The following is a 72,089-nucleotide window of genomic DNA, read 5'->3' as shown; positions in this document are numbered from 1 at the left end:
ACCACAAACCCTCTCTTGGTATCTTCTCGTCGACGAGATCCTGAAGAACCTCGTCGACAAAACCCCTGCATTCGTCAACGAGGCTTGGATGAATTTCTTGGGTTATTACAATAGGTCAACCCACATTTAACATTTATATACTGAAAATATATTTCATTTCTTACATAATTCCTTAGAAATTACTTTTCCCTTTCATATGTTTACTTTCACATTTACATAGCTATATAAGCAGTCCTAGGCTCAGAAAACATAGTTTTACATGGCTGACATTTTATACCCACATGGAAACATATATACTTAAATAAAAGATAATCCATTTTAATTCATGAAAAATCTGACTTCATATGTAATTTCCCCTTACTTGACTTTTAAACTACGCTGGTAGGATCCCCGAACCGATACCCGCAGCGTTCACTTGGACCCTGAATCCAAAAATCCTATTTTAATTAAAATAAATTCCAACAAACTCAAATCTTAAGAAAAACACTTATTTACTACTTCTTAGGCTCCAAATAACATTATTCATTAAGAAAATCCCAAAATAATTCACTTACCCTGATTTTGGGATGTTTCCCAAACCTCTTAAACCAACAATCAACTCCTACAACCTTGTAGAGAATGATCATACGAACCTCGTGGTGGTTTCGAATCATCAAAACGGTTTAAATCCGGCCCAAAATCAAAGAGAGAAGGCTACGAACCGTTTTAGAGAGAAAAGAAGGAAGAAAGTTCACGAGTTCTCACTGAAAATGAAGAAAATTTCTATTATAGGCAGAGCTTCGTCGATGAGGCACGTGGGTTCGTCGATGAGGCACTGTAGAGACTTCATCAACGAGAAGATACTTTCATCGACGAAATTCAGAGTTTCGAATATACTCTCTTGGGATTCCTTCGTCGACGAGGAACTGGATTTCGTTGACGATCTTAGAAGGACACTGGTCGACGAAGACAGGACATTCGTCGACGAGACCTATTATTTCTTCTAAAAATCCTTCCTTTTTCTCTTTAATCAATTTCTTTTATTATACTTCCTAATTATTTTAAATTTTCGGGTCATTACAAGTGCTCAACTAAGAAAAATAATTTATTTATTTGCGTCTGCTGAAAAATTTATATGTAGGAACCCACTTAGGTTTGGGTCCTTACAATTGGTATCAAAGAATAGGATACAAGAGATTGGGGTAGTTTAGGATATTTTCTTTCAACTTATTATATTATTATGCATTAACAATAGATTTATGAATTTAAAATGACATTTGGTTGTTGTTTAAAAATGGACCCTAAAGATAGTAATGTGAATATTGAAGGAAATGAGATTAACAAGGAGGCTCCCAATGACAGGTAACAATTTTATGTTCTCTAAAAAAAATAATATAATTATTGTGGGGACATGTCAATTAGTTTAAATATGTTTGTAGAAACACATACACATATATTGATGATTCATAATTAATTTCTAGATCAGATGCATCAATAGTTTAAAATTTTATATTCATAAATCTAATCAACTATATAAATATAATAATATAATAATGTATGAGTTTTATTTATTTTCGTTGTTACAATTTTTGCTAAAAAATAGTTATATGAAGTAGCACCTTAGACCCTACTTTGTTTGGAGGCGCTACACATACAAATAGATATGAACAAACGATCTGTTATAAAATCTGACTTTATCCAAAAAAAATTTGCATGTGCAAGTTGAATATGAATATGAATTTTCACATTACATATTCAGTTCTCATCAAAATATTCAAGCTTGATTTAGGAATATAGATTTTGATGAAATCTTTAATTTTAAATTTTGTATTAGTTTATAAAGAATTAAATACAATTTAAATATTACTATATTATATTTAAATTCAAATAAAAATTCAAGTTATCATTCAATTATTGTAGGCTCCTTCTTCCAAGATAGTTAGGGAAATTAACCTTCCCTAACTAGGGTTGTCCACAGTAGTATATATTAGAATAGAGCTCCTTATACAAAAAAAATGCATAGGTGGACACGAAGTAACTTAATAATAATAAATAAATAAAAATAGCCTCATGGGTGGGAGTCATCGGCTGTAACTCACTTACCCCCGAAGTAAGGTCAGGGCATGAGACCACTTGGGCAAAATGGGGACTCAAACACGCGATCACGTGGATACACGGCCGATTTCTTACCACTAGGCCACCCACCCAAGTGGTGACCTAAGATGAGATTAATTATAGTTAAAACATTAATAAAGATGTAGAAACATGAACATAACCTTGATTCCGCGAATTTCGCAATATGTGTCGCTTTTTCCTGATTTCAGCGACACACATCGCTCTCCCTCGATTTTTGTAAAACACGTTGCTCACAGAATGCATCGCTCTCCCTTGATTCTCGCAACACACGTCGCTTTCCCTCGATTTTTGTAAAACACATTGCTTGCGACACGTGTCGCTCTCTATTGATTCTCGCAACACACATCGCTCTCTCTCGATTTTTGCAAATCGCATCGCACTTGATATCTGCGGCACGCGTCGCTCTCTCTCGATTCTCGCATCACACATTGCTCTCTCTCGATTTCCACGACACGCGGCCATTCCTTTATAAAAAGGGTCTACCCTCCTTGAACTCTAAGCATTACAGCCTTCTTCCATCTTCACAGAGATTAGCTCTCCCTAACTTTCCTTTTGGTTGTCTCATTGCTCATTTCATTTAACTGAAAATGTTGTCAAACCACCCAACTCTCCAAGTTGCTGAAAGTAGCACCAGATCGCCAGTTCGAAGGTGAAGACCCAGCGAGGGACAACTGGTGATTCTAGAGGAGCCTTCTGCAGCAGTGAAGGGGAACTCCCCTCCGTGGAACGGGCTACCTTGCTTGCAATATGACTCCGATGGTATGATTCGATCGAGCTGAGGAATGTACGCTTTTGGTTTGAGAACCATAGGTGTAGGCGGGGATCAATTGAAGAGGCCACAATTTCAATTACTACCCCACCAATTATTCATCTTATCTCCTTAGCCACTACCGCCTCGAGTAGTGCCCCCGCCATTTTCTCAACTACTTGTAAACTTATCTCTATCAACAATCTTCCGTCTATGAAGCTTACAATTGCTATCACTTCAATGAGCCCTAACCCTAACAATGTCAACACTGTAATCACCACACTAAGGGTGTCTGATGATATTGGTCTACTCCACCACTACCAACCGATCCAATTTGCGTTGAAACTCATATATGGGCAACTGATGGCATGTTACGAGCATCCCCACCAAAGGCCACAAGGGGAAGATGGTAACTCTTCCTCCCTTACCGAACAAATGGGCATTCTCTCCTTTTTTCCGATCCAAGCCAGCGACATTACAAAAGGTCAACGCCGCCAAGAAAGAACCCAAGCAGATAGCAATGACACCGCTAGCATTTCAATAGATGTTGACATTGAGCTAAGGCTCTAAAGGCCGGATTTTATTTTATTTTTATTTTATTGTAATTTATGAGATATGTATAATATATATATTTCATTCAATCATTTTCCATATTTTCTAAGTTCTTCCACTTGAACCCCTATTAGACCAACAATTGTCACTTCAATCTCTCAGACAAATATTCTACCAAATTGGTTCTATAATATGACTTAGCCAAATCTTTCAAGCCAAAAGCGCAAATACCGTACTCATTTTAACTTAACAAATTTCGAGAACGAAATTTTTATAAGGAGGGGAGGATATAATGACCCCAAAAATACATATACGATTAAAACATAATAATAATAATAATAATAATAATAATAAAAATAATAAAAATAATATTAATACAGAAGTGTTTTTCTTTAAGATCCTTGATTTCATGTTTGATACCTAAGAAAGACTTTGTCTTAGCGAGTGCTCAGAGACCATTGCAGCTTAGTCGCTCTGTGGAGGTCGACCTAATCAAAATGGAATTTCATGAGATAAATATGGTAGATACTATTTGTACACGTAAATAAGTACATATACATAAAATAATGTTTGGACTGACATAATTTGTAAAAATATAATAATAATAATAATAATAATAATAATAATAATATAGATATTTTATGTAAGGCTCACAAGACTGTGTGGGGCCCACATGAGTCTTGAAGTCATGTTGGGTCCACATGAGTCCCAAAATTGTGTAGGACCCATAAAATCATGTGAGAACTATTGGAGTTACATAAGACCCACTTGGGTCTCGAAATTGTGTGGACCCAAAAGACCATGTGCCCACATGAGTCTTTGAAATTCGAACTTAATTCTTTTTCATACAAAAAAAATATATTAAAACATAACTTAAAAATAATAACAATGATAATAATAATGATTTCAAAAAAATAATTAATTAAATAAATTAATTAAATGAGAGTGTCAACAAGCACTCTCATTTTCCTCACATGTACCCCCATCCCCATCCCATACCTCTCATCCCATGCTCATTCCTTACTCATTCCTTTACTTTTAAAAAAATTATAATTTCACCCCTCTTTTCACACTTTTACAAATTATATTTTTTTTTCCCAAAATTTTCCTATAAATAAGAAACTCTCAACTTTCGTTTTTCACAAAACTTTTTCAAAAGAAAAGAATCATTAGTAAGTGAAAGAATTAGTGGTGGAGGGAGAATTTTTGTTATAATTAAAATTTTCACTTACCCACTTTTTCCGATCTCATTTTTAAAAAATATTCATTGTAATCGTATCACAAGGTTAAGTAAGAGGTAAGTAAATTTGATTATGTTATATTTTTATTAAAATTTATACCCGAATTTATTTGAAAGTAAATTTTGATTATATTAGTTATTTTTATACAATTTTTATGAATTTATTTTTATGTATATTTAATTAAACATGTTTTATCTTTAATATACTTATGCTTATTTTTGAGTTAATAAATGTTCTAAACCTCTCAAGTATTTTACAGTATTAATTTATATTCAAAAAAATAATTTTAACACGAAAATCGTGTGGCATGAGTTTATTTTTACGTTATATATTTCACGAAAATATGAGTAAAGATGACATGACTTTATTTTTACGTTGTGTATTTCATGAAAATATGAGTAACAATGAGATCTTCATGATAATATTTTAATTGTATAAATTATATATTAAGATGTTTTCAAAATTCCTTATGATTCAAAGGATACAGAAAATTATGAATGTTCGGTACTATAACTTAAAGTTTAAACGGATCAAAGTATACCCACACTGTTTACAGAGTAATTTTATATGACAGTAGATTTCTCCTGAGTGCACACCTGGGTCGAATTAGGGCTTTATAGGGAAAATCTCATTTAATGATGATATACGTTGATTTAGTTTGACCAATCAGCCAGTTAACTCTAGTTTTCGAACCGCACAACCCAGTCATGGGGTTAAACATGACTTACGACTAACATGCTTAAGGGTGATTTTTTACCAGTATATGAATATACATATTTAATTACGTGTACAGAACTATTGATATGTGAACAAATTAATTTTTGTGCTTAAATGATGATTTAAAGGAAACGTATATGGAAATATATATATATATATATATATATATGTATATAATTAAATATTTTAGTTATAATTTTAAAGTTAAAAGTTTAATTTAACAATTACAGTATGTGTTTATAAAATTTTATTGTTGTAATTGATAATAAAAGTTTTATTTAGAAATTTTTAAATTTATATTTGTTTTAAAAGCAGTTTTGAAGTTATAATATTAAATATTATTTTATGAAAGTATAATCTTATGAAAGTTCATTTTGACTACACACTAATAATAATCTTATTTATTTACTGAGCGTCGTCTCACCCTAATCGTTATTTTACATTTCAGATAATTATAAAGTGTATACCAGAAATCTGGTGTAGTAAGTGCATGAGTGGGAGTAGAAAGAATAGAGTAAAATAAAAATTTAGTATAATATAATTAAGAATATGTTTGTGTATTATAGAATTATAGAAATTTACATTTTAATAATTGAGACATATATTTATAATAAAATTAATTAGTACTTTGATAATAAAAATAATTTATATTGATTTGTGTCCGCTGAAAAATTTATATGTAGAAACTCACTCAGGTTCGGGTTCTTATAGTTTCGATAGTTTTATAACAAATTAAATGGTATTTAGCATCAAATATTGTTTCTTTTTTAAAAAAATGAAGTAAATAACTATTGCTATATTCCAATAACTCTAATATTAATTAATAAAATACATTAAAAATATATTAAAATAATAACAAACATCTAAAATGACCATCAATTATTGCAAATTCAAGGAAGAGTCTCAACATCTTATAATTCATTTTAAGTTAATTAACTTATAAAATATTTATTTATTCTTTAAACTATAAATTTAATGGTAATTTGTGTAAAAAAATTATTAATTATTCAGGTTCTTATAAATTAAAGATAACTTAAGAGTTTTAGTGTCAATTTTTGAAATCGAAGTAGGGACTTATAACATGATAGTCGAAACTTGAAAGGGTGTGGGATGGAAGTTTCCTTGATCCATCTGGTTAAACTTCAGAGGGTTGGATGAATGGTCTAGAATGAAGGTTGGAATCTGTATATGACCTTGGTTCCAAGGGTGGAAACTGTTTGTCATACGGAGAAGCCATAAAACAGGGAATTGGCTGGGATTGTGATAGTTTGGAAATTGGAGTTTGGTAGGGTTCTGGTTCAGGTTCTGGTTTGGGTTCTTCAGGAGGAAGGAGTCCTTCTTCTCGAAGAATTTCAAGGGCTCTATCATAGATCCACAGAGGCTTTGGTTTTGGATCTGGGCGTCGGATGCCTATCCATGGGCTGGATGGGTCATCAGGTTTTCTGTGAGGAGAAAAGAGTTTACAGGATGGTTTAGTTTCTCTTTGTTGTAATTGGTGGCAAGTGCAATCTGGATCGCACATGGTTGGATCAACATCCCATATAAAATGTCCTTCAATTTTGTCGGTATAGATGGGGGATCCGTCTGCTTCAACATGACTAACTGGAATGTCATCTTCGAAAGTGACATGCTTTATCATTAGTGATTGGAACACCGGAGGAGTGCTGGATGAAGCTGTATCTTTCGGGTTGAACACTGTCTTTACCGTTCCATCTGGAAGTCTCTGGAACTTAGGATCTGAGAGATGGATAGGTGAAGATTGCTGATGAAGCTGTTCGTAGCTGGAAATCCACTTTAGAGGAATGAGTTCTTTCAGTTCTTCTCTAGGGATTTGTCGTGGGATCTGTAGAATGGTAGGAACATCATCTTCTCGTTCAGCAGTGATCAGGATAGTATCCTCAGACTGTCCCGGAAGGGGAAGATCAACAGCATGATCTTGAAGTCTGTAGATGAGCTGATGATGAAGGGTAGCCATGTAGGCTGATGAGACTTGTGGAGCACTAGTAATCTGTAGTTGAACCTTTATGCAGTTCCTCAGGTTCTTGTCTCTGAGAGGAATATTGAAGTTGTGAAAGAACGTGAGACACACGCTACCAGCTTGGAGAGTGGTAAGCGAAGTACCAATTGCTGCATGTTCATACTGCGTGTATGTTGTGTTAAGTAAAGTAATCCTGGCGGTAACTGGAAGTCCTTTACGGCCATGGAGTGTCAGAAGAAGTCTGACAGCACCAAAATGGAGAGGAGTGTAGCCTTCTCTTATCCACTGGTTGATGAGATCTTGATCGAGCTCTAGATCGACATATTGTTCCTTAGAAGAGGCTGGAATGAGACACTTGTCAAGAGCTGTAGTCTGGACGAACTCCTTGACTTGTGGTCTGTTGTGAGAGATGAGAAGAATGCGAACTTGATTGGCAAGAGATTTCTTTCTTCGAAAAATGTTGTAAGGATTTACAAGAGGAAGGGAGGTTTCCTGTATCTGAGCAGAATCGGGAATATAGGAATATTCGACTAGGTTTGTAATTTTGGAAGAAGAGGTTTTCTTGATGGAGGGAGGTAGAGAGATGGAAGAAGAAAGTCAAGCAGGTGTAATTTCTGAACTTTGTAAATGAGAATCCATGGTTTTCGAGTTCCCCTTAGAGCTATTTGTTCCTCGTTCTTCTATAATTTACTTCTATGATCTTAACTTTCCTGGACTCCAGGCAAGGACATGGCTCTGATACCACACGAGAGTTGGGAGCCCCAAGACCTTCCAAAGGAAAGCAACCAATCTAGGACCACATCTCCAACACAGGCCTTCCACACGGCCACTCAACGGAGAACTCGGGTCCTTCAACCAAATGCTTTACCAGAGGAGGTCTTCGGGGACCGTACAACCTTTCTGATGTGCAGGATCCTCTTAGAGGCAAGCACAGAGCATACTCGGCGCCATGTTATGATCATTCCAAGGAACCCATTACAGTTTCGTTAAACCAGAAGTTAGCCTCGCGCCACTCCTCAGTGACTCGGCAGGTTACAGGTATCCACTGTAAAGATATCCCTCGTAATATCATAAAGACATTACAAGTTCATAGAAGTAAGAGAATAGAAGTCCTTCGGGCAAATAGCCTTTAGGGGAAGAAGGAGATGAGAAAGCCATAGAGGAACACACAAAGGAAATTCAGTTTATTCCGCTCTAACTTGTTCTAACTCTGCCTTACAAAAGGGAAGGCAGTCACTTTATATAGAGGTCTGAGACCCTGAAGCTTACATGATAAGCAAATATCGATAATGACATAAAGTAAACACGATAGGGACATAAAAACGGACGACGACATAAAGCAAAGTCGGTGAAGACTTTGTGGCGTCGACTGACAACTTGACGAAGACGACTCGACTACTGACAACAGACATAAATAAAGGTGACAGCACATGGGCGGCTGCATTTGTACGGGAGTGACCCACCACCTTTAATTATGCAACAAACTTGTGACTTTAAGCCAACAAACTTAGACTTATAAGCAAACTTACAATACACACAGACATAGGACGGCCCACCAGTGTGGACTTTAGTATCAATAATACATAAAGCAAATGTGGCCTGCCATTATAGACTTCTGTGGGATGGCGAGAGGTTGAGGTTGACGTAGTCTTCATCCGTGATCTATCCATGAATCGGATGGTAGAACGTCTCTTGTTTGTATGGATTGTTTTCATCATCTATATCCATAGGGTCTGGATCAGGAGGGTCTTTGTCAGGTAGCTTGGGAGCAGGAATCTCGTATGGAGTTGCTGTGACGAGCTCGGAGCAGAACTTTAGGTCATTCATTTCATAGAGGTGGTTCAGCTGTGAGGGCTTGTATCTTGGCCATGTAAAAAGGTTGTACAGCGTATCCCATTCGTAGGCTTGATTCTAGGACCATAAAAGGCTTCTGGTCGGATACGGCCTATGAAGTATGAAGATACTGTGTACTGCGGCTGCTTCAGCTGGGTCCATCTTCCAGAGGTTGTGGTTACCTATGAGGGTAGTCAACTTCTTTCTCCATGTGGATAGTGGATCGAACAGCTGGAGGAAGGTCCAGAACAGGGATTTCTGGTTGGCTGGATCATGAAAATGGGCATACGTCTCCTGTAGAGGGAGGAATACAGCATGTACCTGCAAAACAGAAAGATACCATAGATACCATAATACATGTGTATTGAAGGATGATGGGTTAATGACGTAGGGATTGAGGAATGGATAAGCTGGGAAGGTTTGGTGATGGCCAATGAGTTTGGCATAGTAGCCGTAAAAGGTTTTTGCATAGGACTTGATTTTGTCTGGGTCATTGATGTCAGGATACATTTCTGGAGGCAAGTGTATCTGGGTAGAGGCACTGAGGTAGAGGATATCAGGAGGTGAGGAAGAGGATGAGGCCATGAGTATCAGTGGTATGGCTTGGTGTCTGGAAATGAGGAAGGCTTTTTTCCGGGGGCGAGATAACATATCTGCGAGAACATTATGATCGCCTTTTATATGCTTCACGGAGAAGTCATATTGGGAAAACCAGTCTTTGAGTCTGAGAATTTGTTTATCAGGGAGAATCTTGTTTCGGAATTCAAGTATCTTCGGGAAGGATGAGTTGTCCATTTCAACTGTGAAGTGTTTTGATCTGACGTAGAAGTCAAATTTTTGAATTCCATTTTTCATCGCAATTATCTCTTTGAACACAGTGTGGTAGTGCTTCTGCGAATCTTTGAATTCTCCACTTGCGTGTCCGCAATAGGACCTTTTGTCATCCTTATCTTCAAGTAGTAGGGCACCCCAATAATGGTCACTTGCGTCTGACTAGAGGATAAGATTTCTAGTGGATGGAATAGTCAGAGGCGGTGGATCCTTGGCAACTTTTTTCAAGTACTTGACAGCATTTGTCTGGTCAGGGCCCCATGGGGGTGGTTTCTTTTTCAACAGCTATGACAGGGAGCTGGTGTGATGGCTTGCATGCGGGATAAAGTCTCTGATGTAATTAATTATGCCAAGAAATTGTTGAATTTCTTTGACAGAAAGATTAGCATCTGGAAACTGCAGTAATTGCTCTGCGAGATGTGGACCTGGACAGATGGTTCCGTGGGAAATTTTCATCCCTAAAAAATCAATTTCTTTTTGTCCAATCACGCTTTTCTTTTCTGATAACATTATCCCGTACTGTGATGCCAGCTGGTGGAAATGATCAAGAAGCTGATGGTGATCTGCAGGACTCTTTGAAAATAATAATATATCATCGATGTAAATCAGGGTACTATGCAGAATAGGATTAAAAATCCAGGTCATCTCTTTTTGAAACAGTGATGGCGCGATCTTTAAGCCGAAGGGCAAAACTGTCCATTGGAACTGTTCATTTGGTATACAGAACGTTGTCTTGTATCTGTCATCTGGGTGAATGCCGAGTTGCCAAAATGCACCTTTTAGATCGAACTTCGAAAATATTTCTGCTTCAGCAAGATGGATGAATTGTGTTCTGGCTTTTAGAATAGGGAACTTGTCATCCCTGATGAACACATTCAACGGCTTGTAATCAATAACCAATCTCTTTTTTCCTTTGATCTTTTCTGATCTTTTTTCAACATAGAATGCTTGACATGCCCAAGAGGAAGTGGTTGGTTCAATGAGACCTTGTCTTAATAAAGAATAACATTCTTCTCTAGCAAGCTTGAGGTCTGATGGAGTCATTCCCGGATGGGTAGCTTTAGTCGGACTAACATCTTCATTGAGTTTGAAGGGAATGTGGATGAAAAAATCTGGGTTTTTCCAAAATGGATGATCATGAATGAACTAATCATGACTTTTTGCACATAACTTCAGAAGTTTATTTTGAATGGGCTGAAAATCTGGAGGAGAATACGAAAGAGAATAAATCTTGTTTGTCTGGGTAAAAGGCTTGAATTCTCTTTTGTACTTAATTCCAGTGGGAAGAATCCTTAAAGATTTTGAAAGACAATAAACATCCCATCATAATAAAACATCATTTTGAGGAAGTGGACTACCGATAACCTGAGTCCAAATGATGCAATTAGGAAGGAGTTTAATCCCAATTTTCCTTTTGGAAATCAAAGTGGTTGTAAAAATTTGATCATTAGCAGTTCTGAAAAATTGAGTATGGGAAGACCAACAATCTGATGGTAAGACTTTAGGATTGATCATGGTCTTATGAGATCCTGTATCAATGAATGCAACAGCAGGAATGGGTTTACCATGTTTTTCTGGAAGGAGTTGAATCTGGACATGAGGACTAATATGAGAATCTTGAGAGAAGAGAATAGGCTGGACTGGTTGAACTTGAAGACTTTCGCCTGAGTGATCATCAATGTCTGAATCAGAATCTTCTGAATCAGTGAGGACGAGAATAGTCTCTTCAGTCATTTCTTCTTGTTCTGAAAGAACAGATTCTGCATCTGCATCTAGTTCTTCATTCTGTAACTGTTGGGCAAGCTTTGCAGATTTTGTCCTGTTCATCGGGCATTGCTTTGCATAGTGTCCTTTTTTCTTGCAAATGAAACATCGAGGAGATTTGTCATGTCCTCGTCGGTTCTTCTTTTTGAAGAATCTGAATCTTTTCTTCTTTCTGTGATCTTTCTTGGAAAGTTTGTCAGAACCATAGTCTTTGAAATGTTTCTTCTTTTTGGGACTACAGATGCAATCCTTTTCTTTGCATTTGATTTGTAAGTAGGGCTTTTTGCATTGCTTTGTGAACTTATGATTCTGCTTGATCATCTTTGAAAACAGCTGATGGGTATCACATAATTTTTCAAGAGCAGTGAGTGCTAGTTGATGAATTTATCCTAAAGAGATATCTTTGAGAGGTCGGGAGAGAGAAGCAATCTTTCTCTGTAAATCTGGCTGAATATCTTCTGGTAATAAATTAATGTAAACTTGTCTGAGATTATCATCATGAAATCCACCAAGAAGATAATACCGCTTGGACATCCTTTGATAATGAAAATCAGGATCCTTTTTCTTTAAAGAACAACATCTCATTTCAAAATATTCTTGTCGAACAACATTGGCATGAATGTCTGGATCACCAACAAATTCTCTGTAGAGTGTTCCCAAAGCAAAGGAGGGAATTTGGGAATTAATGAATGTGACTTGTCTGAATTCACCAAGACTTTGAAACCAGTCTCTCAATGTTCCAGTAAATCTGGATGTAAATTCAACAAGAACTTATTGTAAAGTATTCCCGGGTTTTGAGAGTTGGAGGTCAATCCATGCACCGAATTCACCAATTCTATCTCTCCATTTAGTTGGAGGCAATCCATCAAAAGAGAACCATGAATTATTATTTGAATGATGAGGAGTCGATTGAGGAGTAGCTGAAGTGGCTTCAGAGGGTTCTTCTACAATAGGAACTGTGGTATCGGTCTCTTCATGGAATTCTTGAGTTTTGGATGATCTTGGTTCTATGGGAGATGCCATTATCATATTGGTGAGATCAGTAATCTCTTAATCTAAGGAGGAGGATGATGTTTCAATTTCAGTGGAAAAATCACTGTTGTCTTCAATGGTATTTCAGGAACAGGGTCAGCAAGGAATGATGGAGATTGATCAGGTGATACAAATGGGCTTTTGAGTTTTTGATCAACAGGTTCAGGGGGCAAAGGTTTTGCTGGAATTAGAGATCTGCGAGTAATGGAAGCTGCTGGAATAAGAGAATGCTTCTTAAGGATTTCAGCAGTGGATTTGAAATGTTTGGAATAATCAGGTTGTATGTAGGATGGTGCAGGTGGTGATTGTAGAATGAAAGAATATGATGGAGCATATGGAAAGGTTTTAGGTATGTAGGTTGGTGTGGGAGTTGGACGATATTCTCGTTCAATTTGTGATACTTCATCTTTGAGTCTTCTGATTTCTTCTTCTTTAGCATTGAACAATGATCCAAAGTATCATTCAGAAATGAATTGTCTGAGTTCTGCATCAAGAATATCAATTCTCCTTTTAAGATCAGCATATAATGCTTCAATTCTGGAATTAAGGGTGTCAAAACGTTGATTCATCTGCGTGTTATGATGGATGAGTTTGTCAACTTTGTGGTCAATGGCAGTCAACTTTGTGCATATTATTATAAATATACGCACAAAGACTTTAACAGTCTTTTATTAATAATTAACCTAATTATTAATTTGTTTCCGTAACGTTAATGCTCAATTGCTTCTCATCTGATTCATGAAATGCCTCCGCAAGCTGCAAAATGCAGTTTAAAATGAAAACTCAAATAAAATTTTAATTTACTATTGGACCGTGATTTACACGCGCAGAAGTGCGCGTATCAAACAAATTAAACGCTTCCGGAGCGGCACCGCTTCGTTGCACCACCACCGTGTCAAAGCGAGGCGGCCTCCAAAATTCCCGTACATTTCCCCCCCTCGCTGAGCTACCTTCCCGCTGCTTTTCCCTCTCTTTTTATAACAGCTAATTTAACACAGCTTCTACCTCCACACCCTCTCTCTCTCTCTCTCTCTTCCTCATCACTTCAAAACCCTAGATTCCTCTCTCTCGCTGAGGATGGGAGCTTGCAGCATGGATGAGCTTCCGAAGTGCAGCTTCGCGGCGTCTCTTGACCGGCGGTTCTCGAAGCACGTGCACGACAACGTCCACGGCAACATTTATCTCGACCAGGTACCGGCCGTCCCTCTTCAATCATTTCGTCCGACGGTTTGTTTCTATGTGTTCTTCATTGTTTGCGAGTTAAAATTTTTTTTTTAAAATGTGTTTTATTTCTTTGCCTTTTTCTTTTTGATACGGATTGATGAGCTGCGGTGGAGTTGCTTGGAGTGATTTCGTCCGAATTGTGACGGTGATTTAAAATTTTGCTTCTGGAATGAGAAAACTCGTTTTTCATTTTCGCCTTAGAAATGAAATGGAAATTGATTGATTTGATCGAAGGATGACTGATTTCAGAGAGATTCAGGACAGAGTGAATGATGTTAGGCTTTGTTTTATTTTATATTTATTTTAAAGAAAATCTCACAGTAGAGAGAAAAGAAGAAGAAATGGAAATTGATTGATTTGATTGAAGGGTGAGAGATTCAGAGCAGAGTAAAGAATGTTAGGCTTTGTTTAATTATATATTTATTTTTAAAGAAAAACTCACAGTAGAGAGAGGAGAAGAAGAAAGGAGGAGGCATTTAGTAAGGATTTAGAAATACATACCTACTATGTACTTGTCGACTGCAATCGTCTCAACCGTATTGACTAAATTTCTTATTCTTTTGTGGACTTTTACTTAAAGTTTTGTTTATGAGCTCCTCTTAATTTTATTTAATAGTTTGTCTCTGGAACGACTGACTGACCTGACAAGGATGATTACTGTTTATACTTGGAAACAAGGACAGGGTCATCAATTTGATATTTTGGACTTCGCTTTGTCTTTTGCTTTTGTTATGTATTTTTTTCTTTTAATCTACTGATCTGCAGCTTCATTTTTGTTGGATTTACTATTTTTTCTTTCTATATTTGTTGCAGCTTTCCTTAAAGTTCATTGATACCGAACAGTTTCAGAGGCAAGTTTGGTTTGCTGAATGCTTCTCCGATAGTTTTTTTTATTTTTATTTTTTATCTTTGAGTATTAACTCCAATGATCCTACTATTGCTGCAGGCTTCGTGATCTGAAGCAACTAGGTGAGTTTTGACTTTTCTGGAAGTTGTTTTTATGAACAATAGTCTTGCAAATGGTTGACCATCCTAACCTTATGGTTTCCCTCACTGTTCTCTTGGAAGAATACAACTGCCTTCTATTATCTTGAGCAGACAAAGTTTGTTAGATCACAATTTTATTCTTGATTTTTAGAATCTTCTTTTATTTAACCCCTTTTGATATTAGTAATCTACCCTATTCCCTCAATGCTTAAGATGGAATTTTTTTATGTTTTCTTTGGTAACCTGCTCAAATGACTAATTGTGGCCTAAGGCCTTTATAACAATTATTTTCTAATGGTTTCTGAACATTGTCTTTATAGCGAGAAATGTTTATTTTTGTGGTCCTTTTATGATAAAGCGGCTGTAACAATTGAAAGTTCAGTAACTTCTTTCTAGTATTGAAAATTCTTCGATACTGTAATATTTGGCCAAATGATCACAAGTTTCCTCGATTTGAAATTTCATTTTTTGCAGCAAGACCTACTTAGGCATAAGTAGAAGCTTATATAATGATGAATAGGATAGCCTTCCTAGGTGAGCTGAAAATGTGGAAGCAATGTTATAAATTTGATTAACGTGATTAAATGCCTGCAGACCTCCATCATAGATACAATGCACCAAGATGGCAATAAGTAATTAGGTTAATATGCTTGTGTTCTCAGATTACTCATGCTAATGCTAATTCTATAATTCCTCATGGTCAGTTCAATATTATTTAATTTTTTATTTTTTTGTTAGCAGCATGATAAGGAAGATACCCGTTCACATTTTGAAAAATATGGCTAGAGATGATCTTGTGTACTTAACCTGTGTGAATCATAAAATATTTTTTTCACTTCAATATAAATATCCTCATAGTCAGATGTGCAATAATCTTGCCTCAGTTAACAAAAAAGGAAGCTATTTCTGAATTTAGAGTTGCAATACTTTGAATTTTGGTCTCCACTTGCTTTTGATTCAACCTCATAAGTTGTAGTGGTATGGATCCTCAGGTGCATTCATTGGCTATCAATGTCTGTGCCCATACCAGTTTAAACATTTTTCCCTCATTTTGTCTTATTTTGAGGTGACCTTTTTTTTTCCTTTAAAGGTCATTAAATTTTAATCTTTTTTCTTGTGTTTTTTTCATCCATTCCTTATTTCAATTACACATGTTTTGCACATGTTGTTTCTTATAATAATCTCACTAAATTTCATTCCAACTGAGTAATTATTCTATGATCACAGAATACTCCAGTCCTGAGGCACTTCTTCACATCATCCTACTCTAATTCTGTTAAGCATGCCTCCTCAATTTCCACAATCCTAGAGAAAAGCAAAAGGTTACTTTTGTTTGCCATCAACTTTGGCATTGGATTACATCTATATTGTGTGTGATTACTTTTGCACTTTCTGGCTTATGTGAACTGTCAAGTGTAAATTATGCTCAAACTTCACTGGCAAGTGATTTTCCTTTGTTATATGTTAGTAACAAATCAAATTGACTACAATTAACTGTCAAAGTATGCTTTGTCAGGTAGGTTGTCATTCGTCAACCGTTGTATCTCTGCTGCTTCCTTTACAAGGTTTTGAATGGATTTGAACTTGCTAGACTCAAATTTTCTTGCATTCAGGTGTAGCACATCTGGTTTACCCAGGGGCCATGCATTCTCGATTTGAGCATTCGCTAGGGGTGTATCGGCTGGCTGGCGAAGCAATTTATCAAATTCAGACTCACCAAGTAATTTATCATCACAATATGATCATTCTTGTTGTGGATCCTACTAATATGCATCTAATCTTTATGCGCATGTCATCCTTTGTAGGGTTTCGAGCTTGACATTGATCATTTTGATGTACAGACAGTGAGACTTGCTGGTAACTAATTCTACTTGAGACCATACTTTCTGCTTGTGCTCATCTAACTTCATTTGTATTTGTGTTTGTAATCTAGGGCTACTGCATGATGTGGGCCATGGACCATTTAGCCACATGTTCGAGCGTGGGTTTCTTCCACAGGTCCTAAATGGCTTTAAATGGTGACTCTCACATTCTTTTGTATTGTACTTACTATTTCCATTTTTATTACACCAGAGCTCCTCTTTACACCTCTCAGAAGTATTATAAAATTGGAAAAAAAATTACTGTTATTCCCTTGTCTACTTTACTTTCATGCCTTGCATGAGATACATTCTCAACTGCCACTCAATTTAGGCAGAAATTAATATATACCCAGAAGAATAAATTGGTTAGTGAAATTAAAAATTTTATGTGGACTGGTTTTTCTCATTATATTCATGCTGTCGGTTATATATCAGTGAAGAGGAAGATATGTGATGTGATGTACTTTCTCTTTTGTTGACAATGGTCCACCACCAAATCATATTGACTGTCACCTGGAATGTTTTAACTTACAAACAATCTAGAAATAGCTTATACTATTTTAGATCCGCAGTTAATTTATGACATTGGTGTGCAATGTTAAGTTTTTACTGTTGAGCATATCATTATGATTTTATTTTAGTTTCACAATAAAGAGAAATGAAGCAGAATATTCTGTTCCGTTCTGCAACTCAATCTTGTCAAATTAATCTTATCATTTTGTATTGTAAATTGAGAATTTTTAATCCATCTTTTGGACTTACTATTTTGAGTATATTTTCCAGGTCTCATGAGGAAATGTCTCTGAAGATGATTGACTACATTGTTGATGAGCATAATATTGAAATTGATCCTGAACGCCTTAAGAAAGTGAAGGTCTCTGTTTTATCTCTTTTTCTCCCTCCTTTAATTTGATAGCCAAGTTTTCCTCGACGATCCCCACTTCCCTCAGCCCCCTTCTAGGGAAAACACAAACACATGATACATCTTCGTTTTCCCATCAGGAAATGATAATAGCTAGCTCTGAACATGCTTCAACAAAAGTAAGTTTGATATGATAGTCTTAACATTTATTTCCATTATTCCTCTACACTCATTGCAAAACTTGAACCTTCTTTTCTGCTTGTATCTCAAAACTTTCAAATAATTTATCCTGATTATTTGTCTTCTTGCTTATGTAGGGCGTAAAAGAGAAGCAATTCTTATATGATATTGTTGCAAATGGTCGAAACGGGATAGATGTTGACAAGTAACTTTATCCCTTTTTTACTTCATTTTGGAATCACTTCGAGTCAAGTGTACTTAAAGCTTTGATCTTAGAGAGTTTTTACTACACTTGTATGCAGATTTGATTACATTGTTCGTGACTCCCGGGCTTGTGGTCTAGGCTGTAATTTTCAGTTTGAGAGGTATGCTTGAAAACTTCTACGAGAGCTTATTCTTATTAGTATGTAACTATACTTAGGTCCTCATTAGTTCCAAATTAAAACTGTATAGTATTTATAAATATGCAGAACCTCATAGTTAGATTTTTATTTTATTTTTTTTTGGTTTTTACTTTAGCAAATGTTATATATTTTTCTCCACTTAAATAACTCCTGACACATTTTTTATTCAATTTTCAGGTTGCTGGAAACAATGCGAGTTATGGATGATGAGATATGTTATCGTGCTAAAGATTGTTAGTATATATTAAGAGTTATGTTATCACATTGTTGTTGGTGGTCATTATATTCTTCAGTTTATGTTCATCATTTGATAACTTTGTCAGATCTTACAATCCATAAGTTGTTTGCCACTCGAGCTGATCTGCATCGAACAGTCTATATGCATGCAAAAGTAAAGGTGGTAAACTGCACCTACACATCCTCTCCTATTAAGGAATTTCACTATTTTAGATGTAGCATAGCATGTACATTATTCTGCACCAGAACAATAAATGCATCATTATATATGACTCTTTTTTACAGGCAATAGAACTCATGATTGTTGATGCCCTGCTGAAAGCAAATGATTATCTTCAAATTTTGTCCTACATTGATGAACCGGCTAAATACTGCCAGGTTTGAGACCTTTACTCGTATAATTCTCAGATCCAAAAAGGTTTTTGAGTTGTATTCCAAAGGCTCTAAGCCGCCCATACTTCTTATGCTGCAGTTAGATGACTCAATAATAAAGACCATTGAAACTTCTCACCAGCAGGAGCTTAAGGAATCTAGAGATTTGATCCTGCGCATACGGAGAAGGGATCTGTACCAGGTATATGAATACATGAAGTCTGGAAAGAGTAGTACTGTAGGTTCATATAATTCCAATATTTATCTTTTGCCAGTAAATTTTTTTGCTTGTTTTTGGGGGCACATTCTGAAGGTAGTTCAACTGAAGTACCTTCTTTATGTTCTGTCAGTACTGCAATGAGGTGGCAGTTCCAAGGAGTGATATGGATCACTTTAAAGATGTTACTCCCCAAGATATCGTTTGCTCCCAGGTATTTTAAATACTGTATGGTATCCTTCTTGATGCATCGGATACACTTTTTCTCTTACATGTAGTTTTTAAGCAGAAATCTGAAGGCATAACACTGAAAGAAGATGATGTTGCTGTGAGCAATGTCAGGATTGATTTGACACGTGGAAGGAATAACCCTCTGGAAAAGTGAGTGAGGAAATGTTGTCAATTCATTATAAAATTGAGGAATAACCCTTTGATTTTGTTGGATTAGCGACTTCTGGTCTAAAATCTAATGAGGCTCTTTTCTTCTCTGTCCATGCATTCTCCAGTATCAACTTTTTCCAGGTACTTGCATCTTATAAATGCTGTTCTATTATCAGAAGATGGTTCTCGCTTCTATATTGGCTTACAGCTGATCACAGAATACCACCAGGAATATTTCCATTTTGCCAGTTTGTTTTTCATATTGATTATGGGAGATTTTGCAATGGCGCAGCCAGTATTGAATGAATTAAAAGACTGCCAGAATCTTATTTAAAATCAACACCATGTATTTCCTTTTTAAGTTTGTAAGGGTAAACCCCACACTGTCCGAAGCACAGATTAAACCGTAAGAAAGTCATATAGGCCATCTAATGGGAAAGCTAGTTGATGTTTGATCTCTGCATTGTCATTATCCATCCCATGAATTTACCCGCTTGGCTGTTTTCAGGATTATGAAAGCGACGAGAAATTCCCCATACAAGAGAATCGGATCAGTCATCTGCTGCCTGCATGTTATCAGGATATGATTGTGCGAGTGTATTCTAAAAAGCCTGAACTGGTTTGTGGCAAAAAATGATGTTACTATTGTTTATCAATAATTTTACATTATATTCATTCTATTCCAATTCCTGTGAACTGACGTATCCGTGTGGTCTTGCAGGTGGAAGCTGTGTCTGAGGCCTTCGAAAATTTTCAGGTGAAGCAATATGGGAGGAAAGCACAAGTGCATGCAACTCCAGAGAAGAAGAAACGTCGAAGGTGATTTGCTGCACCAATTCTCTCTGGACATCTTGCTTTCTATTTTCAGATGTACATAGAGACATGTTCATAATTTTCATTCTGAAGATCAATACGGATATATTGCATAGGATTGTAGGGAAGTCATGAGCAAGTGTACAAGTTCATATTCCCCCTCTCCCCAAAAGAAAAGACTTCCATGTGGTATTTTGTTGACCAAGTTTTCTTTTTTCATGTATTAACAGTATAAGGAGTGCCGTATGATTTCATAGATGGATTGATGCAGTCTCTTTTTGACAGAAAATTCCTTGGATCTAATAATTTTGTTTGTGAAACATGAAAATGTATGGTAAGAAATTTTAGTTTTAACATACAATATTTTTTGTTCTCTGGTCAAGCTTGAACCAAATGCCAATATAGATGAGATCAGTGCATTCTCCTTCCTTCACAAGCTATATCCCATGTGAGGAAGTCCTGAAAAATTCAGCAGCACGTTACATTTTCCGTTTACATGATCCGAACAAGTTTGCTCCAAAATCCAGCTAGAGTTCATTTCAGGAGAAGGAAAGTTCTAAGAAGCTGAATTAAATAAAACTCAAGAATGGCTGGAAATCAAGAGTGAATTAATCTGTTATCCAAAAATATTTGCAAGACGGACTCCTGAAGGTTGTTGCACAGAAGATTATATCTAAATTAATGGGTGTTCCTACCTTTTTCATTTTCTAATTTTGGATAATGAATAAAATTCGACCTGACACTCTGAAGAAAATTCTAAAATTTGGAATCATTTTAGGTTGTGCTTGCAAGTTTGGCTTTTGGCCTTGGATTCGATTGTGTAGATTTGGTCAAAATTTAAGCGTAACTTAGTATTGCATTTTATTCAAGCCAAACGATCTTTATACTCTCTTCTCGACAAAACTTCAAAAGTGCGTGCATGCGCATGGGAGAGCCATGCATCATACTTCTTCTGTTAAATTAAATTAAGATTCTTTAGTAATTGTTGCATTACCCTCAAAATGTAAAATCCTTATAATTGCTGCTAAAAGGTATATAAATACCTGTTTTCCTGCCAATAATGGGTAAAATAATTTACAATAAATGTAATTATTATATACAAAAATGATCATCAAAGTCATTAGCAAAACTTGATATACATTTATGGTATGATAACTATAACTGCTAAAAGGTCTTCCATTATTTTCACTTGATTCATGTGTAGTCAGGCTGCATGTACTACTGTGTTAGCCTATGTTATAATTGTTATAAAGATGAATCCTTCTCAATGGATGGGCAAGGATTTTTTTTTTTTTTTTTTTTTTAAACCCTAAAACCCTATCACAACATTTGTAGTACAACCTTACATAGGAGTTTTTACTCCTTTTGTTCTTTTTGCATATAATTTCAAGAACTTGAACTCTTAAGTCAATGTCGAAAATATTTTTTTTTCTCAGACACTTCCTAAATTTTCCTACTAAAATTTTTAAAATGAAAAAATTTTAAACTGTGAATATTTTTTTGCAAACTCATCCGCACTCCATTTTGGTCTCTCTCTCTTGGAATCTCCAAACTTTGCATTCAATCTCTCTCTCTTCCCAACTCCACGAAGTTAAAAGGAAAATCAATAAATAAATAATTAGGAACTTATTCTTTAAAATTGAGTTGTACTCAAACTATCTTTTTCATAATTTTACACTCTGTTTTTTTTTTTTTTTTCCCTTTCATCTTACAAAAGTAAATAAGTTTTTTTTCTCACTAGTGATATTTTTACAAACAAACGAAAAAATAAAAAACTAAACTACTTTTAAAAGCGTAAAGGAAAAAATTTGATGATCCCCAATGTGACCAAAGAGTTGTACGATAGATTTTATACTTACATGATATTTTTTTTTTTCCTTGAAAGCATACTTACATTTTTGTTCATACAAATTATGTGAATTTGTTCCATAACTAATTCAAATCATTGCAAATGAAATATGAAATCACGTGTCATACACATGCCCCCATGCTAGTAAAAAAAAAAAAAAAGTCAAGTTTCATGAAACACACAAACCCAATCAAACCTAAACCCTTGACTGGCCTAATTCAAGCCCAATCCACCACTCCATCCTCCCAACAAGGGCCCAATGCTACACCCAAAAGTTACAAAGTAATTGGGCCAAATTCTCTTCAAATCTCCCAAATTGAGGTTCCTCAATTTTCAATTTTGGGCCTATTGACCCTCCAAATCTATGCAACTCCCTGTACAATTTGATTTATCAACCCCCCTCCCCCCTAAGATTTAATTTTATTAATAAAAAAAAATCTTCTATTAGTCAAAAAATTAATATTTTAAAATAAAATTAATTTAATAAATCAAATTAAAAAAATTGATCACTGTAATATCTTGAAAATTAAATAAGCAAATCAAAAACTTGACCAATTCTTGAATTATCCAACCCAATCCCTTTGAATCCATCAATACTTCAATAGAACAAAATAACTTTATTATTATTCAAAAAATTTTTAAATATATATATATGGAAAATATATAAATTACTAATAAATCATAAAAAATATATTTAAAAATTATAATGCTGCAAAATGTTTATTAAATGTAATTTTCATTAAAATTTAAAGACTAAACACATCACAAAACAAATAAAAAAATATATAGTTCAATATTTTTAAATTCAAATAACCTATCAAATATAGTGTAAAAAAAACATAAATTAAGTTTATAAAGTTGAATAGTTCTTTTATGTGTAAATTATGAATGCTAAATGCACAAAGAAAATTCAAATTTATATTGACCTTGGTTCAAGTCATTTCACTATTTTTTTTTTCTAATTTTATCCAATTTGCTATGTTATCAAATGGATTCAACTAGACCTAAAAAGTGAGCCACAACTCGACCAACCGATTGATCTAACCTGATTTTAAGTATATTTTATCTTTAAAATAATAATTTAATTATGTTTTCATGCTTATTTCAACTGGTATCAAATAGTGGGACCAATGAAACTAGTCAACTCAAGAACTAAAAATCCGATTCACTTATAAGCTCAATTTTCAAAGCATATTGTACTCAACTAAATATTTTTTTCCAACTTAATTTATTAAATTAATGTCACATTTTTAATTTATCTAATCACAATTGAATAAAAAGTGTAAAATTGTCATTTTATTAAAGGTAAATTTTTATTTTTTTTCCTCACTAAACTTAACAATTGACTAACTGTCGACTAATGAAAGATTCTCTTTGCCCATAAAATTAAATATTAAGGAGATTCGATTGTTTTCAAAAACTCAAAAGTTGAGTGTCATATTCAGAAAACTCATTGATGAAACCTTTTTGAAAATATGTGTGTGTGTGTGTATGTGTGAGTGTGTGTGTGTGTGTGTGTGTGTGAGAGAGAGAGAGAGAGAGAGAGAGAGAGTGCAAATACCAAGATGTTGTCATTGAAATTTGTTGGATTGATCCACAATCTCGATTTCCTAAAAACAAGTTAAGAAAAAAAAAAAAGGTTAAGAGGATCTAGGTGTACTCAAGGATATATTTGATGTTTAAGTTAGGGATCGGAAAAAAACATTTAATGCTAAAAAACATTTAATTTGTAGGAGTTATAAGTCCATGAACGGTCAGACCTTTCATTTGTCCTCCTTTATTTAATACTTATGATCCTTTTATCCCTTAAAATTAATTTTCGTAAGTTCATCCTTTATACCAGGTGTCCCTTCACCCTAAGGTATCCTCCATCAATTGCTCTCTACTCTCAAGTCTCAAAAGGCACTTCTTGATTTGAAGTATTTATTTTTTCACATTAGTTTTTACTAAGTTGCTAATTATGAGTAAAGCACATCTATCATTTATGAGAAGGGTCCATAAATCATTTATAAGAAGAACCCATTTGTCATTTATGAGTGGAGCGCATATATCATTTTATGAACGAAGCTCATTTATCAGTTATAGTAGAGCTTATATTTCATTTTAGTAGTAGGAAGTGAGACTCATTTATCAATTATGGACATGACTCATCTGTCATTTATGAGCAGGGCTCATCTCTTATTCACGAGTAAAGTTCATCTATCAAATTTCAATAAAATCCTTCTGTCAAATCAAATGTATTACCTTGAGATAGAAAAACAAAGAGACAAGGATATAGTAATTTTACGTTGTTGATCAATTTATCTATCTTCGAGAAAAACTAAAACTCTATTTCTAATGAAAAAGTTAAATATTTTTTTATGCTCTACATGTGAAGTAGTCACACTTCAATTGAATTTTTTTTGTAAATTTCAATTGCTAGTGAATAATTAAACAAATAGTCAAATGCAATTTATGTGTGCAAATTAAAATTGATGTTAATTATTTTGATTAATTTTTTTCCAATCAAATAATTTCAGTTGAAATAAAAGTGTGTATAATAAACAATATTTTGATTTTTCAATGGTAGCTAACTTTTAATATATAAAGGAAGTGCATGAATCTTATCCATTGTTGGGTATTTAATTAGATGTCATCTTAGTATAATAAATGATTAAATATAATTTGATCAAAGTAAGAGAATTTTCAAATGAAGAGGACCTTATCTTTTTCCAAAAAATAAAAGGCGTCATGTGTTTATTGGATTGAATAAAATGTTTCAATAATAAAAATAAAAGAATATATGTTATATATTTGTAAGTATACTATTCACTTGTTTGTTAGAATTTTCATCTTCTAAAAACATTTTTAAATGATATGATGTGGCCAAATTAGCTGAGCATTGAGCTCATCATTAATCTTTTTAAATTGTCAAATTGAGAACTTAATTAGACAACACTCTCGCGATTTGTTTTTTAAAATTTCATATATATATATAGTTGATGTATGTGTATTTATTATTTAGAGATGTGACGACTAAGTTTAAATGAATAAAGGTGTGCCTAATGAAATAATGATGACTCTTTACACCTCTTTTAGATTTGAAATTGAAAGCTTGATAATGCAAATTTCAAGCTTTAATTCCTATGGGAAACATTTTATTTTCCAGTTACTTAGTATTGCAAGATCATTCATTTCTGTATGGCTCTCTGTTTGGTCTTGCTTGATCAACCATGATCAACCTTAAGATTGATTTCTTATAGTTAAGTGGATGATGTCGATGCATATATGTTTAATTTTTTACATGATATAATTAGTTGAGTACATTAATCAAGGTTCAAAATTATTTAATTATAAAGGCAAAAGAGACGGAGATTTGGCAAAAATCCAATGACCACTCCTAAGCTTACAAAAATTTCACATACCTCACCTAAAGTTTAGTCAAAACACATAAACCTCCCTTATATTTTGCCAAAAAACAATTTTTTAAAGAGAATTTCTATATTTTTTTTTAACAAATCTCAGTGAAGGCCTACCACATTTTTGAAATTTCAGAAAAGATGCGTAATATTTTGTCAAATCTCAAGAAAGGTGAGTGTCTCTCATCGTAATTCTAAATATCATGCAAATTCTTTTCTTCAAGGACAAATGACACTTACCTTTCTTGGTGTTTAGCAAAAAACAAGGCCCTCCCCTAAAGTTTAAAAAATTTCATTGACTTTCCCGAGATTTCAAAAACATCACAAATCTCTCCTAAATTTTACCAAAAAGACAAACTTTTCCTTCCTTTAAAACACTTGTCTTTTTAAAAAAAATATAAGAGAAGATTTGTATATTTTTCACAAACTTCAAAGAATGCGCTTAAAATTCTTGAAATCTTGAGAAAGATTTTTAAAATTTTTGAAATCTCGTATAAGCCAATGCCTTTTTATCAAACCTCTAAATGAGCTTTCTTAGAGGGCTCTTTATTAAAGATGTGCTTGGCAGAACCTTCACCATCCTAATGTTATCTATATCCATATAAGTTGTAAGATGCCAAAAACGAGAACACATGACCTAGTGAAATAAGCAAGTAATTTCCACTGGCTATGCAATGGAGAAGGGGACAGCATTCATGATTTTGAAAAGCTCTGGCAACTGAAAAAATACATTCACTTTCTTGTACTTTTTTCTTTCTGTTTTCCTCTTCAAGTTGGCTCTAATAAAGGGCACATACAGTATCCAACTCGAGATGACCTAAACGGTGGGCAGAGTTTTAAAAGCCACCGTAACATGTAATCAGCAACAGTCTCCCTCCTATACACCTGGCGAGGCAACGTTAGCTCGTCTCACTATAAAACGGTCAAGTACTCTTTTAAGACGTATTACAATGGTTTAAGCAAACCGCTGCTATCCATTTTCTTCGTTTGTCATAGGGGGCAATTTGGACCATTCTCCCCCAGGAACCTAGACTATATCAAAACTGTCTTACAAAACTAAACTGACTTGTTTCGATGGTACACCTAACACAAACACATGCAGGAGAGGCACGCAGCATTCACAGCAAATATACAAGCTGTACAAGATAAAAAATGGCATGCCCTTGTCCAGATGCTTGTAGGAGTTTCATCCAGACCAGATACCATCAAGAATCATGGTGGTGCTCTCCGCTTCCGGCTGGAGCCATCCCTGGAGACAAAGACGTGCATTCTTGAACACAGTAATGCTCCCTTGCCCTCTGAAACTCCTCAATGAGTAACTTCCGGATTTTACCTCTCAATCCAGATGCCTCTTCTGGTTTGAACCACTGCTTGCCAAACTGTGACATAAAATATGTAACCAAGGTAAAGATAGTGCAGGTTTGAAGCATAGCTCAGAACTCAATTCAAAACCAAAAAATGAAACCGAAAAAAGAGGAGTACCATTGCTAAATCATTCTTTCTCAATCTCTCAGGAGCCTCTTCAATGAAGCGCTCCATGAAGAAAAGTACAAAGAGACCGCAATCATACTCATTTTTCTGTTGAGGAACCTGGTGGATACAAAACAGCTACACATAAGAGGACAACGTTCAACCAGACTCTGAAACTAACAATGCGCTGCTTTCAATGCAGCCCTAATTTCTAATATAGCCAACTTAGCAAACTAATGATGAAATGCCTTCAAATGCAGCCACATTTCTTAATTCAATGTTAAGATGATAATATTCCCATTGAAACTTTCGAAATTATTCAATTGAACCCTCTCACGCCCTCCCATCATGTCTCTTACAAAAAATGAGTGCTAGGAACAGTTGCTCCATGCAGTCTCCTCATAATATCAGGTAACCTCTTAAGACGGTTTTTCATTCTCAATGCTACTCATTCCTCTTCTTTTTTTTTTTTAAATAAATTATGATCAATGATAAAACAGGCAGCCCATTTTGCTCTGGAAAATAATGCCAAATGGCCCACTTTGACAGAGATTGTATGAAAAGACTGCAAGGAGCAACTGCTCCTAGCATTTTGTAGGAGCAGTGTTTTGAGAGTTGAAACCCTCATCAAATGAGGAAGTTGAAAAAAGAGTCATCAACCAGGTCCCTACCCAAATATGACAACCACAAAAATTGTCTCCCTCAAAATTAAAAATATTCAATATAACTGTTACGATTTGATTAAAAATGAATGACATAACTTGAAGATAGGTCTCTCCCTTTATTTATAATACAAATTTAAATACATTCTAATGACAATAATGCCCTTACTAACTCTCACTAATTAACATACTAACACACACTAATAATAATACTAAAAGACATAAAATCTCACACTCCCCCTAAAGCTGGAGCATAAATGTCATAAGCTCCTAGCTTGTCACAAATGAATCTAACACAAGCACCCCTCAACGCTTTGCTAAACAAATCAACAAGCTGCATGTCCAACTTTACATAAGCGGTTGTAATGAGCTTTTGCACAAGTTTCTCCCGAATAAAGTGGCAATCAACTTCAATGTGCTTCATCTGCTCGTGAAAGACCGGGTTAGAGGCAATATGAAGAGCAGCTTGACTATCACACATCAACTTCATAGATTGAGAATGCGGAAAACCCAATTCTTCCAACATGTTCTTCAACCAAACAAGTTCACAGGTAGTATGAGTGTAAGCCATAGCTCTATATTCTGATTCAGCACTTGACCTTGCCACCACAGTTTGTTTCTTACTTTTCCAAGAAACCGAATTACCACTAACTAAGATACAAGTACTCGGTGGCAGATCTCCGATCGAAAGGCAATCCAACTCAATATGCATCTGTATATCCATGGATATAAGTGTGACCCTGATCACGATATAAAAGACCTCTCTCAGGTGCACCTTTGAGATATCTCAAGATGCGAATTACTGCATCCCAATGACTTGTCCTCAGAGAATCAATAAATTGACTCACAACACTTCTTGCAAAAGCTATATCCAGCCAAGTAACTGTGAGATAATTCAACTTTCCAACAAGCCTCTGGTATTGTCTAGGATTAGATAGCAAATCACCCACATCCAACATTAACTTGCTGTCGGGACCATGGGTGTATCAGCCGGTTTAGATCCCAACAAGCCAGTTTCAACAAACAAATAAAAAACATACTTCCTTTGTGACACAACAATTCCAATACGAGATGTAGATACTTCTATACCCAATAAGTATTTCAATTGTCCCAAATCTTTGGTCTAAAACTTAGTCTGTAAAAAAAGTTTGAGACTCTGAATACCTTTATCATCATCACTTGTAATAACAATATCATCCACATAAACAATAAGAGGGATCCTACCCGATAAAGTATGACAATAAAACACAGAATGATCCACGGCACATCTTCGAAGACCAAACTCAAGTACTACAACACTGAAATGACCAAACCATGTTCTGGGAGACTGTTTTAAACCATATAAAGCCTTCTTGAGCTGACACACTAAGCCTGACTCCCCTTGAGCAACAAACCCAAGTGGTTGCTCTATTTAAACCTCCTCCTCAAGGTAACCATGCAAGAAGACAATTTTTACATCAAACTGATGCAAAGGCCAGTGACAAGTAGTAGCCAAGGAGATGAACAGACGTACTGATGTAAGTTTGGCAATGGCAACCAGAGAAAAAGTAACAAAATAATCTAGACCATACACCTTAGTGTATCCTTTAGCAACAAGATGGGCCTTTAGACGAGCCACATAACGATCAGGGTTGACTTTCACAGTGTAAACCCAACGAAAAAAAATCACAAACTTGTCAAGAGGAAGAGATACCAAGTCCCAAGTACCATTTGTCATGTAAAGCATTCATCTTTTCAACTATAGCATCGCTCCACCCTGAAGGGGCTAAGGCTTCCGAAACAGATTTAGGAAGGGTAATAGATGATAGAACAATGAGGAGTCATAAGAAACAATTTTGTAAATAGGGTGTTGAATACATGTGCGTTTACCTTTCCAAGCAGCAATAAAAGGATCAGCATCATGGGAAGTATGATCATCAGACGAGGAAAGCAAAGGCGTGGTAGTAGAAGCTAGAGGGGAAACTCTTCCTTGAAGCCACCGTCGTGAACACACGCAGAAATTAGGATGATCAAGTCGATGAGAAGGACTCGAACTACGTGAAGACTCAGATGGTTGGTTGGGCAAAGACAGCAATGTAGAATCTAGAAGATTAGGCAAAGGAAGAGACTCATTGAGCTCAAAAGCACTCAATGGCTAGGTGTAGTAAGGTGTAGAATCAAAGAAGGTAACATCGGCCAAAACAAAAAGTGATGCAGCATGAGACTATAATAACGATATCCCTTCTGAGTATACGAGTAGCCCAAAAAGACACATTTTATAGCATGAGGATCCAACTTATCCACCTCAGGAATTAGTTGATGAACAAAGGAGACACCCAAATATACTAGGAGGAAGAGAAAATAAAGGTGAATTATGAAAGAGAATGCAGTAGGGAATTTTACCACTAAGAACAAAGGATGGCATTCCATTGATCAAATAACAGGCAGTAAGTACAGCATCAGTCCAAAACACTTTAGGTACATGCATTTGATAAAGCAAAGTGCGATTGATTTCAAGATGTCTATTTTTCCACTCTACAACCCCATTTTGTTGTGTGTGGGCAAAGGATGATTGATGAACAATACCAAACTGAGTCATATAACTAGTAAATTGTGTACTGAAAAACTCTTTAGCATTATCACTTCAAAGTATTCGAACTAGCAAACCAAATTGAGTCTTTATTTCATAACAAAAGGCACAAAATACATGAAATAACTCAGAATGATCTTTTATTAAAAATAACCAAGTCATTCTTGAAAAATCATCCACAAAGGTTACAAAGTACCGAAAACCCAACCTGGACATGATCCTACTAGGACCCTATACATCTGAATGAACTAACAAAAAAAGGCTTGTAGCTTGTTTATTAACCTGGAAGTGAAAGAAACACGATGGTGCTTTCTCAATTGACAAGACTCACAAACACAATGGTGCTTTCCCAACTGACAAGACATACAAACACAATGGTGCTTTCCCAATTGACAAGACTCACAATCGAGACAAGACACAAAACTCAAACTAAGAACAAAACATTTTAACTTTTCCAATGAAGGATGACCCAAGCGACAATGAATTTGAAAAGGTGTGGCAGCAACAGTGCAAGCGGTAAAAGGAGATATAACCTCAAAGTGATAGTCCACCAGCTTCACGCCCTTCGCCAATCGTCTTCCTCGTCTTCAAATCATGAATAACTACATAATCAGGAAAGAACGTCACTGAACAATTCATTGATTTAGTATTTTTGTTAACGGACATAAGATTAAAGGGAAACTTGGGAATATATAAAATTGAAGGAAGAGAAATAGAATAAGAGGGATTTACAGTCCCACTTCCCTTGGCTGCAATAGTGGATCCATCAGCAAGAGTAACACAAGATAAATTTGCAAGATATTGAAAGGTAAAGAAAAAGCAAGGTATACCTGTGATATGATCAATGACTCTATGACCCAAGGACTAGGACGAGAAGTACTGGATAACAAGTATACTGTGTGATTACCTATTTGGACAAGAGATGCAATGGGAAGAGAAGCTTGTTGTCACACTTGATACTGCTGGAACATGGAATACTCTTCCTCTGACATAGAGACAGTATGTTGCCCCCACTCGACCCCAAAGGTGAGTCGATGGTGGCTGCATTGGCTACCACCAAAGGTGTGAAGTCAGTGGTTGCTGCATTGGCAACATGTGAAGGTCTGCCGTGATGATCCCAACACTGCTCAATACTACGATTATTTCGTCCACAATGAGTGCACTTGCGAGGAGTACCTCTGCCTCATCCATCTCTACCACTACGATTACTCGAACCACTGCGATAACTTCTGCAGTTGTTTGGTAGAGAACTATAATCACTATGTGTAGCAAAGGTTGTCCTCTCAGAGCTAGATGCAAGAGCAGAAGAATGCTGCTAAAGGAAGCCCGAAGGACATCATCAAATGATGGCGGCAGCTCAACACTAGTATCTAGGACCAAACCATAGTAGTCAAAAGCACACCTGAGGCACGCCTAGGCGGGAGGCGCAATGGAGCAACGAGGCTAGCACGACCTTTAAGAGGCACATTGATGTGCTAGGCGCAGTACCAGCAGAAGCCTTTTTTAAGCTATTAATAAAGAAAATGTAACCAGAATGAGCCCTAGCCCTCTTCCAACAATCTAGCCTTCGACTCGAACCAGCCCTACTACCCTAGCCCTTCAACTCGAACCAACAAGATTCATCTTCAACCCTTCGAACCAACATGAAACTAGCTGAAACCCTTCTTCAACCCTTCGAAGCAACACAACACCAGCAGAAGCCCTTCGTGAGTTCTTCTTCAAGCCTTCGAACCAACAAGAGCTTCATGAGTTCGTCTTCGAGCCTTTGAACCAGCAGGAGCTTCGTGAGTTCAACACTAATGAGTATCTAGGACCGAACCATAGTAGTCAAAAGAGCACCTAAGGCGCGCCTAGGCATGAGGTGGAATGGGGCAACAAGGCTAGCGCGACCTTCAAGAGGCGCACTGATGCGCTAGGTGCAGTACCAGCAAAAGCATTTTTTAAGCTATTAATAAAGAAAATGTAGCCAGAACGAGCCCTAGCCCTCTTCCAACAATCCAGCCTTTGAATCGAACTAGGCCTACTGCCCTAGCCCTTCAACTCGAACCAATAAGATTCATCTTCAACCCTTCGAACTAGCATGAAACCAGCCAGAACCCTTCTTCAACCCTTCGAAGCAACACAACACCAGCAGAAGCCCTTCATGAGTTCTTCTTCGAGCCTTTGAACCAGCAAGGGCTTCGTGAGTTCATCTTCAAGTCTTCATGAGTCGTCAGTTCATCTGCTTTGAAGTTCAAACTAGTAAGCAAAAGCCCTTTGTGAGTTCGTCTTCGAGTCTTTGAACCACAAGAGCTTCATGAGTTCATCTTCGAGCCTCTGTGAGTCTTCTTCAGTTCTTCTTCTGCTTCTTTTTTAGTTCTTCTAATGCCTGCTGCCTGTTGCCTGCTGCTGCTTCTCATAATATTATATGTAATTAATTATGTAGTTTAATGCAAGTTTATAACTAATATATAACACTTTTTTACTAAATTTAGCTACTGTTTTGTAATTTGTTTGGAAATGCAATATACAAACTATACATTTTTCTGAAATATATTATACGTTGCTTTTGCATTTAGGATAGCAAGTCTTAAATCTTAAATGGATTCTGGAAATGGAAAATCTGCCTCTGCAAAGAAAGATCGTGCATGGAAGTATGCACATTTGGATGATAAAAAAAATAGACATAATTTGACTTGCAATTTTTGTGGCAAAGTCACAAAGGGAGGAATATTTTGAGCAAAATAACATATTGTCAGAGGATTTCAAAATGTAAAAGAAGGCTCTAAGCGCCTTGCTCATGTACATGAGGAGATTAGGGAGTATATGTTGAAGAAAGATATAGAGAAGGAGGAAAATGAGTTATTGCCTAACTTCGAGGACATAGATCGTTATGGTGAAGATGAGAAGGATGAAGTTCAAGAAATTGACTCTCGTGGCAAGAGAGTACATAATAGTGGAAGTCGAAGTCGAAGTTCATCCCAATCCACCTCAAGAAACCAAAACAGAAGGGGCCTATAGACTTGTTTTTTACTCTTGATCAAAAGAAAGCGATTCAAGCTAGAAAAGAAGGGAAGATGAAGCATAGATCAATAAATGAGACGTGCAAGAAAGAATTAAGACAAAAGGCAATGGCAGATTTTGCTAAGAGGATGTATGATGCTAGAATACCATTTAATGTTGTACATTTGGACAACTTTGCAATGGCACTTGAATCGATTAGGCAATATGGTCCCCGAATAAAGCCGCTTAGTTATCATGAAGTGAGAGTTCCTTTCCTAAAACAGGAATTTAGTCGAATGAAAGAGTTGATGAAGGTCCATGAGGAGTAATGGGCAAAACATGGATGCTCGATTATGTCTAATGGTTGGAGAGATTTGGTTGCTAATAAGGAAATAATAAACTTCTTAGTGAACTCTCCAAGGGGATCGGTGTTCATCAAGTCTATTAATGCTTCTAATAGTGTCAGAATGCAAATAGAATGTACAAATTACTTCATGAGATGGTGGAGGAAATTGAAGAATCAAATGTGATTCAAGTAGTAACTGATAATGCTTCAAACTATGTTGAAGCAAGTAAGAACTTATTTCTAAAACTACATTCTATAGTGTATATATATTGTTTATTTTAATATTTTAATGGCTTCACAATTTTTGAATAGGGACATTGTTGGAAGCAAAGAGGCCACATTTATATTGGACATCGTGTGCTGTCCAATGCCTCAATTTAATCTTGGAGGGTACTGGGAAGATGACTTCAATTCATACAACTTTGGAAAGGACAACATTTTTGAATGGTTATATTTATAACCGTGTTGGTGTGGAGAACTTGATGAGACAGTTCACTAAGGAAAGGAGTTACTAAGGTCTGCAGTTACAAGATTTGCAATTGCCTTCGTCACTCTTCGTTCAATCCACCTTCAAAAGAACAACTTGAGGAAGATTTTTACTTCTGAAGATTGGAATACTACTAAATGGGCAAAGGAGGTAGCTAGCAAAAAAGCAGCTATTATTGTTTTGATGCCTACCTTTCGGAGTATCATTGTCTATTATCTTAGATTGACAGGCCCACTTGTCTATGTACTCCATTTGGTTTATAGGGAAAAGAAACCTATAATAGGATGCATTTATGAAGCAACGAATAGGGCTAAGGAAGCCATAGCTAAGGCTTTCAGCCATAGCTAAGGCTTTTAGTCAGAGAGAGGATAAATTCAAGGGGGCATTTGAATTATTGATACGAGGTGAGGATGCCAACCCCATCAACCTTTGCATGCAGCTGCACAATACTTGAACCCGAAATTTTTCCATTCAAACCCCCACATTTCGCAAGATGAAGAAATCATGGTGGGTTTGTACAAATGTATTGCAAGGTTGGTGCCAACCCTTGAAATGCAAGATAAAGTTTTACATGAGTTGAAAAACTACACTAGTGCTAGTGGCCTCTTTGGAATTGATTTGGTAGTGAGACAAAGGAAGATAAAAGCACAAGGTCAAGTGGCATTTTTACTACCTCTTTCTATCTAAAATTATTTTTTCTATTTAGCTAGCAGGTATTCATTTAAAATTTATTTTATAACAGAACAATGGTGGATGTCATTTGGATCATCAGCTCCAAACTTGCAAAATTTTGCCATGAAAATCCTAAGCCTCGTGTGTAGCACTACTAGTTGCAAAAAAAATTGGAGCATATTCCAACATGTAAGTCATTAGGATATCATGGATTAAAGAACATGAACTACCAGTCGACTGCTTTTTAGAATCATTAATTGCTATATTACTTTAAAACCTTTTGCAGCTAGCGAAAGGAGGAATAGGCTAGCCCAGCAACGCTTGAATGATTTGGCATTTGTGAAATATAATCGAACTTTGAGACGTCGATACAACAAACGTGACACCATTGATCCCATCCTTATGACATTGATGATAGTAATTAATGGTCGATTGGCAGGATAGATGGCAACCCCTATGAGGATGATGAACTTGTGTTTGAAGATGATTTTTTGACTTGGGGTTTTGTTGCTAGAGTTGTTGGAGTAAATAACCCCCTGCGTCACACTAGATCAAGAATAAATGCAAATATGTCATCGTCTTCTAAAGGAAGAGCCTCATCTAGCAATGCTTGGGGCCGGACTACAATGTTGGAACTTGTAGATGAGGATGAGATCCAAGTGGATAGTGCAGAAGAGATAGAAGAGGAAAAAATGCTAGAGAAGAAAATTCTAATGATGAAGAGGAAGATGATGATATCTTGGCAGACTTAATTGATGATGAGTGATGACAAATGATTAAGGAGGAATTTTAGATTTTAGACTTTGAAATCTTTTATTGTGCTCTTTTCTTTTGATGATGAACTCTGTTGATGCTTTTAGGCCTTCGGCCTGGCAATTTCATTAAATTTCCAATTTTGGTATTGAGTATTTCAACATTTTAAATTCTAATATTACTAGATGTATTCATATATCAATTACCCACCAAATAAGCATTGTACACAATTTTAATAATTGTTTGCCCGGCGCCTTGGCTCCAAATACCCTTTGTGCCTTGGTGCGCCTCGCGCCTCTAACTATTATGGACCGAATTGCCACAAACTCAGGTTTCAAGCCCACTAGAACACAAAGAACTATCATCTACTCCCTCTGCTTCTGCATCTCACAAACGTCAACATTTATAGATTGCATGACATTAAGCTCCTCATGAATACACTTCATTTCTCCAAAATAATATGCAATGCTCCTATCTCCTTGTTGTAACTAAAAGCACTTCTAAGATAAATCATACATACATGTAATGTTACTAGAGTATAGAAGTTTGACATAATCCCAAATCTCCTTGCACGTATCTAGATGCATACACATGTGCAATCTATGACTCCATCGAACTCCATAAATAGGAAACAATCAAGGCATCTTCCTAAACCCACAAGTCTTTTCGCTTCTCATCAGAAGAATCAGATTGGAGCAAGTAGTCAGAATCCTGCTAAATAAATCTGAACAGCTTTAGACCATTGAACATAGTTCTTTCCATCCAACTTTTGAGTTGTTATTTGCAATAGCAATGTAAGAAACACATTTTTGGGATTCATGATTCCATCCCAACACTCACAAATCAACAATCACACCAAAAACAAGAAGAACAATCAACACTAATCAAAATAATTACAAACTATGTGAAGCACTGACACAACAACAGACGAGGTGAACAACTCACTGATGGATATAGCACACTGCCACAGCACTCTATCAACAACCACACCAAAAATAAGAACAATCAATAATCGGAACAATCACAAACCATGTGAAGCATCGACACGATCACGGACAAGGTGAACAACTCACCGACGGATATAGATTGCCGTAGCCTCACAACTGAACATATGAACGCTGCCACAGCTCCAAAAAAAAACTCACAAGGAAGCCTTCAAAAACCCTGAACAAAAATTAATGGAATACCGCGAGCGCATGGTCGAAAAAGGTTGAACTTTTTTAGCAAAAAACTGGCCTAACAGCTTGATAATATAGTCTAAAGAAGGAATCGGAGCATGGCAGAAGGGAAAAAAAAAAAAGTGGCCAGAACTGCACTCACGCGCCGGTGCATGGGGTTGGCCCTGCCAGCATTTGGCCAGCACATGGAGTGTCCTCCGGCGATGGGGTTTTGTGGGGTGCATCGTCCCGCTGGGGGGGGGGGGGGGGGTTTGTGTTTCTAATTATGGGTATATGGCTGGTTTTGTGATTTAGCATGGGATGGAGGTGGATTAGGGAAGAACAGCCGCAAAAATGGTATTTTCCAGCAACAGCAAAGGGAAATAGGGTTTAGATAGGATCATGCTCTGATACCATGTTAAGATTTGATCAGATAGGATCATGCTTTGACCTAATTTGAAGATAGATCTCTCCCTCTATTTATAATACAAATTTAAATACATTCTAATGATAATAATACCCTTACTAACTCTCACTAATTAACATACTACCACATTCAATAATAATAATACTAAAAGACATATATAACATTTAACAATAACATTGCCTATTCAAACCACAGTTGATCCAGATCCAGTGAGCAGTTAAACCGTCCAATTTAGGAAACTATTTTGATTTCGAGATACCAAGGTCTCATTTAGTTCGCATGTAAGAGTTTTGAGAATAGGAAATAAGGATTCTATTCTTTGGAACAAAAAGAGGGTGTCTGGTTAGTAATTCTTGCTTGGAAATTAAGCCAATTACATCATAACCATATGTATTGAGTTCCCATGAAAAGAGTTATAAAAGACCATGGCTACTTGGTTTTTTTTATCATCCAAATGAGAATGACTAAATAAAAATAAAAATAAAAAATTGCCCCATCAATAGTTAGAGAGAGATTCATCCCTCTAATAACTAGAATTATGCCCCCTCATTGTGTGTACAAGCCTGCAAGGAAAAGATCACACACGTCCCTTTCATGACAAAATTAAAATAACAAGCATCTCCTAATAAGCCATTTCCATTATGGCATTCTTTTATCACCCGAGAAAAAAAAAATCCCATCAGTAGCATGACCATACATGGAAAGGGGTATTTTATTGAGACGCCTTCAAAAACAAGCAAGGCTTATTTGAGTTTGCCTCCATAACCCCAATTTAGCATTTTGCCTTCATCAAATCTTATCTTTTATAATTTCAGTGGACTTGACTAAGAATAAGTGAAGAGGAATCTCATGTAATACCGTGGAATAAGTCCTCCTGTCTCCAATCCTTACAATCACAATTTTCAATGAGTAATTGCTACGAGCCTAACATTGTTAAGAATCATAGAGATCCTATATATAGCAAAAGAAATTTCATTAATAGAAAAATAATTTACGAGGGAGAATAAGATATCCCAAAGAATATCTGGATCAAACCAGAAAAAAACTAAAACAACAAGGATCAAACCAGCCAGTTCCACCAATCTATTTTAATCCTGAAAACTAGCTTCCCTAAAAATTCCAAACCTGATGCACCATAAAGAAGCCATATACTGAATCTTTGCCCACACCAGTGACCAATCTAATTTCTTCCCAGAAAATATCAATGCGTTACACTCTAGCCATATACCCCGTAAGACTGCAAATTCGCCACTCTTCCACAGAGCTGCCTTATCCTTACTTCTCCCAAAGCCAACGAATGAGATGGCTAACAAGTCTTCCGATGAAACGGGGCAGACTCAACTCTCTTCCATAATCCCAGAAATTTTGTTCCATATCCTCCATGCAAAATCACAATGCAAAAAGAGATGGGATGCTCTCTCAGAATTCCTATAACAAAGCACGCAAACATCTAAATAAAGCCATCAAAGGTCTCTTAATCTGCAGCAAGTTATTGGTATTAATTTTGTTAAGCACAACTAACCAAGTAAAAGCATTTATTTTTCGAGGAACTTTGACCTTCCAAAGAATAGGATAGAGAGGAAAAGGAGAATTGAAATAGGTCAAGAATTATAAACATCAAACCACTTTTCCTCCTCATTGATTCACAGCTAAAATATTTACTCTCATGTAGACAGGCAATGCAACTCGACCTATGATGCATTCAATGTCCTAATTCTTGTCACACATAGCCGGCCCCAAGCCCGAATAAAGGAGGACTGCATAACTCACAGCCAATGTAAAAATTGCCAATCTCTATAATATGAATCCTCATCGATTATTCATCAAGGCGTCTCTTAGAAGCCACGCATTGCACTTACCAGGCAGGAGTAGCAAAAATAGAGCAAGGATGGACTAGGTTGTCACAACCGAAGTAGCACTCATTGTTCGCATATGATGTCAAACATGCAAGGGTTCATGCATACCATTCTGGGCGAGTAAAGAAGTAAGTTCAAAAAAGGATATATTAGGGTTAAATGAGCAACTTGAAATACAAGGGCACTAACTAGTAAAATCTTGGAGATAGTTAACATAATGATTACAAGAAAAATTAACATAATCAACCTTCAAGAAACTAAGTGGGCATGGGAAAAAGCTAGAGAAATTGAAAATTCAGGATTTAACCATAAACCAAAAATAAAAACAAGCATGGGGTAGGAATCATTCTAGAAGAAGGCCTAAAATAGTGTTATAGATGTTAAAAGAGTGAGAAATAGAATCATAAAAATCAAGATAATCTTAGGACAAGAGAAAATAAACGTGATTAGTGTATAGCTCCTCAAATAAGCTTAGTAAAAACCTTCAAGACAATTTTGGGAAGATAGGGATAAAATTATTATCCAAGGAATATCAAGGACTAAGAAAAATATTTATAGAAGCAAGGATGGACACATTGGAAAAAACAACAAAGGTAATAAGAGGGTAAATGGAGGACATAGATATGGAGATAAAGATGAACCTAGTGCTATGATTTTAGACTTTGTCATATCATATGATCTTGTTACAATGAAGAAATGCTTTAAGACAAGAAAAGAACTCCTAATAACCTTCAAAAGTGGATGAAATAAAAATCAAATAGATTTTTTCTTAACTAGGAGGATAGTAAGAATTGCAAAGTTATTACCGGTGAATGTTTAACTACACAGCATAGAATTCTAGTGTTGGAGATATGCATTAAAAAAAAAATTGGAAGAAAAAGGGTGCACAATTCCATAAATCAAAGCAAGAGAATTGGGTAGGTAGAAATATAATTAAATTCAAAGGGATCCAAGATGGTGATTGGATAATAGGGATAGCATTGAGATTTTAGGCGAATTATAGGAAGATCCTCAGGTAGTGAAGAGAGTTGGTGATGGGATCAAGATGTCCAAAAAGCTATGAAGACAACAAGAATTTGGTTTAAAGCATGGAAAAAAATGAAAAACCATGGAAAACTTTAAAAAGTATAAAGAGGAAAGAAAAGATGAAAATAGGCAATTAGTGAAGCTAACATAGAGCATATAACAATTTACACAATATAATAAAAACAAGACATGATAATAGACATATTTATACTTGCTAGAGCTAGAGAAAGAAATAGAAAGAGAGCAAGGACTTAGGCAATATATAATGTATCAAAAATGAGGATTATAGAGTCTTGGTTAAAGAAGAAGACATAAAAGAAAAATGGCTAAGTTACTTTTAATAAGCTATTTAATAAAAATTTAGTGGTGGGATTAAACTTAAAATTAATAAATGAAGAAAAGGCAAAAAATTGGAGATATATTGCAAAATCAGAGTTGAAGTTCAATTTGCATTAAAAAAATGAAAAAATGGAAAAGCTAAAGGACCGGATGACATCCCCATTAAAGTTTGGAAATGCCTTGGCGATAAAGGAATTATTTGGTTAACTAACTAATTTAACACAATTATAACTCAGAAAACACTAGATAAATGGAGGAAAAGCACTTTAATATACATATAAAAAATATAAAGGATATATTCAAAATTGTAATAACTACTATGGAATTAAACTTATGAGTTATACAATGGAACTTTGGAAAAGGATAATTGACAAAGACTATGGTTAGAAACATGGGTTCAGAAAATCTGTTTGGTTTTATGCACAGGAGATCAACTATAAACACTATAAATCTATTAAGAAGATTAATGGACAAATTTAGGGAAAAAGGAGGACTTGCACATGGTTTTTATTGACTTCGAGAAAGCATACAGTAAGTTACTAGGAAAGTTCTTTTGAAAAAAAAGGTATGCAGTAGGTTTACCAATGTCGTTAAGGATAATAACAATAGAATAATGACTAGCGTTGCATTAGGACTATATATGGAGAATATAAGAAATTTTCAATCACAATAGATGCACATCAAGTGTGTAGCCCTTATCTTTATAGGTGATGGATAAACTTACTAAGAGTATCTAAGAATTATGGAGAGAAGCTTTAGAATCTAGAGGTTTTAAGATAAGCATAAATTAGATAGAATATATGAAATGTAATTTCAGTCATTATTGGAGGAAAGATAAACTTGATGGTCACGAAATTAATACACTACAGATTTCAATACCTTGGATGTATTATACAAGTAAAGGTTAAATTGAAGAAAATATAATGCATATAGTTAATATGCTTGGACATGTTGTGTGACCAAAGAATACCTCTAAAATTAAAAGGGAAAATTTTAAAGGACAACTATAAGACCAACTACGTCATTGATCAAAATGTTGGCCAACTAAGAAACAACTATCCAAAATGCAAAAGTTTTCCGAAATGAGAATGCTAAGGTGAATGAGTGGTATAACCATACAACAACAACAAAACCAAGCCTTCAATCCCACTAGGTGGGGTCAGCTATATAAATCATTTTCCGCCAATTTATGCGATCATGGACCATTTCTTTTGACAGATTCAGAGATATTATCCTTACTCACTATCTCCTATCAAGCTATTTTAGGTCTATCCCTACCCCTTCTACTGCCCCTCATAGTAACTAACTCACTCTTCCTCACTAACGCACTATGTGACCTACATTGCAAGTGTCCATACCATCTGAGTCGTCCCTCCCTTATCTTATCTTCTATAGGAGCTACGACTAACTTACCGCAAATATGTTCATTCCTTAGTTTATCTTTCAATGTTATACCACTCATCCATCTAAGCATTCTCATCTCGACAACTTTTACTTTTTGGATATTCTGTTTCTTTGTCACCCAACATTCTGATCCATATAGCATAGCTGGTCTTATAGCTGTCTTATAAAACTTTCCTTTTAATTTTAAGGGTATTCTACGATCATAGAGTACACTTGAAGCACTTCTCCATTTTACCCAATCTGCTTTAACTTTATGCATTACATAATCTTCAATTTCTCCTTCAACTTGCATAATAGATCCAAGGTATCGAAAGCTACAAGTGCTATTTATTTCTTCATCATCAAGTTTAACTTTGTCTTCAATATTCCTCCTATCATTGCTTAAATTACATTTCATATATTCTATCTTATTTCTACTTATCCTTAAGTCTCTAGATTCCAAAGCCTCGCTCCATAATTTTAACTCAGCCTCTACTCCGTTCATAGTTTCATCAATTAATACAATATCATCTGCAAACAACATACACCATAAAACCTCCTTTTGAATACTCTTAGTCAGTAGGTCCATCACTAAAGCAAAAAGATAAGGACTCAAAGCAGATCCTTGATGTACCCCTATAGTGATTGAAAATTCTATAGTTTCTCCATTTATAGTCCTTACACTAGTCATAACTCCATCGTACATATCCTTAGTGACATCAGTATACCTACTACATGCACCCTTTTTTTCTTAAACCTACCATAGAACTTCCCTAGGTATCCTATCATATGCTTTCTCAAGATCAATAAATATCATATGTAAGTCCCTCTTCTTTTCCCTAAATTTTTCCATTAATCTTCTTAAAAGATATATATATCTTTTGTGGTAGATCTCCCAGGCATAAAACCAAATTGATTTTCTGAGACCATCGTTTCTAACCTTAATGTTTGATCAACTACCATTTCCCATAGTTTCATCATATGACTCATAAGTTTAATTCCACGATAGTTATTACAATTTTGAATATCTCCCTTATTTTTGTATATAGGTATTAAAGTGTTTTTCCTCTATTCATCTAGCGTTTTCTTAGTTTTTATAATTGTATTAAATAAATTAGTTAACCATATAATTTCGTTATCACCTAAGCACTTCCAAACTTCAATTGGGATGTTATTTGGTCCTATAGCTTTCCCATTTTTCATTTTTTTAGTGCAAACTTAACTTTGTTAACTTTAATTTTGTGAATAAATCTCATATTTTTAGTTTTTTCCTCATTTGACAATTTTAAGTTAAAGCCTTCTATTTGGTTTTCATTAAACAACTTACTAAAGCAACTTCGTCGCCTTTCTTTAATGTCTTCGTCCTTAACCAAGACAATATCATCTTCACTTTTTATACATTTTACATTTCCTAAGTCCTAGACCTTTCTCTAGCTTTAGCAAGTTTAAATATATATTTTCCCCCCTTTGTATCTAATCTATCATAAAAACTATTAAATGATCTGTATTTAACTTCACTAACGGCCTTTTTTGCATCTTTTCTCGCCTCCTTATACTTTTCAAAGTTATCCCTGTTTCTACACTTTTGTCACATTTTATACCAAATTCTTTTTGTCTTTACGGCTTTTTGTACATCTTTATCCCACCACTAACTTTCTTTACTATTTGAGAATCTTCCCCTTGATTCACCTCAAATCTCTTTTGCTATTTTTTAATAGAGCTAGCTAATCTACTTCAAAGAGTATTTGTATCTATCCCATCCTCTATAGTTCAATCCTCATCTTTGATCATTTTATCTTTAAATTTTATTATATTTTCTCATTTTAGATTCCACCACCTAGTTCTCTTACACTAGTTTATTTTATCTTTTTTCTTCCATTTTTTTAATACATATATCTAACGCTAAGACTCTATGTTGTGTGGTTAGGCTTTCACTTGGAATAATTTTACAATCCTTGCATAATAAAAGATCTACCCTCCTAGTTAAAAATATATATATTTGACTTCAATTTTGTCCACTTTTAAAGGTTATTAAGTGTTCTTCTCTCTTCTTAAAGCAAGTATTCATTATACTGAAATCATTCAACATAGCAAAGTCTAAGGTCATCTCCCCAAACTCATTTTTGTATCCATATCCATATCCTCTATGTATCCTCTCATAATTTTTATTATCCCTTTTAACGTGTCCATTCAGATCTCCTCTTACAAATATTTTCTCAATCCCTAGTATGCCTTGTATAATACAATCCATATCTTCCCAAAATTGTAAGATTTTCTGCTAAGCCAACTTGAGGAGCATAAGCACTAATGATATTTATCGTCTCTTGTCCTAATACCATCTTGGTTTTTATAATTCTATATCCTACTCTATTTACATCAACAACGCTATCTTTTAAGTTTTTGTCTATAATAATTTCTACTACATTCTTATGTTTTTCTTTTCCAGTGTACCAAAGTTTATATCCTGATTTAAAATTTTCTCTAGCTTTCTCCTCCACCCACTTAGTTTCTTGAAGGAAAATTATATTAATTCTTCTTCTGATCATTGTGTCCACAATTTCCATACTTTTACCCGTAAGTGTCTCTATATTCCAAGTTGCTAATTTAATCCTAGTTTCCTGAACTAACGTCTTTACCTGCCCACGTCCAGAATGATGTAGGAACCCTCGCATATTTGACATTACACCCCGGCGCCAACACGGCGCGTCACTTCGGAGCGATGACCTAGCCCACCCTCGCCCACTTTTCGCTACACCCAGGTGGTACAAGTGCAACGCATACCTTGTAGTGGTATAACCATAACATCAAAAAATAAATTGGGGAATAAATATATTTGCGATAAGCATCACAAAGATATGATAAGGGAGGGGCGGGTGAAATGGTCTAAGAACCTACAACAAAGGCCAAATAGTGCACTAGTGAGGAGTGAGCTCATTTTGTTAGTGGCAGTATAAACAGTAGGGGTAGACCTTAAATAGCTTGAAATGAGATAGTAAGGAATTTACAGCCCTTAAATTGTCGTAAGATTTTTCCCAAGATCACGTAAACTGGCGAAAAAGAACTTCAAGCAGCTAGGATTAAGACTTCGATAGTTGTTGTTGACATGTTTTATGTAGACAGGCCATGCCACCACTATTTGGATTGATCTTTGTGGCAAATGCAACATAGTTAATTTAGACATCGGTCCATTTGGATTTTTTCCTACTATGTATTTCTTTCTGGACGTAAATCTTCTTATTTCAAATCTATGACATGACTCATGAGAAGCATTTGATTAGATGTTTTTTTTTCTGCAATAATGGCCAAAGTTTACAAATATTCAGATTTATTGTTAAACATTGTTAGATTACCATTTTACCTAACAGATTAAGCTCTTAGGTTGTGGCCCAACTGTTGGCAAACAATGCACATCAAGCTTTAACACTCCCCCACTTGTGCAACTGTGGAGAGATAAACACACAATAAACAGCACTGATTACTAGAAATATGATAATTTTTAACACCATACAATAAGCGTGGGCAACAAGACTAGAATCCAAGACGTCCTAGCAACCAGCTCTAATACCATGTTCTAATACCATGTTAGATTACCACTTTACCTAAAAACTTAAGCTATTAGGTTGTGGGCCAACAGTGTATATCAAGCTTTAACATATATGATTGTAATAGTCCCCTTCTCAGCAAGGTGGACGACAATAAAAGCATATCTTCAAAAAGTTTTACATATTTTGACTTAACAATAAAAAATATTATCAAGCCATTATTACATGACAGATCAACCTAAATAACTTAGTTTTATTACAGAAACATGAAATGAACCCTACATAGTAAAAAGACACAAATTTTCAGGAGTCTGGATATAATGAATTGGCTTCTGTTTAGGAAACAAGTAGTGAAAACATAAACTGAAAAATGTGTGTCAAAGAAATTCGGACCTGGAAATGTTGGAACAACTTCTTCGCCTTCATTCACTTTGAAGTAGGAGATAAAAATAATATTTTCTTCTTTGGGATGATACATGGTGCAGCCTCACTCCACTTAGCACTAAGTTTCCTAACATTTTCAGCATTCCCACTTTCAGCTTGCACAGAAGGGAGTAATCTGGGACATTGCATTTCCAAGAAATACACAAGATCGGGGGCTTGACAACTTTGCTGAGTTTTTTGGCTGCTTATATAGAGTTCCATATGGTAGTACCAAGTAGACCCTTGACAAAAAAGGAACTTTCTCAGTCAGCTCATATTACAGAAAGCTGAGTGGACCTACTGAAACCAGGAAACAATTTACCCTAGAAACCCATTTGGAAATACCTAGCCCCAACGAAGGTTGCCTTCTTTGTGGGGGAGGCAACTCTATTAGGATTCTTACTATTAGCAGCCTACAAAAAGGGGGACAACTTCAGTTGGAAGATGTTTTTGTGTGAGGAAGACACTTAATCCAGTAACATATTCTCCTTCACTGCCCTTGAGCCAGAAACCTCTGGAATCTGGCCACTGCTCTGGTTGGCCAGTTTTGGGTTACTGCTGTGGCAGTGGAGAATGAGATTTGGCCCTTGCAAGGCACTTGCTCAAGCAAAGCAAGAAAAAAAGCCTTGACCCTGATGCCTCTTAACAATTTTTGAATCATGTGGAGGGAAAGAAACAGAAGAGCTTTCAAATGATCAACAACCTCACTCACAATTCTCAAAGATAAATGACTTACCACCCTTGCCAATTGGTTTAGTTGATAGTACATGCTAAACAGTGACGCAATTATTGGTATATTGGACACATTGTAACACAGGTGAGCATTTCCTTTTAGCTCATTTTAGTATTTGGGTGGCAATGGCATCCCTTTCGGGCCCTGCGCTAGAGAACAAATTTCCAGTAGCAACAGCAATAGCAACAGTTCCACCTTAACAAAGCAAGTTTAAGCATATGGCTCTTCATTCAGGCACATTAGGTGTGCATGACAGACAGCATGTTTCCAATTTTGAAACCAAGAAAGCAGTTATAATAACCAATAACATTCAGGCATTCGAGACAAAATTTTACCGCAATTATTTTCCCATCAATTCTACGAGGTAGATGTTTCCATATTCTCTCTGCAATGGGAACATCAGGAGGAGCAACATCTTGATTCAGATAGTTCCATTCTTCTCTCAAATAACTGCAGAGCACATTTTACATCATTTCTTAAATCAATGAGCAAGTATTAAGCTGTTGTTCGATTGAATTGACAAACAACAAAACACGAGAAAATAACCCTTAAAATTGTAATAGCTCAATTAACCAGAATGCTTTTAATGATAAGATTACAGAACACTTCAGTTAAAACATGTTCCAAGACTGCTCCTATCCTCAAATTTAAAAGATCTTAGTCACCATTGCTGCATTAACAAAGCTAAACCTTCTTGCATGACAAATGCGACAAATAGAACCTATGAGTAGTTGAGTAAATTTCATGTATAAATTCCAAAATAGAATTATTAATAGCATCAATTTTTTTCCTCAGAATTAAATTGCGAGGCAATCGAACAAAGCAAGAAAGAAAAAAGCTAAATAATGACAAAAACAAACAAAAATAATAAGCGTTCAAACGAAAAACTGCACGTTCTGTGCTGGGAGACTTAAAACATAGGATAGACCCACAGAGAAACATTATCTAATCCTTGAACAACAATGATATTTACTCAAATCATTTTCTATCCTGTAAGATGGACACACACACATATCAGGTACAAACTCCTCACAAGAATCGATAAAGAACAATATTTACATCCTTCGAACTGTCTTCTCTTGTACTCTTGTCTGAAGGCAAAATAGAAGTCCATCGTTAAGTAGAGAGACTATGTACGACAAGAAGCAAGAAAGATCCTTGTTGGAGAATAATTAAGAAGAATTCGACAAGGGTTGCTGCAAGTATTTAATAGTTAATTGTGTGTTTAGTCTAATTACTACAGGATGATGTGTATTGGGGGGATTGTTTGTAATTGTTAAGATTTGATTAAAATGAATGATGTGACTTGAAGATACGTCTCTTCCCCTATTTATAATACAAATTAAATACATTCTAATGACAATAATGCCCTTACTAGCTCTCACTAATTAGCATATAACACACTTAATAATAATAATACTAAAAGACATAAATAACCTCTAACACTCCCCCTCAAGTTGGAGCACAAATTTCATATGCTCCTAGCTTGTTACAAATGAATTTAACATGAGCAACCCCCAACACTTTGGTAAACAAATCAGAAAATTGCATATCCAACTTCACATAAGCGGCAGTAATGAGCTTCTGCACAAGTTTCTCCCAAACAAAGTGACAATCAACTTCAATGTGCTTCGTCTGCTCATGAAAGACTGGGTTGGAGGCAATATGAAGAGCAGCTTGATTGTCACACAACTTCATAGGCTGAGAATGAGAAATACCCAATTCTTCCAACATGTTCTTCAACCAGACGAGTCCACAAGCAGTGAGCCATAGTTCTATATTCTGATTCAACACTTGACCTTACCACCACAACTCGTTTCTCACTCTTCCAAGAAACCAAATTATCACCAACCAAGATATAGTACACGGTTATGGATCTTCAGTCGGAAGGCAACCTGGCCTAATCTGCATATGTATATCCATGGATACAAGTGTGACCCTGATCACGATATAAAAACCTCTCCCAAGTGCACCTTTGAGATATCTCAAGATGCGAATTACTATGTCCCAATATCCTCGGAAAATCTAGAAATCGACTCACAACACTTGTTGCAAAAGATATATCCAGCAAAGTGACTGTGAGAAAATTTACCTTTCCAACAAGTCCCCAGTATTGTCCAAGATTACGTAGCAAATCACCCATATCCGACACTAACTTGCTATTAGGATCCATAGGTGTATCAACCTATTTCGACGCCAAAAATCCAGCTTCATCTAACAGATCAAGAACAAACTTCCTTTGTGACAAAACAATTCCCATACGAGATCTAGATACTTCTATACCCAATAAGTAATTCAAATGTCCCAAATCTTTGGTTTGAAACTTAGTCTGTAGAAAATGTTTGAGACTCCGAATACCTTTATCATCGTCACCTGTAATATAACAATATCATTCACATAAACAACAAGAAGGATCCTATCTGATGAAGCATGACGATAAAACACGGAATGATCTACAATACACCGTCAAAGACCAACTCAAGTACTACAGCATTGAAACGACCAAACCATGCTCTAGGAGACTATTTTAAACCCTATCGAGCCTTCTTGAGCCAACACACTAAGACTAACTCCCCCTGAGCAACAAACCCAAGTGATTGCTCCATAGAAACCTCCTCCTCAAGGTCACCGTGCAAGAAGGCATATTTCACATCTAACTAATGTAGAGGCCAATGACTAGTAGTAGCCAAGGAGATGAACAAATATACTGATGTAAGTTAGGCAACCAAAGAAAAATTATCAAAATAATCTAGACCATATACCTGAGTGTATCCCTTAGCAACAAGATGGGCCTTTAGACGAGCCACAGAACCATCAGGGTTGACTTTCACAGTGTAAACCCAGTGACAACCAACCACGGACTTGTCAGGAGGAAGAGGTACCAAGTCCTAAGTACAATTGTCTGTAAAACATTCATCTCTTCAACCATAGCATCCCTCCACATTGAATGGGCTATGGCTTCCGAAACAGATTTAGGAAGGGTAGTAGATGATAGAGCAGTAACAAAACAATAATAGGTGGGTGATAAGGAGTCATAAAACGAGGATCAACATCATGGAGAGTATGATCATCAAACGAGAAAACCAAAGGCGTGGTAGTAGAAGCTAGAGGGGACTGTCTTCCTTGGAGCCGCCGTCGTGAATACAAGTGTAAATTAAGATGATCAAGACGATGAGAAGGACGCGAACTACATGGAGTCTCAAATGGTTGGTTGGGTAAGGACAGCAAAGTAGAATCTGGAAGATTAGGCAAAGGAAGAGACTCATTGAGCTCACTCAATGACTAGGTGTACTAAGGTGTAGACTCAAACAAGGTAACATCGGCAAAAACACAGAAGCGATGCAACACAAGACTATGTCTACAACAACAATATCCCTTTTGAGTATATGAGTTGCCTAGAAAGACACATTTTATAGCACGAGGATCCAATTTATCCACCCCAGCAATTAGTTGATGAACAAAGGACACATAACATACCCAAATATACGACGAGGGAGAAAAAATAAAGGTGATTTAGGAAAGAGAATGGAGTGAGGAATTTTGCCACTAAAAATAGAGGATGGCATTCTGTTGATCAAATAACAAGCAGTAAGTACAACATCACTCCAAAACACTTTAGGTACATGCATTTGATAAGGTAAGGAGCGAGTGGCTTCAAGAAGATGTCTATTTTTCCTTTCTGCAACCCCATTTTATTGAGAAGTGTGAGCACAGGATGATTGATGAACAATACCAAATTGAGTCATACAAGTAGTGAACTGTGCACTAAAATACTTTTTAGCATCATTGCTTCGATGTATTCGAACTAGCAAACCAAATTGAGTCTTTATTTCAGAACAAAAGGCACAAAACACATTAAATAACTTAGAAAGATCTTTTATTAAATATAACCAAATCATCATTGAATAATCATCCACAAAGGTTACAAGGTACCAGAACCCAACTTGGACATAACCCTACTAGGACCCTAAACATCAGAATGAACATAAAAGGGCTTGCAGCCTGTTTATTGACTCGGGAAGCGAAAGGAACACGATGGTGCTTTCTCAACTAACAAGACTCACAATCGAGCCTGGACACAAAACTCAAACTAGGAACAAGACCTTTTACTTTTCCAATGAAGGATGACCAAGGCAACAATGAATTTAGAAAGATGTGGCAGCAGCAATGCAGGCGGTAGAAGGAGATAGGGGCTCAAAGTGAGTCCACCAGCTTCACACCCTCCACCAACCATCTTCCTCGTCTTCAAATCCTAAATAACCACAGAATCAAGGAAGAATGCTACTGAACAATTCATGGATTTAGTAATTTTGCTAACGAACATAAGATTGAAAGGAAATTTGAAAATATATAAAATCGAAGGAAGAGAAATAGAAGAAGAGGGATTTACAATCCCAATTCCCTTGACTACAATGGTGGATCCATCAGTAAGAGAAACACAAGGTAAATTTGCAGGATATTGAAGAGTGAAGAAGAAGCTAGGTATACCTATGATATGATTAATGGAAGCAAAGTCTATGACCCAAGGACTAGGACAAGAAGTACTGAATGACAAGCATACTATGGGATTACCTGTTTGGCCAAAAAATGTAATGGGAATAGAAGCTTTTTGTGACGCTTAATACTGCTGGAACTTAGAATACTCTTCATCAGACATGGAAACAATGCATTGCCCCCCACTCAACCCCAAAGGTGAGGAGTCGGTGGTGGCTGCATTGGCTGACCCCGAAGGTGTGAAGTCGGTGGTGGCTGCATTGGCAACACGTGAAGGTCTACCATGAAGATCCCAACACTGCTCAATAGTATGATTACTCCATCCACAATGAGTGCACTTGCAAGGAGTACACCTACCTCATCCGTCTTTACCATTACGACGACTCGAACCACCTCGATAACTTTTGCAGTTGTTTGGTAGAGAACTAGAATCACCTTTTGTAACAAAGGCTGTCCACTCAAATCCAGATGCACAAGCAAGAGAATGCATGCTAAAGGAAGCATGAAGAACATGAGAATAAACATCGGCAAGTGATGGCAGCACAGCACTACTAAGTACCTAGGGCCGGACTGCCTCAAACGCAGGTCTCAAGCCTGCTAGAACACGAATAACTATCATCTGCTCCCTCTGCTTCTGCATCTCACGAACGGCAGCAGTTATAGGTTGCACAACAATATGCTCCTCATGAATACGCTTCATCTCTCCAAAATAATCTGCAATACTCCTATCTCCTTGTTGTAGCTGAAAGTACTCCTTGGATAAACATACATACGTGTAATGTTACTAGAGTGTAGAAGTATGACATAATCCCAAATCTCCTTGCATGTATCTAGATGCATACACATCCGTGCAATCTATGGCTCCATTGAATTCCATAAGAGAGAAACAATCAAGGCATCTTCTTGAACCCACACATCTTTTCTCTTCTCATCAAAAGGATCAGATTGGAGCAAGCCATCAAATTTTCCTAATCCGACAAAATAAACCCAAACAGCTTTAGACCATTGAACATAATTCTATCCATCCAACTTTTGAGTCGTTATTTGTTGAAGCAATGTAGGAAACAAATTTTTGGGATTCATAGATTCCATCCCAACACTCACAAATCAGCAGCCACACCAATGTCAAACAAGAAGAACAATCAAAACTAATCAAGAAAATCACAAACTGTGTGAAGCACCGACACAACCGCGAACAAGGTGAACAACTCACCGACGGATATAGCACTGCCAATCTCAAAACTAAACATACGAATGCTGTCACTGCTCCAAAAAACTCAAAAAGAAGCCTTCAGAAACCCTGAACAGAGATTAATGGAATACAGCGAGTGCATTGTCGAAAAAGGTTGAATTTTTTAGCAAAAAAACAGGCCTAACAGCTTGATAATATTGTCTAGAGAAGGAATCAAAACGTGGCAAAGGGAGAAAAAAAAAAAAAAGGGTGGCTGGAAATTCACTCATGCGCCGACGCATGAGGTCAGCTCTTCTGGCATTTCACCGACACGTGGGGGCGCGTGAGGGCTCCTCCTGTGATGGGGTTTTGTGGGGTTAGGCTTTGAGGGGTTCTATTTATGGGTGATTGGTTGGTTTTATGAAATAATGCAGGGTGGAGGTGGATCTGAGTAGGGTAGCCGCGGGAATGGTGTTTTCCTGCAACGACTGAGAGGAATAGGGTTTAGGTTGGATCACGCTCAGATACCATGTTTTGATTTGATTAAAATGAATGACCTAACTTGAAGATAGGTCTCTTCCTCTATTTATAATATAAATTAAATACATTCTAACGACAATAATACCCTTACTAACTCTTACTAATTAACATATTAACACAGTTAATAATAATAATACTAAAAGACATAAATAATCACCAATAGCAATATTTGTGCATTTAGGCATATGCTTGTAATTCCATCTAGTTTTTGGGGTAAATGTGTAATTTAATGTATTGGTGATTCTATTATAAAAATAATGTGTGAAAGCCATGCTGAAATTGATTGTTGAATTTGAATTGAAAAAATGAACGTGTTTCGCCCTTGTATCTCCTCTCTCCTCCCCTCTCTTCCTTCTGCCCCCTTCCTCCCTTCAATCTCTCGTGGCAGCAGATCATTGATGCTGTCCTGCATCATTTCACTCCCCCATTTTTCCCTCACTCTTTTCCTCTTGTCTTCTTATTCCTCCTCTATTCTTCTTTCTTATCCTTCTCTTCTTCTCTGTTCTATCCATAATTATCTGTCTCTCTCTGTTCTTTTCTGTTTCTCTGTTCTTTTCTTCCTCCTTCATTCTTCTTCTCCCTTCTGCTATCTTCTTTCTTATCTCTTCTTCATTCCATATTTCTCTCTCACTCCTCTTTGATTCTGATTTCTTGTTTTTCTGAAATTTCAGTCTTAAAAAAAAAACAACAAAGAGCAGTTCTGAACTTTCATAAAATTCCACTTGTGTCCCTAAATTTTCAAACAACCCATTCTTGGCAGATTTCTTCAACACCTCCCACACCATCATAATCAGAACCCCCTAAAATTTAGTCACTGTCCGACCATTGGAGGGCCCCCATGCGCTGACCAAACATTCTCCAGCCGCCAACCCTTCAAAATCCAACCTTGCCAGAGTTGTTTGAGACACCATTACTACCATACAACTCCCCACCCTTCAATCTACCACTTTCCAGAAAATCATCGCTAGAAGGTGACTGCCAGCAGCACACGCACCCCCTGTGCTAGTGACACGAGTGTGACTGAACCCAGACTCAGCATTTTCCAGTTTCTCAAGATATCGCCTCCAGCCATAATATTTTGGATTTTCTTCAAGATATTTAGATCTACAGTGAGATATTTTGATTATCGACATGATATTTCACAAGTAAGCATGATAATTTGCTACGAAAAACAAGAAATTGTTACTGCCGACATCTAAAATCTGGTTTATTTGCTAAACAAACAAACAAAACCAAGCCTTAAGCCCCACTAGGTAGGCATGAATCTTTTTCCGCCAATTTATGCAATCATGGACAATTTCTTTCGATAAATTCAAGGCTACTAAATCCTTACTCACTATTTCATTCCAAGTTATTTTAGGCCTACCCCTACCCCTTCTATTGTCCCTCACGATAACTAACTCACTCTTCCTTACTGGCACACTATGTCGCCTACGTTGCAAGTGCCTGAACCATATGATCGTCCCTCCCTTATCTTATCTTCTCCAAGAACTACACCTAACTCACAGCGAATATGTTCATTTCTTAATTTATCTTTCAATGTTATATCACTCATCCATGTAAGCATTCTTATCTCAACAACTTTTACTTTTTAGATATACTAGTTCTTAGTCACCCAACATAGCTGATCTTATAACCGTCCTATAAAACTTCCCTTTAAATTTTAAGGACATCCTATGATCACAAAGCATACTTGAAGCACTTCTCCATTTTACCCAACCTACTTTAACTCTATGCATTACATCCTCTTCAATTTCTCCTTCAACTTGCATAATAGATCCAAGGTATCGAAATCTAAAAGTGTCATTTATTTCTTCATCATCAAGTTTAACTTTATCTCCAATATTCCTCCTCCTATTACTAAAATTACATTTCATATATTGTCTTATTTCTACTTATCCTAAAACCTCTAGATTCTAAAACTTCTTTCCATTATTCTAACTTAGCATATACTCCACCGCTAGTTTCATCAGTCAATACAATATCATATGCAAACAACATACACCATGGAACCTCATTTTGGATACTCCTAGTCAGTTGATCCAACACAAAAGCAAAAAGATAAGGGCTCAAAGCAAATCCTTGATGTGCACCTATTGTGATTGGAAATTCTCTAATCTCTCCACCTATAGTCCTTACACTAGTCTCATACATATCCTTAATGACATCAGTATACCTACTACATACACCTATTGTGATTGGAAATTCTCTAATTTATTTACTATATTCTGCAAGAATAGATTGATGATTATTAGCATATCGGGTTTAAGGGCTGTTGGTGAATGGCTATTGAAAAATTGAATGACTTTTCGCATACACTAGTCATAATATCAAGCCATACCTTTGTTAAGTGTGGAGAAAATGTATGCAAATTTATCATTCCTAGAAGGTGTCCTATGAGCATGGTTTATAGAAATGAAGTCACTCGTACGTAACTTCATCTGGAAACCCACCCAAAGCCTTATGCATATCTTGAATTGATAATACTACTTTACATGTTTGTGAAAGATGTTTGGTTCCTACCCACATGGGTGATTATTTTGATCACATTTGATGTGATATTATACCCATGAATATTGGCCATGTACGCCTTGATTCTCCTTAGTTGAATGATTTGGGTGTGACTCAAGGATATAAGAACACGTCTTCCAATATAATTATAAGAAGATCATTTTGAAGCCCACTGTACCAACCAACCAACCAAGACAACAAATCTGCCAAAGTTGCTCAGCTTGAAGACACTGAAAATATGGAAATACATGTGTTTGAAGACATCCAAAGCCTTTCAAACATTCCTAATGTTGAGTTTGTCATTCCCAATGTGTTCAGTGATGCCAATACTTAATTCAAGTCTATGATGCTATCAATGAACATGGTTTCTTGTCTCACTCAAGTGCCAGCTTTCGAAGAGTCCAAGTTTGCTTCTTACTTTTGATCCTCTAACATTTCAAAATTTGAGGCCAAATTTTTGCTAACTGGGGAGATTTGATGTAGGACAAGAAGCAAGTCCATGGGAAGATCCTTGTTAATAGAATAATTCAGACAAATTGGACAAGAATGGTTGTGTTTAATTAATTGCTAATTGTGTATTTAGTTTAATTAGTATAGGATTATGTGTATTTGGGGGCTTTTTTGTAATATTTGTGTATTTCAGGGATATGCTTGCAATTTCATCTAGTTTTAGGGGTAGATGTGCGATTTCATGTATTGGAGGCATTCTTATAAAAATAGTGTGAAAAAGCCATGTTGAAGTTGGTTGTTGAATTTTAATTGAAAAAGTGAATGTGTGTTTCCCCCTTGTATCTCCTCTCCCCTCTTCCCTCTTCCCCTTTCGTCCCTTCAGTGTCTCATGGCTGCAGATATTGATGCTGCCCCACGTTGAGGTTAACAGTAATTAATGACAGGAGGACTATTTGTTTTGTCATAAGGACATTTTTGTAAAAAATAAATAATAGATGTCTTAATATTATAATAAGCCTAACCTCCAAAGGATAACAATCATTCTCAATCTAATGCATTTAGGGTTTTAAAATCAATTTGAGACCCTTGTTTTACACTAATCACCCTTGAGATCAAGTTCTCATTCTCAAAGCAAGATTATCTAAACAAATCAACTATCAAAAGGACCATGTGATTTGTAACCTGTTTAAGACCACTTCAAACAAAAACAGGTACAGAAATGGCATGTAAGGATGGGAAGAAATACAATCATTAACAGCTAAGAACACCAAAAAATAAAAGAAACACAACTATGTTGAGGTCTTTTACAATGGATAAGAGGTAGAAAAAAAACTAGAATATGTTCCCATATCTGAACATCTGAGTCCAAATCCCTGCAGAAACAATGGGTGTATAAAAACTGATGACAACTGGATGCGAATCATCCAAGTCATACCACCGGCTTCACACGTCAAACAGCAACTTTTCACTTGCAAAGAAGATGAAAATAAACTACACAAATCACAAACAACCACAAAAAATTTGCTAAAGGGAATGGATAATTAGACATAAGCATTAAATATTGCTCAACCTTGTGTGTCTGCGTGTGTTCATTTCTAACCAACTACACCATATTCTTCTCCATTTCGATGTGGTTGGTTGCCAATTAAAAAACACCAAATAGGATAAACTTTGCAAGTCTGCAAGAGAATAACACCTGTTTGATATATCTCTCATCCCAAACCTTGTTATCTCATCATGACATCATCTAGTTCCATAATGCGCATGTGAATGGTCTAAAATCAAGTAACTGTAAATCTATATTATCAACTGATAACTTGTCACAAAACCCCACATGCCTACCATAACAAACAATCATAATTCAATTCTTTTGCAAAAATTCTAGTTAAGTCTCACCTTTTAATGTTGCCAAAAACTGATTTACTACAATGTAGTCTCAATGAATCCAAATGAAGTATAATTGGTCCCGACTCATCTTCTTTGTCTGGGATACAAATAATCACCAAGCTCCAGTGAAGACTGAATGCATCAATCATCAGAAAGAAGTAAAGAAATTTGCAGTGAGAAAACAGAGTAATAGCCACTACTACACTACAAAGACATCGCAAAAACAGATACAAACTCAATTATATTATGCGCCTAATTTCCCTGGACCAGTTGCCCCAAAAAATCATTTTAACTGACTAATTTTAGATGATACATTGTGACATATTCAGTAATGAACCAGAACCAGCAATGACCAATTCTTGAGCAAAATTTCACATATTTTGCTTCATCTCTCAAAGTTCTAAATGAATCGTGCAAGGGAGCCACCAGCACCACCAGCCTAGTTCTAACAGTTTTAACTAAACTGTCAAGATGACGGCACCCTTCTGCCAAAATTTTTTTGACGACACCTAAGAATGACTAAATGAATACAGATGCTCCACACAAAGCAAAATTAACACTGACAATGCAAATCTGATTATTCCTACAAATACACCATGAAAAAGGAGGATTGCAAGAACATATTCTAATCAGAGCAATGGCAAGGCTGCAATCACTTTTCCAAATAATAAATAAACAAAGCATTTATATCATCCAATCTTGGCCATAAGGGAAGCTCCTGCTCAAGCCCAACTGCATATTATTTAAGTTTTGGGAATTCAAAAGCCTGGCTGTTGAAAATGCTGAAAATTCAAGCACTAAATGCAATAATTTTTTATGGTAATTATAATGGATAGGTATTTACAGTCATAAGTGCCGCTATTAATATCCGAAAATTTGACTCATACACCAAAATTAACTGAGACAACTTACTCTTCATGTATTGGGATAAGAATGTATGCCTTTTGAAATATATTAACACCTTTCCACCATCTTCTGAACTTGATGAAAAATGTTTCCTTGTCAATCTATAAATTATTAAAGACGACAAAGTTACTCACGCTTGAGCAATACAATATGCATTTGAAAAATTAAGCATATATAATCAAATTCAAGAATTAAGCAATCATATCAAACCTGCACTTCTTAACACCAAGAAACAGTCAAATATTTTCATCAATGCAGTAAGTCTTTGCTTACAACATTCATTATTCCTTGAGGGGGAATTTTTAAGGTCAAAAACATCACAGAGGAACACAATCTATTTGTATCAGTCATAACAAAACAGTCCAACAAACCAATATTACCAACTCAATTACTTGATTCTACCAGTTGCACTACTACAAAATCCATGTACACACAGTCAAGACACAAAAAATGAAAAAACAAACAAAACAAAAGGCAAAAAACAAAAACAAAAGGGCAAACAAAAAAAAAACTGGAATTATTTACAAATCACCAATGCAACTTGATTTCAAAACGTGAAGGAAAAAAAACCTAAGGAAATATACCTTGCGTGATACAGCTTCTTTGAGCTTCTTGTAAAAGTATGTATTGAAAAAATGATAATCACACCGCGCCCTTTCAGTTGGTGATGCCAGCTGTTGTAAATACCTAACCAAATGAACCAGAAAACTCTTAAAAATGTAAGCTTAAATAAAACTCCAAACCTAAAATATCCACAATATAACCATGAAGAAAAGTTTCCCAAACCAATGCAACTAGATTATGATTACAACAAGACATGTAGAGAGCATAGCATACAAATAAAGAATTCACTTTCATGAAACTAAACTCAACAAATAGGATTAAAAAAGCAAATTTACCACTATATAAAAATGGAGATTTGGCTCTGCTTTACTGCACTAAGCAGCCCATAATTACAAGCATTAATCTTAAAACTGTCCATGCAAAGGAAAACATACCTTGTTGAATAAAAAACTGTGCTACTCAACAATCAACACAAAAACATGGTAATCATGACAGCAATGCCATTTCATGATCACAAAAAAGGGTCATAACCAATAAGTACGTGCACCGTTGAATGAGAATCAAGACTCAGATATCATGGGGTCTATATCACCAATGCAAAATCAGGACTCGCTTTTCAATAGATCTCATTAGGTAGAGCAAGTATTACAAAAATAAATTATGATAAGAGTTAGATTATCACTTCACCTAAAGATTAAGCTGTTAGGTTGTGGGCCAACAATGTATATCAAGCTTTAACACTCCCCCGCACATGCAGCTCAATAACACATGGAGAGAAACAATTGATAGACAATGCCCATAACAGGGAATACATTAATTTTTAAACAGCACACAATAAATGCATGCAACAAGACTAGAACTCAAAAAGCTTTCAAATGGATTACCAATTTACCAAAAAGCTTAAGCAGTTAGGTTGTGGGCCGACAATATATATCAAGCTTTAATGATAAGATTTAAACAGATTAAAAATTGCACTGTGTTTTTTTTTTTTTTCAGCTTTCAAATGGATTACGCCTCTGCAGAAAAAACAAAAGAAAAGACAACCATGCACCTAGTTTATTGATAACAAGGGCTGGGCTGCAGAAGGCTATTCGACATTACAACAAAAGAAAGCACCACATGTAGTGCTACTAGACCAATATAGAATATAGACAAAATATAAGAATTTTTAGTTGCATAGCTGGTGCAGTTCCTCTCAAAATATTTGAGGAGATATCCTACACCAATGAATTTTTGGCCACTATATCACTCCTTCCCCGGGAAATGTCCAGTCAGCTATTTTAAATAGCCATGGGTGCAACCAAATAGTTCTAGAAACATAATAGGAGCAAATATAGAATCTGTTTGGCATCCTTGTTGTTTTTTGTTTTTTGTTTTAGTTTCCATACAGTGGAAAAACAGATTATGAAAATGTGTTTTCTTAAAGGCCTATTTGGTATCATTGCTGTTTTTTATTTTCTGTTTATGCACAATTATATGTTATTTTCTGTTTCTGCACATTGAAGAAAGAGATTATAAAAAAACACGTTTGTTTATGTTGCCAATTTTTCGTTCTATTGTCAGTTTTCAATTTTTTTGGATACCTGTTGCCAAAAAAAATTTAATATCCTCAAAACAATTCATTTTACACACATTTTTTAATTAAATTAAAATAAAAGGATCATATGAATTTAAATAAAATTGAAATAAAAATATTCATAAATTTAAAAAATTTAAAATGATAAAAGTCAATTACTAAACATTTTTACTATTTTTCAATAGTCATGTACAATAAGATTGTTATTCTAAGTGAATTTTAAAAATAAAACAATAAATTATAATAATTATAATTATTTTTATTTTTATTATAATATTTTTAATTTGTATTATTTTGAAATTTTATTATTTAAATCATATTGTTTATATATTATTTTATTGAAAGACAAAAATGAGCATTTTTAATTAATTTTTAAATTTATTTTTAATTTACAAATATTAACCAAACAGTTTGTTGGTTTCTAGTTATTAATTTCTGTTTTGGGATTTTAGTTTTTGGTTTCCGGTTTTCGTTTTCATAATTTTTAATAGGGATACCAAACGGCCCCTTACATTGCTAGTTTCCTGTTTTTGTTATCAATTTTCAGTTGTTAGCAAAAAAACTAAAAACCAGACTTTATGATTTTCAGTTATTTAGGCAACCTGCTGCCATAATATTTTATATCCAGAATTTTTATTTGGATTAAATCATTCATTTTAAACATATTTTTTAATTAAAATCAAAATTAAATGATCATATGAAATTAAAATATAATTGAAATAAAAAACATCCATAAAATTTTTGGGGGGGGGGGGGGAACTATGATTTTCAGTTATTTTGGAAACCTACTGCCATAATATTTGGATATCCAGAATTTTTTTTTTAAATCATTATACATACTTTTTAAATTAAAATAAAAATAAAATGATCGCATGAAATTAAAATATAATTAAAAAAAAAGTGTCAATAAAATTTGAAAAAATAAAATAAAAATAATAAATGGAATATTGACAAGAATGGCTACACCTTACCGCATCAAATGTCAGTCAATAAAACAATAAAGATGTAATGCTTGGCGCAACACACATATCAAGAGGTTATTTCCATAAATTGGAAATTATGGCATTTAAGGTTTGGTGTGTAACATGTTCAAAAAATAAGTGCAGCTTGAATTGTTATATTGTGAGGAATTAGTGAGAATACTAGATAGATATAGAATAAGAGATGAATACATTTGCAAGAACCTCAAGGTGGCACCACAAACCACAAATAAAGCAACAATGCAGTGGACTGATATGATTCAGGTCCAAGCCACAAAGGTGCCACAAAAAGAGAGAGGGAGCTTCGAGAGAACATGTGCCTAGGCAGACAAACGCGTGCACACACAAATGTTAATAGACGAGAAGGATTTTTTTAGCTGCCCTGAAACAGTTGAGATTTTTAATTCACTTGTAAGAAGTTTGAGGTAGCACAATAAAGAACAATGCAATTATACAGTATACTGCTCTGATTCAAGTCAAAACCTCATAGGTGCTGTAAAAATGGGAAGAAAACTCAAAGCAAACAAATGTTGAGGCAATCACATGCAAACAAATGCCCAACAGAGGATAATGCAATGTTTGATGTAGAGCTCGAAATCAGATGGATCAATTTGGCCTCCTTGTCTAAATGAAGAATTGGGCCAAGCCTAACAGATTTATTTAATAAATTATTGAGGTTATATTTTCTGGGGCTTTATTTTTAATTACCGTGTTTTTAGGGGTTTTTATTTAATTGGGATATGCTTCAATTCTAATTTTCATAGGTATTGAGTTTCTCTCTTAACTAGTTTACAGTAATAGGGTTGTTCGCATTGGTTATTGTCATTCAAAATATTCACTAAGTTTTCCAATATTATCATAATGAAGCAAGAAAGTTTCCAAAAGACATAAAGTTCAATAAATACTAGTTGACCAAGGCATAAACACCTATGACATATAATCAAAAACATTGGTTAAAAAACCCACAAACAACAATAACAATAATAATAATAATAATAATAATAAAAAAAAAATTTGTCGATAGCTTTGAGAAAATTGAGTCAATGTATCATAGATTCAGAATGTGTGTGTGTGTGTGTGTGTGTGTGTCATTACATCAGAATGTGTACGTGTGTGTCATTACCTAATGTAAAAATTCATTATAGTTGACGACAAATAAGCTTCAGGAGCAACGCATCGTATATCTGAATAACAAATTTCAACAGATTCTGGATCATCCCTGCATCAAAGACGAGCAAGATGAAATAAAGGTGCACTACAATTGCCTATGTAAACCATTTCCAGTTCAAGTCATGTTTCTCTTCATCTTCAGGATAAATATTATAGCGTACCTTGATGGATAATAGATTTTCTCTTTCAAACTGCATAACCATAAAAAGCATCAAATTACCACTGACACCACCCAGGCACAGACTAGAAAAAGACACAATTGACAAAAATACACCAGTATAAAATGTTCTACTTACCATTCAGATAGTTTTTCTGCCTGTCGAATCGTCTCTGCAAGCTGAGGTTCCTCCTCATCCACTAGAACAACAGTCTGTGCCTGCTCTAAATTATGTTAGGATGGATCTAACCAAGGTGCTTGAAAGAAAAATCATAACAGAAAGAAAGCAGAATAAAATGAAAATGAACATTCATCTGGAAACTACGGTAAATGTTTACTTTTTGGGCAAGTAGTTTTATAATCTAGGCCACAATGGACCCCATCCCAGGAAGGTAAAGTCGGGACTCAGGATATGTGTACCCCACCAGGTATTGTATAAAGAAGAGGTACTGTGGGCATGCCCTTGCCATCCTGACAGCCCATGCCCAGTGCAGAATTGAACCTGAGACCGCCTATTACTAGGAAATCTCAAAATCCAACCCCTCAGGGGGGGCCAAGGGAAGGGACAAATACTATCACAAAAAGGAGGGCATTTTAACAGAAATTTCCAATCCAAAATATAACCATTAAATTACCTTACCCTATACAATAAACAATGGAGTACTGTTGCAAAGCAATTAAAATGACATGAATTTTATCTGTAACATGAAATCAATGCAACCAATTTTAATCTGTAATTTCCAAAATACAATAGTTACAATACTATGAAAGAAACAATGAGAATCAGTGATAGCACCATTTAAGCATATATAAAAAGGTGCAAAAATGATGGTCTTAAGGCTATGCATTGACTTCAGACATGTTGGGTTAATGGGCAGTTCATGTGGCACATAGATGAGTTTTGTTGGACATGAATCTTAATTTTTTTCTTCCTACATATATGCTGGTTTTGTTTACTTCAGTTTCTGTGAATTTTACTTGAGGTATCTTTGTATTTCACACCGTAGAACCAGCTCACAGATCTTAGTTAATGACGTTAGCTGAATTTTGTAGGCCCTTATGCATGGCCAGCCATGGGTTAAATGGAAAAAAGCATACCTTCTGAGGTCTTGAATCATTAGAAGGCAATTCTTCAGAAGCAATTCTCCTGAAAAACAAAAAATATGAATCAAATTGATAAATCATGGAAAATGACCTTTGCCCTGAACATGCAAATTCAATATGCTAGTAGTGCAAAGGCTAAATTAAGGCCTTGCCTCCACATGTTCTGTGCTTTGCTATAGACTATAATAGTGGAAGGCTGGTCCACATTTGTTTTTACATTATTCCTTTTGATGTAGTACATGGAACAATCTGTCCGTCTTCTTTGGTGTTTGGATGGCCTATCTATTCTTCCTTTCAGGGGTTTTCAGAGGTGAAAAAAAAAAATAAAGGTTCTTAGGTGTATTTGCAGTTATATGCCTCTTAGGGGTTTTCCTAATGGAATGCTAGATTGTTTGATGCATTAACTTTGGTTTGAAGTTACAGTGATTTTTCTAGTGTCACCATTGTACTCTCTGAATGGCTTCTTCAAAAGCATCTGTTAACTTGCATGCAGTAAGACTATAGTGCGTTGCTTCATTAACTTTGTCTGCTAATGGTTTCCTCCACTTCTTTCTTTTTTTTCCTTTCTTGGTGCTGACTTGTTTGTTTGGAAGATTCCATGTCCTCCACATAGAATCTTTCTTCTCTCCCAATGACTTTCTTTGTTCATCAAAAAATAAATGCGCTAGCAATGGTGTGTGTGATGAATGAATCCTATGTAAACCCAACACCAACAGAAAAAACCCATCCCTATCTAACAGCCAAATATGTAGAAAAATCACGCAATACTAAGCAACAAAAGTGACTTCACCACCCCAGCCCACCCCAAAAAAAGGTAGAAATAATAAAAGAAGAAAAACAAGAAGAAATGGTGAAGGGAAATCAAGCAAAAGCATAAAATTTCTTTGATAATTCTCCTTCATGAGTAATTATATTGCCTCGGGATTACATCAAAACTTGGCGTCAAAGCCTTTTAGTAAGACATTAGCTCCCATATGGCAAGCCATGAGAAAAAAATATCATTACAATGTATTTGGTAAGCTGTTTTATTGGTGCAGTATATCATTAATGGCACCGTGTACATGAGGAGTATAAAGGATAGAGGAAAAACAAAAATAAATATATCAATAACGAAGCTCTTTCTAAAAAAATCTACAGATCAGAAATTAGAGAAATAGAACATTTAAGCCCAAAATTTTAAAAAAAAATTTAAAAAAAAAAAATACTCAGAGCGATCCATTTCAGGCTATACAGAAAATTCTCCATAATCCAGAGAGTCATAAGTCCTCTTATAGTATTATTTCTCTCCAGAAAAATCACCCAAAGCACAAATAATTGGGTGACAACCCACAAATTAGCTAGGAACTGCGCAGAAGCTATGAGTTCAGCACATTACTCTTTCAGTCAGAAGAAGCCTCAGCTACTTTAGCACTCAAAAAACATTTCCAAGCCCAACACCTCAATGAAACTACTCATCTTAGGTATCCTAAATATCCAAAACTTGAAACATTAACCACCAAATGCCACACTAGCGTGCACAATACACTGCACTAAACTCACAAATCAAGCAGCCTCCTTTAGGAATGTTACATAACCCATGTAGCATTAACAACACAGCTGTGACAAAAGAAATCCTAGCTCTATGATTTCATTTATTCCATAAAGTAAATACATATTGGTAATCACCAATTAGGAATTCCAAGGCCCTGTTCACTTGTGGAAAACAAAACATTTCCAGATTTCAAAATAATACAAAAATGCGGCTTTGTCTTCTAGTTTTCCAAATTTGTGTAGGAAAGTCGGAAAACATATTTTTTATTGTTTTCAAGATTTTCTACATAAATATTAAAAACCTGGAAAACAAGATGGCGTTTTCGTAATTATTTGGAAATCTGTAAATGAAAAATGAATTTTTTTTCCACAACCAAACACGCCCTACATGTGTCAAACAGATGTGTAATAACTAATAACCATGTGCTCAGAAACAGGTGCACAATCTTGAGGAATAGCAGCAAAATAATTCAATGCATGTACAAAACAGGCCATTTATATTCTACAATAGTTTTTCAAAAAAATAAATTAACAAAATAATTTAATTTAAAAAATTGAGGAGGAAAACTGCATACTTCTTTGGTAAAGAGATAGTCAAATTTTCCACTGCAGGGCTAAGAGAAGGAGCTCCGCCTTTTCGATCACTGTTTAAGAGAGTAAACTTATCACTATCGAGAGACAGAATACTACTGCATTGTGAAGGAAATGGTTTTGAAGACAACCGAGTTCTCTGCCTTTGCCTCTGTGAACACTCTCCATTTAGTCTACTTTTCCGCCGATTACAGCGGCCTAAAAATGATAATTCCTTATCAAATGCATTCACGGTCCTACAATCTGTCTCCTGAATAGGAAACAAACATTACTCAGTCGTAGTGCCCAGAAAATAAAATTTTGTTTTTAAATAATTCAAAAACAGAAAAATAAAACTTCCGAAGAGAAAAACAAGTATTTCCAAAAAAGAGAAAGGTATTAAACAATCATACATTTTCATCCAACTTTTTGTGAAAAAGTGAGGCAAATGTGGACTGAGACTGGGCTTTAGATGATGGAACCTCTTGCCTAAAGCCATTGAATGCACCTGCAAAGCATATTATGTGTTGGTTTGGAAGAAAGCACAGTAACCCCAAATAGCTCTCATCCGTGAAACCACAAGAAAAACCATTAAGACCCGACCAACATAATTGGCCTGAAGAGAGGCTTAGATACCAAAAAAAGAGCATTCCCGATGCCATAAGAGTGTAACAGTTCACAAAATTAAGTATGCTATTACCAATGGTTAAACTAGCTTTATAAAATATGCTTTTTATAAATAGAAATAGCATTAATACACCAGAACTCACCAACCAAATTTGAGATCTCGGATTGTATAAGCATTTCACATCCATTAGCATCCTGTCCACAGATAAATCACCAAGAACCCGGATAAGAAATCTAACAAGAAATGGTCAAAATATTCCCTATACCTAGCAAATGTTAATAACTAAACATCACTGCTCTAAAAAGGAAAAGGCATAATGCAAGGTGTTTTAAACCTTACAAGGCTACAAGTAAGCCTTTTGGGAAATTTATTTTTTATAAATAAATAAATACACACATTCTACATATTCTTTAAGAAATAAGAAAAAATAGAATAGTTACAATTAAAATTTGAAAAATGATATGTAAACTACTTTTTAATCAATCTGCATATAAACTTAAAACTATTCAAGTAAACCATGTTAATAGATAATCATAACATGACAAAGTCCAAAGAGCGTTCAGTTCATAATCCAAGATACTTTCAATTGTTTTGAAAAGGTCAGATTCACTCATATTAGATTCATTCTTTAGTCCTTTCTTACAAACATATGATTAAATTTTTCTAGCCAGGTTTGGAACCAAATTCAACGATGCACCAACTTGAAGTGTATAAACCTCAACCCAAAAAGCACAAACGCGCACCTTCTATGTAAATGTGTTACTTCATTACGCTTTTGCTATTTTAAGGGATTGCAGCTGCTATTTTACCCTATGCCTTTTAGGCACGCCTCGTCTTGAGGCAAGCCTCAATCCCGTTTTTTAAAACAGTGCTTAACATGCACAGAGGTAATCAATGCAGAAAATGTGAATAAATCTACAATTTGCATCACTTGTCATGCAAGACGCAAGTAAGCCAAGGCCCGTACCTGCTAATAAAATAATATACAGCACCTACGGAATCTAATATCCTTCGTATTTAAAGATGGACTTGTAGTCCCGTGTTTCAGTATCATGCAGTTGTCAATGTGCTTCTTTGATATATAAAATATTTTACATCTGTGTGAAAAAACATAAAAAAATAGATAAATTGAACTTAAACAACCCAAGATCTGTGATAGGGAGAAAATACACAATATTTTATTTTTATATTAATGTTCTATAGATAGAAAGATAGATAGACAGAGCTGCTTCAATTTTGCCAGATATTCACATTGCACAGCAACAGATTCAATGCCACAACCAATGTTCCAAAGTACCATAATACAGTCCAAGTCATAGAAAGAGTTTACATCACCAAAACTGTTCAAGCAAAGCTTGAGACACCAACTGTGGGACATTTGAATATAATTCTAAAAGTGGTACAATAACAATCAACAGTTACAGAAAATTCTTTCTTATCTCACTTTCCAAATCACAATACAAGAAAGCGGAAGACATCCTAGACTCAGATTTTCATTTCGGCTTTGTTTCTTATATTTCTCTGGGATCAATCATAGCTTAAATAAAACTCAAAATAGGACCCTCAATAAGCAATTCATAGAATTATGAATGCTAAGAGTCAGCAGCTGCACTCAGAAGCACTCCCCCGTAAACTTCTCAACCTGGTAAGCACATCATGCAAGGAGAATCTGAAACAAAGCATGCAAAGAAAAACATGAAAAGAATCAAATAAAATAAAATAAAATAAACAGCAAACGGCAATCATTCCACATCAGGCAAACAGAAATGACAGACCTTATCTAAGTCCCCATGAACTGGAAGCTTATTTTCTTAAGTGCAAAAAACAATAAACATTGGTTCCTCAATATATAAGGCCCCCTGAGACCACAGGAGCTACTCCCAGTGATAGCAACAACAACTCAAGAGAACTTAAAACCTCGTGCTGTAATTCCAAAACACAACCCTTCCGTTCCATATCCATAAAAGCAGTGCAACCTTCCATGAGATTCGTGTACACGGATAGTGTAGTAATAACAACGCTAGCCACTTCAAAATAATCGTCAATATATCAACCAAATAAAAAATTCGTGCGGGTAGTCAGTGCACATAACTTGTTAATTAACAGCAAAAACTTCGCGACATCAAGACGGGTCTCTTTATCAAGTTTTAATAACCCTAGATAAATATAACCCTCCATCACCTATGATACGCCGATGAGAAGTGAGGGAACTACGCCGACGAGTATAAATTACACAGATTTTTTATGAGAACAATACTCTAATATTCACGAATGTGGAAAACAAATAGGGGAGTAAAAATGGAGCGAGATGAAGCAAAAGTACCGGTTGCAATCGCTGGAGATTTCGGCGTTCCATTTCGCCTTGGAAACGCTTAAGGCTGGCTCTAAGCTTGGCGCCCTTGTCAGGCAATTTGGGACCGAGGGTCTCGATGTTGCGAATTTTCCTGCGAATGGTGTCGTTGAGCTCGTGATCGGTCATGTGCTCGATGTCATCTCTCTGAGAATAGTGTTGCTGCTGCGCCTGTGGTTCGCGGACCATCGGAGAATGTTCTCGATGCCGCTGTCGTTCGCTAGTGGTGGTGGCCGCGCCGGAGGCTGTGACCGCGCCGGCAGTGGCCTCGGTGGTGACCACCAGCTCGGCAGGAGGTTCTTCGTCCTCTCTGGTGGGCAATAGCTGGTCCCAGTCCAGGTCCAGCGGCTTCTTCTTCTTCTCCTCCTCTCCTTCCATGCATGACATATGGAGAATTAGAGACACCCTGCACCGACTGATCGCCAACGAGAACACAGCTGGGGGCTCAGGGCAGATCAATACGACCGCCTCTCTCTCATCCTCTTGCTGTCGCTCTCTCTCTCTCTCTCTCTCTCTCCGTGAAAAAATGGGGGGGAAATTGGAAGAATTGGGAGAGATTTGTACGGTCACGCCAATCCCACGCTGCTCATCCCATTTCAATCCAAAACCTAAAATTGGTTGGTTGTCCACAGGACTTGGCAGTGTATGTGTTTGCTAAACCTTAGTTGTCACATAAGAAATTTCCCAAATTTTATTGTTTTTCTTCTTATTCTTCATAATTATAAACTTCGTTACACATGCCTCTTTTCTAATTTTAACACTCGTTTGATTAATTAAACTTGAATTTCTATCCATTTTAATGTCTAAACAAGATGTTAATTATGATTTGAAATATCAAGTTCTAAAGCAATCTTGGACTTCATCCAATAAATTTATTACAAATTTGAATATTGCACACGAGTTTTGATCTCGCCTCTTTAATTTCTTCAATGCAGACTCAATGCCTTATTTAGTATTTTCTTTTCACTGCATTTATTGCGACTCGTCATAAGCATACCCTAAATCCTTCCGTTACATGTTTCTAAGGCTTCAATACCCATCAATAAATTTCAATATATTGTTTCAAAAAGTTAAAGTTCATAAGCTATATTGGTATTTAAACTCAAAGGGGTTGTGTAGTCATTTCCTAAAATCTTAGTCATTCCTCCAAACTGTAATATGCTTGTTGATTCGGTAGTCTTTTAAGATCCTTTTGTAGGAACTTTTGTTTTCAACAAGGTCTTCTTCTTCGTTTTTTCACTACCAATATTATGTCCCTTACATAATATTCATTGACGTGTGACACAATTCCAAATCCTAATCTAGCACTAGAGCAATTATTTTCATGGATTATCTCCCAATGACATAACTTTTATCATTTTCTTGCTCATGTGAAGATTCCAGACTTGTCTTGAGTTATGAATACTCTACATTTCTCTAATATTGTTTTTGCAAAATCATTTTTCATATTAAGTGGTGTGTTTTTGTTACATTATTAGTCATTCATTCCCTTATTAAAAAGGTGTCAAGCTAATGTGAAGTTTTGACTACGCAATAGAAGATAGTTGTAACACGTCGACCCGTCATGTGGGTCTGGGGTGTTATTTTAGTGACGTTTGTGTACCGGATACCATCTTATAATAACAAACATGCAGTGAAAGTAACGAAACATTCTCCAAACATACATTACCAGAGTTCTAAGTTATTTCATACATAAAGGTTTCCATACATCCATATTACAATGTGATCAAAACAGAACAATTAGTTCGGTCCATACGACCATAATTCAAGCCCGGAGGCATACGACATAACTACTCACATCTGAGTTCTTATAGACACTCTCAAAAAGAAACTATTCTAACCTTTACCCCCTGATCCTGCTAAGCATGATACTTGTTATTTCCTGAAAAAATGATTTGTATATTGGGGCGAGACACTTCTCAGTAAGGGTGATCAAGTTAATATCAGTACGTGGCAGCATGCATTAGTGTTTACTGAAATTATCCATTTTTCATATAACTAAAATAGCTGTCTTTACATCATACGTACTTATACAGTTGGAAACACTTGTTTCATTTTCCTGTCTAAACAGTTCATTCATTTCATAACATCATTTACATAAATATACAGATATGCATAAAAGACACTCATTGGGACTACCGCCATGTATAAACCCCCATGGTCAGGATTGTGCTGCCCGAAGGCCGGACTAAGCCTGGGGTGATCAAGCCAGACAAAGTCAAACATACGTCTACGTCTAACACAGTCTACGCATGTAACGACCTGAATAATAATGAGATTTAAATAATAAAGAGGAAGGGAAATGGAAAACAGTAACAGAAGGAGAAGGTCGACTTCGTCGACGACATTGCACTTTGAAAGGAATAGCCAAGGGAATCATCAGAGAATTCGTCGATGAATACAAGGGATTCATCGACGAGGGTATAAGAGAATTCGTCGACGAGGATATAAGAGAATTCTTCGACGAATACAAAGGGTTCGTCGACGAGGGTATAAGAGAATTCGTCGACGAATACAGGGGATTCGTCAACGAGGAAATACCGAGAGAGGTTTGAGCCAATTGAATTTCGTCGACAAGAACTAAATTTCGTCGACGAAATTATTAAAGAATTTGTCGACGAATGACATGGCTCATCGACGAACTCCCTGCTCTATAAATATCAAAATCCAGATTTTTAACTTACTAATGAAGCTACCTCTCTCCTCTCTCTCTCTCCCCTTCGGTTCTCTCTCTCTCTCTCTCTCTCTCTCTCTCTCTTTCTCTCTCTCTCTCTCTGTCTCTCTCTCTCTCTCTCTCTCTCTCTCTTCGATTTTGAGCTAAATTTACGCCGGATCGACAATCCGAAGCCACCACGACGCTTTTGAGGAAGTTCTCCAAATATGCCGGAGCGAATCGTTGGTGAAAAAAAGTTGGAAATCATCCCTGAGTTGAGGTAAGGCTTTTTAAGCCAAATTTGGTCTTACGATAGTTATAAGAAATTATATACGCATGAAAATACTAAAGTTTAATACTAGGAGTTTCATTTTCAGAGTATTGGTCAGGAAATCCTACGGGTGTTACTAGATTATTTTGGATGCTTTCTCAATAGCTAGGTAAGGGGATAAACTAAGCTAGACATTTTTTAGGAAATTTATGTATATATATAGCATTTGATTTATGGAAAGTAAACATGTTTATATATATGATTTATATTTGGGAAAACACTGTTAAAAATGATGATACGTTGAATATGTGAAAAACCTGTTAGTGTGGCATGGGTATAAAATGTTATGAAATACTATTTTCTAAAATGGGATTATGATATGGGTTTTTATAGTGGGAAAACCGGCGTATGGGCCGAGATTTTTATATATGTTTGCTGGCGTACGGGCCGTGCTATGATGTGATTTGCCGGCGTACGGATCGTGCTATGATGTGATTTGGCAGCGTACGGGTTGTGCTATGATGTGATTTGCCAACGTACAGACTATGCTATGATATGTTTGCAGACGTACGGGCTGAGCTATGATAAAATGTGTAATACCGGCGTACAGGCTGATGATTTTCATGATATACGTATATATGCAAAATGATATGA

General features: G+C 35.7%; 2 protein-coding genes across 8 annotated transcripts; one reads left to right on the top strand and one right to left on the bottom strand.

Annotated features, from left to right (window-relative positions):
• The first annotated feature begins 13,758 nt into the window (after positions 1-13,758).
• On the top strand, positions 13,759-20,670 carry LOC131143690 (uncharacterized). Its single transcript, XM_058091933.1, has 19 exons — positions 13,759-14,002; positions 14,849-14,886; positions 14,982-15,004; positions 16,636-16,742; positions 16,828-16,879; positions 16,956-17,040; positions 17,668-17,758; positions 17,887-17,925; positions 18,064-18,131; positions 18,229-18,291; positions 18,508-18,563; positions 18,654-18,727; positions 18,853-18,945; positions 19,040-19,141; positions 19,290-19,370; positions 19,446-19,537; positions 19,663-19,678; positions 20,046-20,156; positions 20,259-20,670. The coding sequence occupies exons 1-19, from the start codon at positions 13,889-13,891 to the stop codon at positions 20,358-20,360; spliced, it is 1,407 nt and encodes a 468-aa protein (XP_057947916.1). The 5' UTR covers positions 13,759-13,888; the 3' UTR covers positions 20,361-20,670.
• A 5,626-nt stretch (positions 20,671-26,296) lies between these two features.
• On the bottom strand, positions 26,297-69,174 carry LOC131143689 (ubiquitin-like-specific protease 1D). Of its 7 annotated transcripts, XM_058091928.1 has the most exons (15): positions 68,485-69,174; positions 66,304-66,355; positions 65,947-66,041; positions 65,686-65,804; positions 65,539-65,607; positions 63,428-63,476; positions 62,469-62,548; positions 62,334-62,363; positions 62,126-62,221; positions 58,467-58,569; positions 57,889-57,983; positions 56,986-57,108; positions 46,760-46,874; positions 27,080-27,187; positions 26,297-26,976 (listed from the first exon to the last, which is right to left on the bottom strand). In XM_058091928.1, exons 1-15 carry the CDS (start codon positions 68,896-68,898, stop codon positions 26,803-26,805), a joined length of 1,722 nt encoding a protein of 573 aa, XP_057947911.1. In that variant the 5' UTR covers positions 68,899-69,174; the 3' UTR covers positions 26,297-26,802. The 7 variants fall into 7 exon arrangements, 6 of the variants coding, with proteins under 6 accessions (XP_057947911.1, XP_057947913.1, XP_057947910.1 ...); XM_058091930.1 differs by lacking the exon at positions 56,986-57,108; XM_058091927.1 differs by having other exon boundaries at positions 65,539-65,804; positions 68,485-69,130.
• Between the last annotated feature and the right edge of the window lie 2,915 nt (positions 69,175-72,089).

The sequence above is a fragment of the Malania oleifera genome, chromosome 12 (assembly GCF_029873635.1).
Source record: "Malania oleifera isolate guangnan ecotype guangnan chromosome 12, ASM2987363v1, whole genome shotgun sequence".
Taxonomy (NCBI): Eukaryota; Viridiplantae; Streptophyta; class Magnoliopsida; order Santalales; family Ximeniaceae; genus Malania; species Malania oleifera.
This window is presented reverse-complemented; position numbering and strand designations above follow the sequence as displayed.

Excerpts from the sequence above, each read along its gene's own strand:
- LOC131143690 (XM_058091933.1), top strand. The coding sequence starts at position 13,889 with ATGGGAGCTTGCAGCATGGATGAGCTTCCGAAGTGCAGCTTCGCGGCG. Across the intron at positions 14,887-14,981 it reads GATACCGAACAGTTTCAGAG|GCTTCGTGATCTGAAGCAAC; the intron begins GCAAGTTTGGTT and ends CTATTGCTGCAG. Across the intron at positions 16,880-16,955 it reads ACAGACAGTGAGACTTGCTG|GGCTACTGCATGATGTGGGC; the intron begins GTAACTAATTCT and ends TTTGTAATCTAG.
- LOC131143689 (XM_058091927.1), bottom strand. The coding sequence starts at position 68,898 with ATGTCATGCATGGAAGGAGAGGAGGAGAAGAAGAAGAAGCCGCTGGAC. Across the intron at positions 62,222-62,333 it reads AAAATCTATTATCCATCAAG|GGATGATCCAGAATCTGTTG; the intron begins GTACGCTATAAT and ends TCTTTGATGCAG. Across the intron at positions 57,984-58,466 it reads AAGAAGCTGTATCACGCAAG|ATTGACAAGGAAACATTTTT; the intron begins GTATATTTCCTT and ends AATAATTTATAG.